At 36.3% G+C, this 72089-nt stretch overlaps 2 protein-coding genes across 2 annotated transcripts; one reads left to right on the top strand and one right to left on the bottom strand.

Annotated features, from left to right (window-relative positions):
- Positions 1 to 35476: 35476 nt before the first annotated feature.
- LOC143529914 (two-component response regulator ARR5-like) lies at positions 35477 to 36981 on the bottom strand. The gene is made up of 5 exons (XM_077025598.1): positions 36881 to 36981; positions 36734 to 36813; positions 36584 to 36661; positions 36428 to 36498; positions 35477 to 35929 (listed from the first exon to the last, which is right to left on the bottom strand). Exons 1-5 carry the CDS (start codon positions 36963 to 36965, stop codon positions 35701 to 35703), a joined length of 543 nt encoding a protein of 180 aa, XP_076881713.1. The 5' UTR covers positions 36966 to 36981; the 3' UTR covers positions 35477 to 35700.
- A 19715-nt stretch (positions 36982 to 56696) lies between these two features.
- On the top strand, positions 56697 to 57197 carry LOC143529895 (B3 domain-containing protein At2g32645-like). Its single transcript, XM_077025578.1, has one exon. It carries the CDS (start codon positions 56697 to 56699, stop codon positions 57195 to 57197), a length of 501 nt encoding a protein of 166 aa, XP_076881693.1.
- The last annotated feature ends 14892 nt before the right edge of the window (positions 57198 to 72089 follow it).

The following is a 72089-nucleotide window of genomic DNA, read 5'->3' as shown; positions in this document are numbered from 1 at the left end:
TAGTATGAATGCATGCAAATAGGTTAAAGGATCTGGCTAAGGGAGACACATGGCATGAACTGAAGAGGTTGGCATCTAAAGAAGAATCGTCATGATGTTATAATACGATGTTTTATATTATGTTTAAAGACATGATTTGAATATTTGTATTCAATGGTTGAAGTTTTATACTCCGCGAAAAGTTTTAATTCACTTTGATATTTAGAACTGTATTTATGAGTATATCCAACATGCTTAGACTTGAATAGAGAATCAGACTAAAAGAAGAAAAGAAAGAAGATGCCAGTTCAAGAAAAGCCATGTGTCGCTCAAGTAAGCTCGGTAACGATAATGTACATGATTAAGTTCATGTAAAGATTTACAAATATATGAATATGCATGTTAAATGAAATTGGAAAAATATATGAATGTTAGCTAAATTGTTAAAGAAAGAATGTTTATATGCTAGCTTAATTGCTAGGGATAAGAATGTAGGTTATATGTATGTTTGCATGATTGTGTGAGTAGTAGAAACTAGCAAAAATGAAATTATAAAGGGAAGTATGTAGGACCTGAGAAGTAATGTAAAGAGTTAATTACACTTGGTCACTGTCATTAACTACTTACCTTACAAACACGGGCGGATTGATGTATATAAATGTATACATCTTTTCATCATCAAATAATCTCTAGAAACTGCAACTTCTATCAAATAACATAGCTCAAAAGGCTACTTATCATAATAAAATGCAATTTCAGGTAAACCCAAGCCTCAAACGAAGAAACAAACGAAAAGATGAAGAAAAACACAAGAAAAACAAGAAACACGCCCCTATGCTTCTGAACACAAGAAAAGACATAAATAGACAAGAAAAGACAAACACTGAAGACAAAAGCACGGGGCCGTGCCTTCTCAACCACAGGGCCGTGGTCACCTTCAGATAAGACAAAATGAAATTAGCACATTTCAATAAAAAGCACGGGTTCGTGCCTCAAAATCCCCCCCCCCCCCCCGTGATAAGTCATCACGTATGATCTGACAACATGTAACTGGACACCTGGACACGGGACCGTGCCACATGAAGCACGGGGTCGTGCCCCTCTCTCTAGACAACCTATAAATAGAGGCTTAAGTTGCACTCACTTGGTGTGCTTGAAGAAGATCTCTAAACGGGTTTCTCTAATAAAAACACCCACATTCCACTCATATTGTAGATCTTGTGAGAAGTTTGAAGGCTTGGAGGTTATCATCATCATTCATCATCCTCAACATCACCATAATCCATCATAATTAAGAAGGGAGACTCATCCACATTTGGTTAGATTGTTCTAGTTTAATCATGTTTTTGTTATCATCATCTCTTTTTATATTCATAACAATGCTCATTATGAGCTAAACTCCATTTACCATCTATAATCTATGAAGAAGCTTTGTTTTACTTGATGATTATGTGAAACATGTGGTTTAGTTTGGTATAGTACATGGTTATTTTGCAATTATCCATTGAAGAAGAAATGTTTTATCACTTTAATTAAATACATCATGGTTGATGATTTATAATCATTCATGCTAATTCATGTTCTTGGAAACTAAAAATGGTAAACAGAATACTTTGATACTTTATTCAAGATAAAACATGGATATGTAACATCTTACGTTTGGTTATAAGAATAATATAAATTTCGTCTATTTATAATGGGCCGTTATCGGTTTAGATAAATAGTATACGAATTGGGCTAGTGTTGGGTTAAATGGATATGGGTTATGGACTTGGGTTATAAAGAAAGAAGGAAAGACCATGGGCTTAAGCCCATGATCCATAAATAAATAAAGCTTAATCACCATCTAATTCTCCATTCTACACATATTCCATACACCACCCAAAACACACACTTAAGATCTCTCTCTAGTTCTTCCCTTTTCTCTAGCCAAAACCAACAAGGAAACCGAGCACCGACCCGAGGTAATGATAGTTTAATATTGTATGAGCTTAACCCGTTAGATATAGTCACAAAACAACGAGTCGACACCGTTAAGCCGTTTAAGTCACGAGATCGAGTGGAATCGGGTATAAACCGAACCTATGATGAGCTTAGGGGTCACCCTAGCTCAGATCTGGATCGAACGGGATGAAAAACGGTGAAAAACGAGCTAAAACTCGTTTTTCCGACGTGTTCGCGGTTTTCCGGCGGCTTTCCGGAAATGGCGGCGCCGGAAAAGTTAATACGAGGTAAGGAGGTGTCAGGGAATGTTCTGACATTCCCTGACCTAACCCTAATTCGCTATGGAAAACTAACGAATTGACAAGTAATTCGTTAGCGGAGATCTAACGAACTAGCCTTGATTCGTGAATTGATTCGTTAATGAAAGAAGGACGAACTAACCCCAGAACAGTCCCCGGACTTATAAAAGAATGAATTAATTACAATTAGGCCCTTGAACTTTTGAGTTAGCAAACTAATTAATGATTCAAAATCTTAATGGAAAATGTGTTACGACTGTTAATGGAAATAAAATTTTTACAAAGCCAGAAGCTTGACCCCAGCCAGGGGCTCTGCCCCTGGGACTCTGCTAGGGGCTGCCGCCCCTAGACCCCGCTGCCAGGGGCATTGCCCCCGGACCCCCATTCGTTGTGGGTTATGAATAAACTAGAAATGCGATATAGATAGTGATAGTTAATTGATACGTGTAATTGTTATACAGTTAGTCGTGCACAGCTCAAGAAAGGAATAACTATAAACGGTGAACGTAACCGCATTCAGGTGAGTTTCTAGCCCCATTCCTTGTTATGTTTTTGGGGCTGTGTGCATACTCGATGTGATTAGTTAATACACTTATACTAAGTGATAAGTGTATGCCATTGTGTATTATGTGAAATGTATGAATGGTTTCTTTTCGGTACATGAACGATCTTCGGAATTGCATGTACTTCCAGGAAATGGTTGATGTTATATGTAAGATGAAGAATAAATGATGTATGTATGAAACTTACGATTATGTATATAGAAAAGTATGTATTAAAGGTATGGAAGAAAGGGTACCGGACCCTAATAATATCCGAGGATGGAGGGCACCGGACCCTAATAATATCTGAGGATGGAGGGCACCGGAACCTAATAATATCCGAGGATGAAGGGTGACCGGACCCTAATAATATCCGAGGATGGAGGGTACCGGGCCCTAATAATATCCGAGGTATGTAGGGCGAAATGCTCTTTATAACGTAAGGTTAGTTATGTATGTGTATGAAAGAATGATGAACAGGTTATGTAGTAAACGTACCTTCGGGCACGTATATGTGTATGTAAAGTAAGTTATGTGATTAACTAGAACTCACTCAGCGTAGCTGACTTTTAGTATGCACGCAGGAAAATAGGTTGAGGCAGCTCGCGTGATTGAAGACACATTGCATGGAATCGAAGATACTGGCATCTCGAAGAACTGTTGTGATATTTTAAAGACTATGTTTTATTTAATTGACTATGAATGTTTTATAAGACAAGATTTGATGGTTATGTAACATATTATGGTTGAAGTTTTAATGTTCCGCGAATGTTTTAATTAACTCTGATATTTAGAACTGCGTTTATGAGTAAATCCAACACCAAAGTAGGGTTACTGGTAACGGGGCCTTACAAGTGGTATCAAAGCCAGGGCCAGACCGGTGGTGCCAGCGAGGACTCTGGACCCTAAGAGGGGTGGATTGTGACATCCCACATCGGTTGGGAAGGAGAATTAAGCCTTCTTTATAAGGAGGTGGATACCTTCCCCATCATAACGCGTTTGGGTGCTTAATGGTAGTGGATGAGAGGAGAATTCCACAGTTAAGCGTGCTCAGGTGGGAGAAGTATGAGGATGGGTGACCACCTGGGCAACCAAAAGCAAATCCGTGAGTCGATGGTGGTACGTCCCGGCCAAAGCGGACAATATTATGGTGCGGTGGTAGCTGGGTTGTTACAGGATCCTTATGTTGTACTTAGAAATTATGAGATATAAGCTATGATCTATTTCTCTAGTTTTGGTAATTCTGAAATAACATTGTTAACACGATTGCTTAGGTTATCATACTAATTAAAAAAATCATATGTTAACCACAACCACTCGAAGTTGTTAGGATTGGTATTTGAGAAATCGAAGTCAATCTTAATCGTTCTAATGTACCAAACTGTTTGTCTACTTAAATTCACATTCACGTGGTAGCATGGCATTAGGAAATGATAGACTTTAAAATGCGCATGCTACTTTCTTTTATGTAATAGAAAATGTTCATATACAAATGAGGGACTATTTTGTTATATATTATTATGACAAGTTTATCACATGTTTATTTAATAATCATCAAGGAATAATGGAGTTGATTCTTGATATTAAATGGTAAACCTTAATACAATTGAATTACTCGCATAGAACTTCTCTTCTTGTCACCTATATTTTATATATTTCTATTTTATAAAAAGTTTAAAAATCAAGTTCAAAATGATTAAACCTTCCGATTAAAGTAAGACAAAGATTCATTATTGGAAACATTTGTGTCCACGGATCGATACTTGGTTCTTACCAATACTATTATACATATACGATAGATACACTTACCTATTTTGTGTGTGTTTAGTCTTAGTAGAAATCACTTTTATAAATTTAAAAAACGATCTTGTGCAAAAGCTAAAACCCCAATCTCTTATATTTTAAGCACGCACACGCAACATCAAGTTTTTCGCGCCGTTGTAGGGGACACGGTAGGTTTTAAGAACGATACAAGTTTTAATTTAATCATTGTTTATAACTGTACAAAATTTTTAAATTTTAATTAATTTTTTTACTAACTATTAAACTATATAATTTTAAGGCTAGCCTAACCTTTACCTCTATTTACCAAACCTCTACTTTAGCTTAATTAACTTATATATTAGTTTAGTTTTAAAATAGCTTAGCATAACTTTTAGTTTAACTTCAACTAACCTTTAGTTTAATTTAAACAGTTTCAATTTGATTTAATCCCATGTATGTCCTCTATATTCGAGCCTGAGCTTGTTACTCCAATTTCTGAACCGGAACGACTCTTTCATCGACGAGCACGTAAATGGACTGCAGAAACCGCCGAAACAATCAAAGACGAGTCAGTAGACGCCACGACATCAAGAGAAAATCAAACTGAAGAAATGATGGCAGCACAAAACAATGAGCCGAACATGAGCCAGTATGCCAAGCCAACTCTCGAAGGCTACGGCAATGGAGTGGCTCCACCCGAAATCACCAAAAATTTCAAAATCCAATCGAGCACCATTCATTCAGTTCAATTTCATGGTCTCCTCGAAGAAGACCCTCTTTCTCATATATCTCGATTCTTACGAATCTACGGAATCTTTAAATTCAAAACTGTTCAGAAGATCAGATCAAACTCAAACTCTTTCCTTTCTCTCTAAGGAGCCAAGCCCTAGAATGGATAGAATCTCTTTCCTCTGGCTCCATCACCACTTGGGACCAAATGGTTGAATAGTTTCTCCTTAAATACTTTCCGCCTGATAAAACTGCCAAATATCGAGCCATCATTACCGGATTCCGGACCGATGATGATGAGTCTGTAGACGCAGCTTGGGAGATATACAAATGTCTTCTGAGAAGATGCCCACACCATGGAATGAGCGTATGGTTGCAAGTAGAGACTTTCTTTGACGCACAATCCAGTCAAAACAAACAGGCCATCGACCAATTCGCCGATGGAGTCCTAGGATCCAAATCACCTAACAAAGCATTTGAAATCATGGAAAAGGCAGGAAACAACAGTTTCGCTTATAACCCACCAAGATCTACACCAACACACAAAGGATTGCACCACGTCGATGCCAACACTTTTGTCACCGCATAGCTTGAAGCCCTATCTAAGAAATTCGAACAACTTCAAGCCGAACTATTAAAAACCAAGATCACCTGTGGAGGAGATCATAAGACATGTGACTGCAAACAAGTCGTTATGGCCATGGAGGAAGTCGACTTCATCTCCTGTCAAAACAACGCTTTCAGAAACAACTAGCATCCAGGATGGAGAAACCACCCAAATTTCAGTTTGAAGGACGGAGGTAACACTCAAACCCTACCCGGATTCGAAAAGAGACCAATGAATCAATCCTTCTATCCTAAACCACAATTCCAAGACCAAAGTTTCAGTAGCCATCAGAATTTGAGCTACTAAAAAATCGAATAAATGTTAATCCAAATCATGACAAAAAAAATGAAGCAGAAAAGAAGGCCAACTCAAGAGTTATTGATATCAGCGGAGTATTGTTGAAACATGAAGCTGAGCTAAAAAGTCAACAAGCATCACTGCAGAATCTAGAAACTCAAATCGGACAAATTGCCTGACAATTATCCGAAAGACCACCCGGAACTCTCCCAAATCATAATCACCAATTCGAATGCGACAGCTAACGTTGTTACACTCAGAAGCGGCACAAACATAGTTGCCTCACCAACTTTAGAACTAGTTATGGAAAAGGAAGCCCCTAGAAAAACACAGGAGGTATTGATTCAAATAGGCACCGTACAACCTAAGGAAACAATCCGACCTTATGTTCCATCTATTGCATACCCTGGAAGGCTGAAGCATGAGAGATTGGAAGCACAGTACGGGAAGTTTTTAGAACTCTTCAAACAACTCCACATCAACATACCTTTTATCGAAGCCATTTCTCATATGCTAAAATTTGCCAAGTTTCTCAAAGAAGTGCTGACAAACAAGAGGAAGCTGGAGGAACTATCAAATGTCACCCTGAGAGAAGAATGTTCAGTAGTCCTCCAATACAAGCTGCCGACAAAGATGACCTATTTAGGGAGCTTTACTATTCCTTGTCTCATAGGAAATTTGTCTGTTAGCAATGCCCTGTCCGACCTAGGAGCTAGTACTAACTTAATGTCGTATGCTGTTTTTGCAAAACTAGGGATAGGAGAAACAAAGCCCAACCGCATGAGCATTCATTTAGGTGACCGATCCATTAAATATCCTTGGGGCATTGTTGAAAACATGCTTTTCAAAATCGACAAATTTGTTTTTCCATTGGATTTTGTAATTCTAGATATGGAGGAAGACAAAAGTGTAGTACCTCTGATTTTAGGAAGACCCTTTTTAGCCACTGCAAAGGCTATCATTGATGTTTGCATCGGCAAACTCTCTCTCAGGGTTAATGACGAGGCTATCACTTTTGACATAAGAAAATCTATGCAACATCCGCAACATCACAATGACACATTATAATGTGTTGACATCATCGATTCTATCGTGAGTTGCTATGTGCGGAAATCTTCCATCAACACCCCGTTAGAAACACAAATCTTGACTGATGTAAACACTAAACCCACTTTAGAGCACGATAATCTCGATACTATCAACAACAATCAAGAAACATCAGAAGTAGTATGTGAGATCACCGAATGCAATGAAAAATCAAAACCATAAATCGAAGAACCACCAGCTTTAGAGTTAAAAGAACTACCAAATCATCTCGAATACACCATTCTGGAAAAAAGACTCTCAACTCTCAGTAATTATTTCGTCTCACCTTTCTAAAGAAGAGAAAGACAAACTTCTTAATGTTCTAAAAAACCATAAGAATGCTATCGCATGGAAGATCATGGATATCAAAGGCATCAGTCCTACCTTTTGTACTCACAAAATCCACATGGTGGAAGAATACAAACCCGTGGTCCAACATCAAAGACGTCTCAATCCCAACATGCAAGATGTGGTGAAGAAGGAAGTAATCAAACTCCTTAATGCCGAATTAATCTATCCAATCTCATATTCACCTTGGGTTAGTCCAGTTCAAGTAGTACCCAATAAAGGAGGAATGCTAGTTTTAATGAACGAGAAAGACAAGCTAATACCAATGTGGAACGTCACAGGCTGGCGAGTCTGCATTGACTACCGAAAGCTTAATGACGCCACAAGAAAAGATCATATTCCACTTCCTTTTATCGATCAAATGCTTGAACGTTTATCTGGAAAAATGTTCTATTGTTTTCTTAATGGATTCTCCGGTTACTTTCAAATTCCTATTGCTCCTGAAGATCATGAGAAAACCACCTTTACATGTCCGTATGGAACCTTCGCCTACCGAAGAATGCCATTTGGAATATGTAATGCTCCAGCCACCTTCCAACGTTGCATGGTGGCCATCTTTCATGAAATGATCGAACACTCTATGAAAGTTTTCATGAACAACTTCTTAGTCTTTGGAGACTCATTCGATCATTGTATAAAAATCCTAGACAGAATGTTGACTAGGTGTGAAGAAGTGAATTTAGTACTCAACTAGGAAAAATGCCATTTTATGGTTAAAGAGGGCATTGTTCTCGGTCACAAGATATCCCAAGCAGGACTAGAAGTTGATACGGTCAAAATAGAAACCATATGCAAACTGCCACCACCAACTTCAGTCAAAGCCATAAGAAGTTTTCTAGGTCAGGCAGGCTTTATCGTCATTTCATAAAATTTAGATGACGCTTTGTGGGCCCTTAGGAAAATCACGTCATCTACTCGTAGAACTAAAACACAAAGCTTATTGGGCTCTTAGAGCAGTGATTTTTGTCTAAAATCCGCCAGTAAAACCGGGAAGATCAAATTCACGAACTAGAAGAACTAAGAACATTAGCCTATGAAAACTCCTGGTCTTATAAGGAAAAGACTAAATGTTTACATGATGCACATTTGAAAGAAAACAAGAAATTTCAAATTGGCTATCGAGTGCTGTTATACAACATGCGTCTACGTCTTTTTCCAGGAAAACTGAAATCTCGCTGGACGGGTCCATACGTCGTCGAATCAATTTTTGACTATGGGACAGTTGAGATCTCAAATTCTAACGGCCATAAGTTCAAAGTCAATGGACATTGGTTAAAACCATACATCGATGGCCAATTTGAAGAAATTTCGGAGGTTCTAATCCTCCGCCCAAACCTTAGTTAAACTAGGCCTTGTATATATTTTCTTTGTTTTACTTAAAAAAAATTAAGTACTAAAAACACGGGGGCGTGCTCCAAGAAGCACGGTACTGTGCCATAATGTGCGGGCCGGAATCTTCGCTGAAAAAATCTCAGTCAGACTGGTTTGTAACGTAATTGTCAAACCAAAAACACGGGGCCGTGTCGAAAATCTGGATGGCTATAAAAGGCACCTCTTGCCAAGGCATTCCTTGCACCAACCCAAACCAAAACACTCTCCTATGAAATTACAACATGCCTACTGAGATGAGTGAAGCAATCCTCGTCCCACGCCAACCGAGGAACTAAACCCGACACGTTTCCAAAAACGTGCTTCTTTTGAAACTCCAAGAACTAGTCAAAGAACTCACCGAATGAATCTCCTTGCAGAGATGCGTCTCATTCAACTCATCGAATCAGTAGAGAATATGAAAATGGAGCTCCGAGACATTACTGAACAACTTCAGTTTCAAGTTCTCGGCTTCACGTACTTTCCGCCACCAGGACCAATTGGCGGAGGATAACCCTTCTGTGAAATTTGGAACTTTAAGTTTTCTGTTTTCATGTGTAAACAAGTGCACTAGGCACAATGTTTTAGGACCCTCGGGCTTAACCCGTGTAACTTTACGTTTCTAGGAAAACCAAGCTTATCCCGTAATTGTTTTAGGACTTTTAATTTTAAAGAAAAGTAATTTTTAGGATGTTCAAATTATTGAAATAACATGATAAGCATCATTCTAAAAATGCCGGCTCTCGCATTTTGGCTGAAAAATCAAAGAAATTTCAGTGATAAAAAGCATGGGGCCGCGTTTTTTGAAGCACGGGGTCGTGGTCACCTTAGAATCTTCAGCTTGATACGCGCTGACTCCGTACAATCCTCTGAATCAGAAACATTTATTCCCCTAGCAGCACTGGGTCGTGCTCCAAGAAGCACGGGGCCGTGCCAGACGTTACAGTCTCTATATAATACATGCATAACTCACTATTCCATTCATACCAAAGACAAAAACCAAGGTTAAGAGGAATCGGGTCTGGGCCACGGGTTCCCTTTGTTTCTACATGGTAATCTTTATACAGTTTATAGATCCACGGTCCACCAAAGATCGGGGTGTTTGGGCTCCTTGCATTTTCATTTGTTCTGAACAGTTGGCAGAACATATAAGTGATGTTGTAAGGTGTGTTATTATTCATGCAATACAGGGCCTATAAATCCCTCAAGTTCACCACCCCTTCACTTTGACCACGAGCAGTGACAATGTGGCTAAGTAATCGGTGAATGTATCTCATCAGTGGGTCGCGTAATGTCGTGCTCTTTGAGTTTCTTGCAATGTAGGTTTCATCCCCGTAGCTTAACTGTTGCCATGCATGTACCAGTGTGTTTCCAGCCACTGCATCTTCATCAGTATCTTCGTCTACGAATGTGGTTGCAGCCTCGTAGCAGATTGGTCTGTCTGTTTCTTCACTTGTGTAAATTGCCAAATCCAACCCAGTTGGGTGACCGATGTTGTATACCACTCACCCCCACACCTGAACTCGACTGCTTGTTCATCCCAAATGTCCAAATTTCTTGTCTTAAAAGAGAAAGAGGCTAAGAATTTCTTTGTTAACTCGGTAATAGCTTTCCCTTTTTTACTCAAAACCCATCGCCATGGTCCTTTCACAATAGTCTTGTATCTATTCCACTGATTAACTTGAATCAATGTATCCTTGCAAGCATAAAATTTCGGTTCCGGAAAACGTCGGTTAAGGTAGGCCATTCGAGTCTGGGCCCTTTGATCCCTTTCAGTGTGTTATGGGAAGATTCGGAATGCATGTACATCGTCCCCATATTCGGCCATCTTTGGTAGGAAATTGAAGATTTGAGGCAAAGATTAGTGAAATTAGTGTAAGGTCATCGATTTTCGGCTTTGGACGAAGTTGTTTTTAGGGTTAAGTGAATGGAAATGTTATTTAATTGAAATAAAAGTTGTAACTGTACTGGATATAAAAGCACGGCCCCGTGCTTTTGGAAGCGCGGTACCGTGCTACATGAAGCAATCAGTTTTCTTTTTTTGTTTTGTTGTTTATTTGTTGAGCTGGTTTGTTTTGTTAACTAATTTTCTTTGAGGATTTAAAGTTAAGAAAGAAATTAAAAGTCCTAATCTTCATTAAACATAAAGCATATTTAAACATAGTAGAAAGAAAAGTACAACAACAATCCTGAATTACGAAACATAATACTAGCAAGAGTAACTCCTTAACAAGACAAAGTCTGAACTTCTAACAACCACCATTCCCGAACAAGTCTTGAATGTTTGGTGGGGATCTATTAGCTTCCAAGATCTCAGAAAGCTTTTTATAGAGCTTTGTGATTTCTCGGTTAAGATAATTGAGCTTGAAATCCACATCTTTGTTGTGGCTATCCATAACATAGAAATTCTCAAACCGGAGTAGTTGGACTTTATTGGTTAGCTCGATTAGGTGAGTCTCAGTTTGGATGTTACTCTCGACTTGGTTTCTCACGATACAGTTTATAATCTTTATAAACTGTATAAAGATTACCATGTAGAAATAAAGATCTATAAACTGCATGGAGATAGCCTAGCAGATCAGTAGAGACCCGGAGGTGTGGAGATTTCATGATGCCCAGAACCAGGTTTGGGATCCCGAGAACCCGGCCGACATGATGATCCAGGATGTTCCCGGGAGGAGAGGAGGATCACCACATCTGTAGACCTGCCATCGCACTTACCACCAGCAGGAAGCCCATCTTCATCAGGGGCCGGCCCTAGCTAGTCATACGATAGTAGATACTCATTTGAGGGCCTATACGGGCTCATTGACCATTTCCAAGCTAACACTACCGCCTCGTTTGACAGAATCACAAGACAAATTGCTTCCTCTGACGCACAGCGAACAACTAAATATGCAGAAACAAGGCGAGAGATTGACTATTTGGGATATCGCATGGACAGGCAGTGGGGACCGTTCGACCCGGACACGGGTAACTGATGAGCAACGGCACTGGTAGGTCTGATAAGGGTATGGGTTCAGGTGGTAGTACCTTTATGACATTATTATCATGTTTGTTTGAACAATTTACATTCTGTCACTTATTTGTTTGTTTGGTTGGATACTTTTTATGTTTGTAGGTGCCAAGACATTTTTGTAACTACTTATTTAGCCCGTGCGGACAGGGAATGGATGATTCCATACCCAATTTTCAGAAAAACTATGCTTGGTTGTTTGTGGTTGTTTGTAGTCTTTTATTATTCAGGTACAAAACAGGAAAACGGACGGAAAACAATGGACGCTCTGTCGAAATTTCGTTAACCCGTAGGAAAGTACATTTCCATTTAACCCACCATACTTAATTATAATTTTAGTCTTCTTATGAATCTTTTCACATTGAGGACAATGTGAGATTCAAGTGTGGGGAGGGGAATTACTTGACCAATTGCTTGATCAACTAATTATAAAATTCTCTATAAAACTCTAATTTTTGTAGCAAACAAAGACTATTTTTCATAATCAAACCAAAAGAAAAATCTAGGAAATTTTTTTGCAAATAACCAAACTAAAAATCAATTATAACAGAAAAAGGTGAAAAGGTAAAAAAGGAGTTTTGTAATATTGAGAATAAATTTATACAAGATATGGCATTTATACCCAATTCCTCCGTTACTTTCAGATAAACCTCATGCAATATAAATATTTTCTCGGAAGACTTGAGTGAGTCATGTGTTTCGTGGGATTTAGAACTTGTCGCAATTATTCATTTCAAGACCGCACGAAGCGTTGTATAAGGAAGAAGGTAACATTTTCATCATTCCATCAAACCATTCTCCAAATCACAAAACCCAAAAACTTTACCCGAAAACCCTACCACTTTATCACTCTCACCGGTAAAATACAACACTGGTCTTTTACCGGCAGACCCTAAAGAACTGGAAATGCATTCTTTCGATTTCAATTTCCTTTGCTGCATACATTTCGCAAAACCTAGGTTACCTCCAGAACTTAGGGAGAGAATCTTTCTCTTAAGCAATGAGGTGAGGGAAAAGTGGCGCCAAAACAAACAAAGGCCACCATTTTTTGGATTTTTCAAAAGCGCAATGAAAAGAAGAGCACAAAGATATGAACGATGCCTAGGATGCGGAAACTGATCCCACGAAGGAAGATGTACAAAAAGTCAAACTCATTCTCAACATGAATATACCGAACTAATAAGGGTGGGGACTATTAGGCTCAAAGCCGAACGATCCATTAGAGTTAGGAGTTATGTTCAGAACAGGATTGAGGAAGAACTGATTCACATCCTCGACAAAAATGGTCTTGAAGATCTGACCTTAAAAGAGTCACTAAATTTGTTTTAAAAAAAAGAAAAAAAAAAGAAGCTGACCATTGAAGACATCTTAAGATCCCAACAATCAGCAGAAATTGTATTTACCATCCTCATTAACCAAAACCCTTGAACCACCAAAAATTACCCAATCCCGGTTCAGACAAAACTAACCCTAATTACCTTCTGATATATGCAACCATTCAAAAAGGTGGAGATTTGAACTTGTTACAAGCTTATTTTTCACAGGTCATATCCTGACTAAGAGTGTTCACATACATACATCACAGGTATGATCATATATATAAACCGAGTGTGAGTGAACATTGTGAGAACATGGCGTTTTCATAAACAGAAACCCATTAAAACAAATCATATTTTTTTATCACTATATATATTCCTATGATTTAAGGTTGGTTATTATGTTCCCATTTTCTTGGAACTCTTTTGGGATGTTTAATCAATGTTCCTAACTTGCTATTTTTAGAGAATATTTATAAGTAGCTTGCTTGAGAACAAGCAAGGTTCAAGTGTGGGGATGTTTGATGTAAATAAATATATACATCTTTTCAGCATCAAATAATCTCTAAAAACTGCAACATCTAGCAAATAACATAGCTCAAAAGGCTACTTATCATAATAAAATGCAATTTCAGGTAAACCCAAGCCTCAAACTAAGAAACAACCGAAAAGACGAAGAAAAACAGAAGAAAACACAAGAAATACAAGAAACACGCCCCCATGCTCCAAGAAACACACCCCCATGCTTCTGAACACAAGAAAATACAAAAATACACAAGAAAAGACAAACACTGAAGACAAAAGCACGGGGCCCTGCCTTCTCAACCACGAGTTCGTGGTCACCTTCAGATAAGAAAAAATGAAATTAGCACATGTCAATAAAAAGCACGGGGTCGTGCCTCAGAAGCACGCCCCCGTGGTGAGTCATCATGTACGATCTAACAACATGCAAGGGGACACCTGGACACGGAGACGTGCCACATGAAGCACGGGGTTGTGCCCCTCTCTCCAGACAGCTTATAAATAGAGGCTTAAGTTGCACTCACTTGGTGTGCTTGAAGAAGATCTCTAAACAGGTTTCTCTAATAAAAACACCCACATTACACTCATATTGTAGATCTTGTGAGAAGTTTGAAGGCTTGGAGGTTATCATCATCCATCATCCTCAACATCACCATAATCCATCATAATTAAGAAGGGAGACTCATCAACATTTGGTTAGATTGTTCTAGTTTAATCATGTGTTTGTTATCATCATCTCTTTTTATATTCATAACAATGCTTATTATGAGCTAAACACCATTTACCATCTATAATCTATGAAGAAGCTTTGTTTTACTTGATGATTATGTGAAACATGTAGTTTAGTTTGGTATAGTACATGATTATTTTGCAATTATCCATTGATGAAGAAATGTTTTATCACTTTAATTCAATACATCAAGGTTGATGATTTATAATCATTCATGGTAATTCATGTTCTTGGAAACTAGAAATGGTAAAAAAAATACTTTGATACTTTTTTCAAGATAAAAAATGGATCCTTATGTTGTACTTATAAATGATAAGATATAATCTATGATCTATTTCTCTAGTTTTGATAATTCTGAAATAACATTGTTAACACGATTGCTTAGGTTATCGTACTAGTTAAAGAAGTCATATGTTAATGGAATGTGTAATTATAATCTAATTAAATCAACCAAGGGGTGGTTGTGGGGGTTAACTACAACCACTCGAAGTTATTAGTATTGGTATTTGAGAAATCGAAGTCAATCCTAATCGTCCTACAATACCAAACTGCTTGTGTACTTAAATTGATATTCTAGTGGTAGCATGACATTAGGAAAAGACGGACTTTAAAATGCGCATGTTACTTTCTTTTATGTCATAGAATATGTTCACTTAGAAACGAGGGACTATTCTATCATATATTATTAGGACAAGTTTATCACATGTTTATTTAATAATAATTAATAAATAATGGAATGGATTCTTGATATTAGATGGTAAACCTTCATATAATTGAATTACTCACTTAGAACTTCTCTTCTTGTCACCTATATATTATATATTTCTATTTTATAAAAAGTTTAAAAATCAACCTCAAAATGATTAACCCTTCCGATTAAAGTATGACAAAGATTCATTATTGGAAACATTTGTGTCCACGGATCGATACTTGGTTCTTACAAATACTATTCTACATATACGATAGGTACACTTGCATATTTTGTGTGTGTTTAGTCTTACTAGAAATCACTTTTATAAATTTAAAACACGATCTTGTGCAAAAGCTAAAACCCCAATCTCTTATATTTTAAGCACACGCACGCAACATCAAGTTTTTGGCGCCATTACCGTGGACACTGTACGTTTTTAAGAACGGTCCAAGTTTTAATTTAATCATTGTTTATAATTGTACAAAATTTTTTAACTTTTAATTAATTTTATTTTTACTAACTATTAAATTATATAATTTTAAGGCTAGCATAACCTTTACCTCTATTTACCTAACCTCTACTTTAGCTTAACTAAGTTATATATTAGTTTTGTTTTAAAATAGCTTAGCCTAACTTTTAGTTTAACTTCAACTAACCTTTAGTTTAATTTAAACAGCTTCAATTTGATTTAATCCCACGTATGTCCTCTACATTCGAGCCTGAGCTTGTTTCTCCAATTTCTGAACCGGAACGACTATTTCATCGACGAGCACGTAAACGAACTGCAGAAACCGACGAAACAATCAAAGACGAGTCAGTAGACGTCACGACATCAGAAGAAAATCAAACAGAAGAAATGATGGCAACACAAAACAATGAACCGAACATGAACCAGTATGCCAAGCAAACTCTCGAAGGCTACGACAACGGAGTGGCTCCACCCGAAATCACCGAAAATTTCAAAATCAAATCAAGCACCATTCATATGGTGGAAAATTCAGTTCAATTTAATGGTTCCCTCAACGAAGACCCTCTTTCTCATATATCTCAATTCTTACAAATCTGCGGAACCTTTAAAATTCAAAACTGTTCCGAAGATCAGATCAAACTCAAACTATTTCCATTCTCTCTAAGGGGCCAAGCCCTATAATGGATTGAATCTCTTTCCTCCGGCCCCATCACCACTTGGGACCAGATGGTTGAATAGTTTCTTCTTAAATACTGTCCGCCTAATAAAACTGCCAAATACCGAGCCAGCATTACCGGATTCTGGAATTATGATGATGAGTCATTACACGCAGCATGGGAGAGATACAAATGTCTTTTGAGAAGATGCCCACACCATGGACTGAGCGTATGGTTGCAAGTACAGACTTTCTTTGACGCACAATCCAGTCAAAACAAACAGGCCATCGACCAAGTCGCCGGTGGAGACCTGGGATCCAAATCACCTAACGAAGCATTTGAAATCATGTAGAATGCAGCAAAGAAGATTTTCGCTTATAACCCACCAAGATCTACACCAACACACAAAGGATTGCACCACGTCAATGCTAACACTCTTGTCACCGCCCAGCTTGAAGCCCTTTCTAAGAAATTCGAACAACTTCAAGCCAAACTATTAAAAACCAAGATCACATGTGGAGGAGCTCATAAGACATGTGACTGCAAACAAGTCGTTATGGCCATGAAAGAAGTCGACTTCGTCGCCCATCAAAACAATGCTTTCAGCAACAACTACAATCCAGGATGGAGAAACCAACCGAATTTCAGTTGGAAGTACGGAGGTAACACTCAAACCCTACCCGGATTCAAAAAGAGACTGACGAATCAATCCTTCCAGCCTAAACCACAATTCCAAGACCAAAGTTCTAGTTGCCATTAGAATCCAAGCTATTCAAAAATCGAGGAAATGTTAATCCAAATTGTGACCAAAACAATGAAGCAGAAAAGAACGCCGACTCAAGAGCTGTGGATAGCAGCGGTGTATTTTTGAAACATGAAGCTTACCTAAACAGTCAAAAAGCATCACTGCAGAATCTAGAAACCTAAATCGGACAAATTGCCCGACAATTATACGAAAGACCACCCGGCACTCTCACAAGCAACACAATCACCAATCCGAATGTGACAGCTAAAGCTATTACACTCAGAAGCGGCACAACCACAGTTGCCTCACCAACTTTTGAACCAGTTATGGAGAAGGAAGACCCTGGCAAAACACAGGAGGTACTGATTCCAACAGGCACCGTACAACCTAAGGAACCAATCCGAACTTATGTTCCACCTATTCCATACCCTGGAAGGCTGAAGCAGGAGAGATTGGAAGCACAGTATGGGAAGTTTTTAGAACTCTTCAAAAAACTCCACATCAACATCCCTTTTATCGAAGCCATTGCTCAAATGCCAAAATATGCCAAGTTTCTCAAAGATGTGTTGACAAACAAGAGGAACTGGAGGAACTATCACATGTCACCCTGAGTGAAGAATGTTCAGCAGTCCTCCAAAACAAGCTGCCGACAAAGATGACCGATCCAGGGAGCTTTACTATTCCTTGTCTCATAGGAAATTTGTCTGTTAGCAATGCCCTGTCCGACCTAGGAGCTAGTACTAACTTAATGTCGTATGCGGTTTTTGCAAAACTAGGGATAGGAGAAACAAAGCCCACCCGCATGAGCATTCATTTAGGTGACCGATCCATTAAATATCCTTGGGGCATTGTTGAAAACATGCTTTTCAAAATCGACAAATTTGTTTTTCCAGTGGATTTTGTAATTCTAGATATGGAGGAAGACAAAAGCGTAGTACCTCTGATTTTAGGAAGACCCTTTTTGGCCACTGCAAAGGCTATCATTGATGTTTGCATCGGCAAACTCACTCTCAGGGTTAATGACGAGACTATCACTTTTGACATAGGAAAATCTATGCAACATCCGCAACATCACGATGACACAATATACTTTGTCGAAATCATCAATTCTATCGTGAGTTGCCATGTGCGGAAATCTTCCATCAACACCCCATTAGAAACACAAATCTTGACTGATGTAAACACTAAACTCACTTTAGAGCACGATAATCTCGATACTATCAACAACAATCAAGAAACATCAGAAGTAGTATGTGTGATCACCGAATGCAATGAAAAATTAAAACCATCAATTAAAGAACCACCAGCCTTAGAGTTAAAAGAACTTCCAAATCATCTCGAATACGCCTTTCTAGAAAAAGACTCTCAACTTCCAATAATTATTTCGTCTCACCTTTCTAAGAAGAGAAAGACGAACTTCTTAAGGTTCTCAAAAACCATAAGAAGGCTATCGCATGGAAGATCATGGATATCAAAGGCATCAACCCTTCCTTTTTTACTCACAAATCCTCATGGAGGAAGAATACAAACCCGTGGTCCACCATCAAAGACGTCTCAATCCCATCATGCAAGATGTGATGAAGAAGGAAGTAATCAAACTCCTTAATGCCGGATTAATCTATCCAATCTCATATTCACCTTGGGTTAGTCCAGTTCAAGTAGTACCCAACAAAGGAGGAATGACAGTTGTAATGAACGAGAGGACGAGCTAATACCAATGAGGACCATCTCAGGCTGGCGAGTCTACGTTGACTACCGGAAGCTTAATGACACCACAAGAAAAGATCATATTCCACTTCCTTTTATCAATCAAATGCTTGAACGTTTATCTAGAAAAATGTTCTACTGTTTTCTTGATGGATTCTCCGGATACTTTCAAATTCCCATTGCTCCTGAAGATCAGGAGAAAACCACCTTTACATGTCCGTATGGAACCTTCGCCTACTAAAGAATGCCATATGGACTATGTAATGCTCCAGCCACCTTCCAACGTTGCATGGTGGCCATCTTTCATGAAATGATCGAACACTCTATGGAAGTTTTCATGGATGACTTCTCAGTCTTTGGAGACTCATTCGATCATTGTCTAAAAACCTAGACAGAATGTTGACTAGGTGTGAAGAAGTGAATTTATTACTCAACTGGGAAAAATGTCACTTTATGGTTAAAGAGGGCATTGTTCTCGGTCACAAGATATCCCAAGCAGGACTAGAAGTTTATAGGGCCAAAATAGAAACCATATGCAAACTGCCACCACCAACTTCAGTCAAATCCATTAGAAGTTTTCAAGGTCACTCAAGCTTCTATCGTCATTTCATAAAAGATTTCTCTAAAATTGCTAGACCTATGACCAAACTTCTAGAGAAAGACGCACCATTCGTCTTCTCTGAAGAATGTATTTAATCTTTCAACACATTAAAAGACAAACTTGTCAACTAACCAATCATGACTATACCGTATTGGACCCTTCTAATCGAAATCATGTGCGATGCAAGTGAATTTGTAATTGTAGCCGTACTCGGACAACGCTAAGAGAAACACTTTCACCCAATTTACTATGCTAGAAAAACTCTTAATGATGCACATGAAAATTACACCACAAAAGAAAAGGAGTTATTAGCAGTAGTCTTTGCCTTTGAAAAATTTAGATTTTACCTAGTTCTTTCCAAAACCATAGTTTACACCGATCGTGTCGCCATATGATACCTCTTCAACAAGCAGGATGCAAAACCAAGACTCATCCGGTGGATCCTCTTACTCCAGGAATTTGGCATAGAAGTCAAGGACAAGAAGGGAGCAGAAAATGTGGCCGTAGACCATCTTTCACGCTTAGAATGCCCAGCTTAAGAAAAACTTCATGCGGAAATTATCAATGATAATTTTCCACATGAGGTTCTCATGCAAATCCAAGCAGTCATGCAAGAGGAGGATGAAAGTCCTTGGTTTGCCGATTTCGCAAATTACTTGGCTTGTAGAATCTTAAGAAAAGGGCTAACTCATCAACAGCGGAAGAAATTCTTTTCTAACCTTAAGTTCTATTTCTGGGAAGATCCATACTTGTTTAGGATAGGTGCCGACCAGGTTGTTCGTAGGTGTGTATCAGGAAAGGAAGCCTTGATATCCTCAAACACTGCCATGAAGGATCAACAGGTGGACACCATAGTACCGCCACCATGATCAGAAAAGTGTTTGATGCAAGATTCTTCTGGCCCACCATATATAAAGACACACATGCTTTGATCCAAGCATGTGATGCTTGTCAAAGAGCCGGGAACTTTAAATATTAGACTCGTGACTTTAAATCAAAGAAAAAAAATATTAGCCTCGTAACTTTAAATCAAAGAAAAAAAAAGTACAATTAAAAAAATAATAAATGTTTTATTGGTTAACGCATTGACATGTAGGCTTTCATTGTATTTTAGCTTTTCTTACTATTTTACGTAGTATTTCACTATTTTGTTAAATCGTATATTGTTTCAAATTTTCTGGAAATTTAATTTAAATATTCAGTTATGATAACTATCTGATATAATAATTTATTATTGAAAGTATGCAAAATATTTTAGAAAGAAGTCATTCTAAAACCAAGCTTTTTTTCTAGCTTTTTACTCGGCAAAATAATAACTACGACATTAATGTGAAGAAGGTGCTGTTTTTTTACCTTACATAATTAAGATGATTGTTTTGTTTTATTTTATTTAAGTTGATTTATATTTGGTTTTCATCTAGAAACTCCTAACAATTTCTTAAAAAGAAAAAAGCCATCTAAGTATTAACCAATACATAAAAACATTTAGTGAAACTCGGAAAAGGGCCCCGATGGTTCGTTTTACTTTGGGCCTCCATAATTACTTGCTAAGCGATATTCTCGTTGACCCGACCCAATTTTTACTTGATCCATTTTGTGCCCACCCTACCTAAAATTTCTAGATCCGCCTCTACATACAAATCATGTGCTAAATAAAATTCCTGGAATGATAAGGTTTGTGTTTTCTTAGAGAAAAGATATGATGACTGCTACAAAGGGACAAGCTCAAGGAGGTCGTACTAGACGTTATGGTTGGACACGTGCCAACCATACGTCCTTTTTAAAGAAGTGTGGCGGAGCGATATACGAAAATAGTAGGACTCTGACTTTAGAAAGTAATGAAGAAGGATCACACTTGGAGCTTGTAGTCGAATACATTAAGGGAGTTGCTCACTTGTTTCACATTTCAATGCCAACAATGTTCGCTGAAGCATTAAAGGCAATCAAACTGGGAAATCCAAGTGGAAGCAACATGAAAGAAACAAAGATAAGCCAGCTAGAATAAGTCAACACATGTAGTGTGCCTACAATAGTTAACTCCATAAGAGAACTTGTTGGGATCATGAGAGACAAGTGAATGTTAAGAAAGTAGAGATGATCGAGAAGTACGGGTAACTGTCAAGGTACCCTAATTGAGAAGGCATGAAAGGATGAGGCTACATAGTGTAGCGAATATGAAAGGGGGACGCTATGAAGAATGTAGTTGTGTACCTGGGAATTTATGGAAGAGACCACTAGCGATACTTTCGTTAAAATTATGAGGATGGCTAAGAATTGCAAGGTAGAACTAGAGGGACATGAGTTCCTTGCTACTCTTTATATCTGATCTTAAGAGAGTTCGATGCCGTTAGGGAATGGAATTGTTTGAGATTGAAGCTCATATAGTGTGTAGGAGTAAGTTGATAAGGTTGAAATATATGGATGGCAGTACAGTGACGGTGTATGGTGATAAGGAAAGTTCAAGGCTTAACGTCATTTCGACGATAAAAGCCGAAGGTTTGTTAGGACTAGAGTACAGTGCCCACCTGGCGTATGTTGTTAAAGCTACGGTCGAGAATAAGGAAGAGAAATATGTTCACGTAGTGTGTGACTGTCCAGAAGTGTTCCCAAAGGATCTTCCAGGGTTACCACAGGAACGAGAGGTAGAATTTCAGATAGAATTGAACCAAGAGCACAACCCGTCGCGAAAGCACCTTACTGCCTAACGCCGTCCAAGATGAAAGAGCTAATGACCCAATTTTTCAAGAACTTCTCGATAAAGGTTTTATCATACCAAGTATTTCCCTACGGGGTGTACCGGTGATGTGCGTGAAGCGGAAAGACGGAAGTATGAGAATGTGTATAGCTTATCGCGTGTTGAACAAGCTTACGGTGATGAATAGATATATGTTGCCACGGATTGATGATTTGTTCCATCTATTGCGATGTGCTAGTTGGTTCTCGCAAATAGACCACAGAGCAGGCTATCATCAGTTGAAAGTAAATGAGGCAGACATCCCGAAGACAACGTTTCAGACACGATATGGTCACAAAGAGTTTCTCGTGATATCATTTGGATTGAAGAATTCTCCAGCAAAATATATGGTTACCATGAATAGGGTATGTCATCTGATATTGGACAAATCTGACATTGCTTTTGTTGATGATAATCTTGAAATATTTAAGGAATAAGTCCGACCATGCTGAACACTTGAGAGAATTGTTGGAGACTTTGAAGAAAGAGTAACTGTATGCTAGGTTTTCAAGGTGTTCCATTTATACAGGTCATAAGAGTTTGTATATCTCTTCAAGTAGAAAGAACCAAATGAGGCAAAGATGATGGTTAAGGCTGATAAAGGATTATTATTGTGAAATCAAATATTAACCTGGTGAGACTAATGCGGTCGTTGACGCACTAAGTCGTAAAGGTGACGAGGTTATCACGACAATTAAGTTTTAAAATTAGTTAGCACTTAGGATTTCATGAGCGATATTTACGAGGCTTGGTAGAAGTTACAAAGGATGAGAGCAAGATGAAAAAGAAATGAATTTTTAGGTTACACCGACATTTGGAAGATAATACTTATGATGTGAAAATCAAATTTGGTCGCCTGAGGATTCCTCGTCATGGAGATCTTCGAGGCCAAATCCAAGATGAAGCTAATAAGTCTAGATACTCAGTTTACATTGAGGCTTCAAAAGGAAAGATGTCGGTTACAATGAAGGCACATACTGATGAAAGTGAAACCCTTAAGTAGAAGTCGAGTAAAAAGGAGTCTATGGTATTTGACACATTGAGAGGACAAGCTACTTTGCCCACGTGGATAAGAACAACCACAAGAGTTACAAATGTGGAGCTGACAATCACATCGCAAGAGGATGCCAGAAACCAAGGACGTAAGACATGCAAGAAAGGCGTAGAGATGGTTTAGACTTATGTTTATTTGAATTGAGTCTTAACACGAGTGATTAGCGTTGTCACAACGTGATCGTAAGAGGGAAGGCCTTTAGAACAGAAATGATACAATGGTATTATAAATGTCCATATGAAGGTCAAGACACGCCCGAAAAGGAGGTCGGTTAGATAATTAGTTATGATATATCATGCAGCCTTATATGCAGCAGCAGACAACAATGGATTCATATGACAATGTGAGACTTGATTAGTAAAGAAAAGGAAGATGTATCATCATGAACTTCATGATCAATCTACCTTAGACAGCTATAACTCATGAACCCTACGTGTTGATGCAGAGCTGAGAATGAAAGAAGGTTTAAATGGTGATTTAAGTAGTTATCCGACAAGTTATACAATGGATGTGCTCAATAATTGCAAGCAGTTCTATCTTAAGGAATAGACAAAGGGATTTCAAGAAGTAATCCTTAAGGAGAAATTGGAAAGGTTTTCTTTTTGGATTAAATATGTTTTTAACGTATTGCAAATCAGTATATTTGCTAAAAGTTGTAATTAGACATAAGGGTCATTCAATGCTAAGTGTTGTGACGGTAAGTGCAATATTTTTGTTTGAAAAATAAGAAAGAAAAGCATGCTTAAGGAAATGATGGGGACTTTCTAAGTCTAGATAAGGAAGCGTATCATCGAAGAGTTAATGAAAAAGCAACCGTGGACGGCTAAAACTAATGAACATCACTCGATGATTGTAAAAAACAAGGATAAAGCTGTAAGCTAGGAAGCTAAGATGATTCAACAAAGGATGTGAATACAAGAATTATTCCATTTACAAGGACTAAGTAGGTTTCGAGGACGAAACCACTTATAAGGTGGGTAGACTTGTAACATCCCAAGTTTCGTCGGTATTTAAACGATTTGGTTTTAATTAAATTATAGAGGATAAATGTAATTATCTGATGTTTGAGGGGTATAAGTGTCATTACATAAAAATTTAAACATGAAACCATACCCCTATCTTATAAAGGTAGTCACCATTTCATTATAACCATCTTAGCCTCCAACCTCATTCAAACCCAAATTCCCATTTTTGAGAGGACAACCCAAAAAGATCTGACGTTTCCCAGATATCTAACCGTCGGATCGATCTCAAATTTTAACTTAATGTTCAAGGCATATAAATGTAGATTCTCACCAATCAGATCTTCGATCAGTGGTCGGGAAGTCCGGTTTTTATCAGCAAAACTGAAACAACTAAAAATGAAGATTTCTGGCAACTGTTTTGGTTTTATGGCAACTGTAGCAGCGGTTTCCAACGACGGGTTTCCAACGAGAAGGTTCTGTGACCATTTGAATCACTCAATTCTGAGTTCGTTTGATATGGTTTTTGTAATATTTTAGTGATTTCGAACACAAACATCAAAGTTAGTCGTGCACAACTAAGGAAAGGGATTACTGTTAGCTCTGAACGTAACAGGATCCAGTGAGTTTCTAGCCCCTTTTCTCGGTTATTTTTTCCTGGTTTGTGTGCATACTCCTATCCAAGGTATGTAGTGTTAGGTATTAAACATAGTCGGTAAGCAGTAAAAAAACCAACACACACGCACAAACGAAAGCAATAAATAATAAACACGAGATTTTACGTGGTTCGGTCAAGGAGACCTACGTCCATGGGCTGCAACTAGGGTATTTTTACTAAGCACGTACAAAAGATTACAATACATGACTATGTATATATAGATAGCATTTAGGTTTAGTAGAGTAGGGACCAAGAAAACTCCAAATGGGCCATCCTCCATAATTAAAAGGGTCACCCCCTTTGGTCTTCTAATTGTCAACCAACGAACCCGACCCAAAGGCCTGCACTAATGCTAACAATCTCCCACTTCAAGGCCTTGCGATAAAATCTAGCCCGCCATTCAAGTACAAAGCAACCCAGTCATCAGTAATATCAATAATCTTTATTAACAAGTCATCCAAGCTTCCAGTTCCCATAAATAAGCTAAGACTTACCACCTAGCTGCAGCAACCCCCTTCAACAGCAACCACCAGATGGGCCAATTGAAGCTCCGTTGAGCTCCAACTCGTCAGGCAAAACTGACTCGTCCTCTATCTCAACTGATACGCATGATCCACCAGTTCCAGAGATAACCCGAGAATTACTACCACTCTCCTCTTTTAACAAGAGTTCCCTAGGAGTGATTTTATCAATCGGAATAACGGTCTTCAAAACCCAATGTTGTTTTGTAATTGTTCCCAGAACACAACCCGCGCTCCCATTGTCACCAAACCCCTGACTTATTTTAGACCTCCGACCCCGCTCAACTTTAATCACCTTGGCACCAGGCTCTACTCTTGAAAATTGAACCATATATTGCCCCTTAGACTCAGCGAACCCGAATTTGTTTTGAGAGACGGTCATACTTCCCTCATTAGGTACTTCCACCATGTACAATGAACCACACTTGCTCCACGAGAAATAACCCGACTACCTTTAGTTACCTTCCATTTACCTCCACCAAACTTTACTTCCATGCCTAGTTCATCAGTTGACTAACATAGAAAAGCTTTCTCTTCAACGATGGAATAACCCTAACATTCTTCAAGTTCCAAACGGTTTCCAATGGAGTTACCAAATTAACATCCTTCGTGCCCGTAACCTTAAGAACACCACCATTAGCAATACGTACCTTCCCAAAGTTACCAACCTTCATATTCACCATCGTCTCCCCGTTGTGCGTAGCGTGAAACGAAGATCCGGAATCCATGACCCAAGAGTCCACCATGCTATCAGCATTACAAAATAATGCATCGTCATCATTGACGCCTTCATTAACTTGTTCAGCAGTGTTCACCTTAGCAGCCTTTCCTTGTAATCTGTTTGGACAATCACTCTTAATATGTCCAACTTCATTACACCTCCAGCACTTCACATTCTTTAGTGTTCTAGACGAACTTCTCCCACGACTCCCACTGCTCCTTTTATTTTCTCTTCCCCTGCCAGCATAAAACATATAAGAAGATGACCACCACTCGTGCTTTCCCGACGAACGTCTTCACCAATACAATGTCTCGGACCCCCTCAAATGTCAAACCATCGGCCCCCATGGAACTAGTAATGGCCGTTACAGTTCCAGACCAACTCTCAGGAAAAGAAGATAACAATATCACAGCTGAGTCTCATTATCCAACTTCATACCCACATAAGCTAACATTGACATGATCGAGTTGAAATCATTAATGTGACCCGTGACTGAACTTCCCTCATGCATCCTTGTCATAAACAATTCCCTCATCAAGAACACCTTATTGGATGCAGACAGTTTCTCATACATATCTGATAGAGCCGTCATCATACCACGAGTCGTGGTTTCTTTCATAATATTAAAAACGCTCATCGTCAAAGCCAATGTAATTTTACCTCTAGCCTTCTTGTCCTTTGAGTTCCAAATTGCTTCTTTGGATTTATCCATTTTATCCGGCTTTTCCTCCAATATCATATCCAAATCATGTTCCCCAAGTAACGACTCTATTTGCATTTTCCACCATGCAAAATCAGTCCCATTAAACTTGTCAATTCGAACCTTCCCGTCTTCATACATCGTAAATGAGAAAACAAAGAAAACCAATAAATAAAACTCTAACCCAAAACTTGAAACCTTTCTTGCAACCCGAAATTCCTATCAACAAATACCCTACCAACACAATCAAAGCAAACCCAAATAACAATACCTAAAAAATAACCGAATACTTAAATCACACAAACTGAAAAAAAAACCCTAACAAACAGAACTTTAATCAAACTACAAGAACTAACACACTTGTCTCTTGTCTCTTCTAATGTTAGCTGAAAAAAGGTTATTGTTGCCCACGATTCACAGTGGTGAACAAGCGTCCATATTTGAACAGATGAAATCACCTTCACGACGACGACGTAATTCCGTGACAGATTCGATTGACGTCTCCAAGGGTTTGCAAAAAACCCTAAACACTTGAAAACAGATTCGATTGACGCTCTTGTCTTCGTGCAACCGTGTATGTAAGGAACCTTCAGCTCTGATGCCACTTGTTAGGTATTAAGCAGAGTTAGTACGCAGCGGAAATATGTTGGTGCATGTTTTGTAACAGATGATCTTTCGTGTTTTGTTAGAATTGAGAGCAACGGTCAAAGGGGAGACTGTTGGTGCATTTTGTGACCGTCGCTATGCAATTCTGACCAGCGGAACGCCACAGGCGAAGTTAGCACAACTTCGCCTTAGGCGAAGTTAGAACAACTTCGCCTTAGGCGAAGTTAGCACAACTTCGCCTACTGAAGCCCAGGCCCGAGAATGTTTGGCCTATATATTGTTGTGTCATGTTTAGTTTTAGATTAATCAAGAAATCAGTGTGTGTTTGAGCAGCTTGTTTATTCAGAGAGAGTAAGAGACTAGGAGAGTCGTGTGAGACGACCCGAGGTAGAGCTCACCTCGGGTCAGTCGTGTTTCTGTTTTGTTACGGTTTGTAACGTGATTATTTTATATATGAATCTGCAGATTTGTTTATTCCGTTCTTGTATTTGTTTGTGTATTTGATCGTGTACGTGTTTGTGTTATTCGTCTGTACACCATAAACGAGTCTAGGAGGATTCCGCACTCCTAGACCTCGTACGGATCTCGTAACGATCGCCGACGTCCCCGGGGGGACCTACAAGTGGTATGAGAGCCTTAGGCTCTTATGCTATGGTTCGAGATCTGCGTTTTGGTGTTTCTGGCACGTTTCTGTGCGTTTCTGGCCGAACAGTTCTTCAGGCGAAGTTATTGTTCATCAGGCGAAGTTGCCGTCACTGTTCGTAGGGTTTCAGCGAAGATATAAGGTCCGGCGAAGTTATGAACAGGCGAAGTTGACTTTAGGCGAAGTTGACTTCTCGGCGAAGTTATAGCCAGGCAAAGTTATAGCCCGGCGAAGTTATAGCCCAGCGAAGTTATAGCCAGGCGATGTTAACTTTCGGCGAAGTTAACGAGATTAAAAAAAAAAAAAAAGTGTTTTGGAATTTTCCGTCTGTATGGCCAGGTGTACACGATTATTGTGAGACCGAAGATGTTGTTCCGTCAACGAGTGATCTTGTTATCTTTTGGTTTTACGTGTGAACAAATACGTGTCAACTCTGATTTGGAGTTGAGGTTGTGAATGGGTTATTGTTTGAAACTGGATAGTGACACATATTCGGGTATTTGTGGGAAAGGAAATTGTTGTTGTTCGTGGTGACCAACCGAAGAAAGTCAAATTGAACTGAAGGTTTTTCGTCATTACTGGATTGCGGTCAGAGCATATTATTTATGTTATCTTCAAGGCGTTCGAGAATTGGATCCTGAAACGTGATGCTTATTTATTAGAGTGAAGATTCTGGAACAAGTTGGATTTAACCGGGAATTAAAGTGTTTATGTTCCTGATCGTTATCCCTGGTGATTGAAGATGCTTCAGATTTTTTAATGGTCGTGTGTTAGATTCTGTCAGGGTGGTTTTGTGATGAAATTGATCACTTGATGTTGAGTAGTTGAAGATTAAAACCTTATCATATGCCGACGAGTTGGTGAAGTTGTGGAGGAAGCCCAACTTCACGTGTTGGTGAAGTCAGATGGACTCACGTGATTGGTTGAGATGATCTATTGGCACGGGGATGCATGCATTACAAAGACCTCAATCGTTATAGTCGGAGAAGCTTACACTGAAGGGGAGATCTGATATGGAAGACGCTGGGTGATTGGTAGATTTGTGAAGCTACAGGACAGTTTCAGACACGGCTGGTTGACTGCAAACAGAAGATCATCAGTTAAGAGGGAGTCTGTCGGTGCATGTTTTGTAACAGATGATCTTTCGTGTTTTGTTAGAATTGAGAGCAACGGTCAAAGGGGAGACTGTTGGTGCATTTTGTGACCGTCGCTATGCAATTCTGACCAGCGGAACGCCACAGGCGAAGTTAGCACAACTTCGCCTTAGGCGAAGTTAGAACAACTTCGCCAACGGCGAAGTTGTAACAACTTCTGCCTTAGGCGAAGTTATCACAACTTCGCCTTAGGCGAAGTTAGCACAACTTCGCCTTAGGCGAAGTTAGCACAACTTCGCCTACTGAAGCCCAGGCCCGAGAATGTTTGGCCTATATATTGTTGTGTCATGTTTAGTTTTAGATTAATCAAGAAATCAGTGTGTGTTTGAGCAGCTTGTTTATTCAGAGAGAGTAAGAGACTAGGAGAGTCGTGTGAGACGACCCGAGGTAGAGCTCACCTCGGGTCAGTCGTGTTTCTGTTTTGTTACGGTTTGTAACGTGATTATTTTATATATGAATCTGCAGATTTGTTTATTCCGTTCTTGTATTTGTTTGTGTATTTGATCGTGTACGTGTTTGTGTTATTCGTCTGTACACCATAAACGAGTCTAGGAGGATTCCGCACTCCTAGACCTCGTGCGGATCTCGTAACGATCGCCGACGTCCCCGGGGGGACCTACAAAATACCAATATACACGCACAAACGAAAGCAATAAATAATAGGAGTTTTTTTTCCCAAAAGAGTGTTGTGGGAAAAACTATTTTATAGAATGGTGTTCCTACAAAAATATTTACCAATTTAGTGTTTTTAGATTTCTCTCTCATAATGTCATTGGATAGCCTATAAAAACAAACTATTTGAATATTTTTAAAAGTAAGATTTTATTTTAAATTAAATAATTATGTTCTTATTTTTTCTTCTATTAAATAAACATATTTTTAATATAATAATAACATAATATATATATATATATAATAACAAATGCAACACATAAATATTTTTTTGATCTTTTTAAAATAAAAAATGAACAAATATTATCCTTATATAAATTCTTGTATTTATTAATTTTATATTACGTGTACATTTTTTTGTAAATTAGATATAATTATTGTAAATAAAAAATTAAAGACACATCTTGACGAGTCACGAGCTAGCTTAAGCTTTCAACAAGTCGAGTTTGAACTTGACTTTTCAACATGTTAAATAAACGAGTCAAGTTAAGTCGGTTCGTTTTTAAGCTTGAGCCTGAGCCCTTGTTCAGCTCGTGAAAAATTCTTATCCGATCAAGTTTGCCATTGGCAAATTTATTTTTCTTTATCCATTGAATTCAAATATGGTGATTCAAACAACAATTTCATGTATAGCATCATCAAGCTAAAACTTATATATTTTCATTGTCTAAAAATGTTATACCTTTTTATCTTATTATATAAAGTAATGCACTTATGTATATAAGAAAAGGGTTTGCTAAAAAGTGAAATTATCACAAAGTACAACTTAATATTTACTATAATCAATATGAAGATTATATAAAAAGTGAAATTATAAAAAAAAAAAAAAAGTTACCATGTGATATGAAGGAAAAAAGAAACAAACATATGTATTATTTTTTTACAAACCATTTCAATACTAATAATGATATGACGAAAATTCTTCCAAATTACGAGACTTGCATATTAAAAAGAAGAAGAAAAGAAAAAAAACATATTTTAATAATACAGCGACAAAACTCTTTCAATATTGTGAGACATGCAAATTAAAAAAAGAAATTGTTTTCTTTTAAATTAAAAAAAATTGCAGGTGTATTTAATAAAAAAAAATTGATTACAAAATATTAAAACTAGTTTTTTTAATTAAAGTTAGAGGTTATCCAATTATATCAAGAGTGAGAAAAGCTAAAAACACTAAATTTGTAAATACTTTTTGTAACATCTTATTTTCGGTTATTATAATAAAAATAAATTTCGTTATTTCATAGTGGGTCGTTATCGGTTTAGATAAATAGAATACGAGTTGGGCCAGTGCTGGGTAAATGAATATGGGTTATGGACTTGGGTTAGGAAAGAAAGAAGGAAAGACCATGGGCTTAAGCCCATGATCCATAAATATATAAACCCTTAATATCCATTTAATCCTCATTCACACATATTCCATACACCACCCAAAACACACACTTAAGATTTCTCTCTAGTTCTTCCTTATCTCTAACCGAAATCAAGAAGGAAACCGAGCACCGATCCGAGGTAATGATAGTTTAATATTGTATGAGCTTAACCCGTTAGATAAAGTTGCGAAACAACGAGCCGGCACCGTTAAACCGTTTAAATCACAAGATCCGGGTGGAATCGGGTATAAACCGAACCTATGATGAGCTTAGGGATCACCCTAGCTCAGATCTGGATCGAACGGGGCGAAAAACGGTGAAAAAACGAGCTAAAAATCGTTTTTCCGGTGAGTTCGCGTTTTTCCGGCGGCTTTCCGGCAATGACGGCGCTGGAAAGGCGGCGCCGGAAAAGTAATACGAGGTTAGGGAATGTCAGGGAATGTTCTGACATTCCCTGACCTAACCCTAGTTCGCTAACGGGAATTTAGCGAATTAAGGGTGATTCGTTAAGTAGATTCGCTGAGGAAAGATAACGAACTAGCCTTAGTTCGTGTCCTGATTCGTTAAGGAGAAGATAACGAATTAACCCACCCCCCCCCCCCATTTCGTTATAGCCATTCGTTAAAAGAGATAACGAATTAGAAGGTCCAATTCGTTACTTGAACTGATTCGCTATGTGGACTGGTTCGTACAAGGACGAATTCGTCAGAGGTCCAGTTCGTTAGAGGGTTCACTTCGTTACAAATGACCAGTTCGCTAAGATAAGTCAATTCGTTAAAGACTGAATAACGAACTAGAAAGTTTAATAAAATGACAGAACAGTCCCTGGACTTAGAAAAGAATGATTTAATTACAAATAAGCCCTTGAACTTTTAAGTAACATATTATTCAATGATTCAAAATGCTAATGGAAAATGTGTTAAGACAGTTAATGGAAATAAAATTTTTCCAACCTGACCTGGCAGCTCGACCCCAGCCAGGGGCTCTGCCCCTTGGACCCTGCTAGGGGCTGCCGCCCCTAGACCCCGCTGCCAGGGGCGCTGCCCCCGGACCCCCGTTCGTTGTGGGTTATATAAAGATAGAAATACAACATGAGTAGTAGTAGTTAATTGATACATGTAAATATTATACAGTTAGCCGTGCACAGCTCAAGAAGGGAATAACGATTAACGGAGAGCGTAACAGGATTCAGGTGAGTTTCTAGCCCCATTTATGTGTTATGTTTTCGGGGCTGTGTGCATACTCAATATGTTTGTTAATACGCTTATCCTAAGAGATAAGTGTATGCCTTATGTGAATAATGTGAGTGTATGAATGATTGCTTGATGGTACGTGAACGATCTTCGGATATTGCACGTACTGTCAGGTTGTAACGCTATGTATAAGGTAAGTATGATACGTATGCTTATGTGTACGAACGTGATAAAGTTAATAAAAGAAGGAAAGGATGGTTGTATGGTTGTATGGTTACGAAAAGGGTACCGAGCCATAATAATACTCGAGGTATGATGTATAGTTGTATGGTAACGAAGAGAGAATCGAACCCTACTAATATTCGAGAACTAGGGAACCGAACCCTACTAATATTCGAGAAAGGAGGGTACCGAGCCCTAATAATACTCGAGGAAGGAGGGTACCGAGCCCTAATAATACTCGAGGAATGTAGGGCGTATTGCTCTTTATAACATAAAATATGAAAGCAAGTTAGTACAAAAGAAAGTATGAAAGTATGATTGAAAGGATATAAGTTTATGTGTATTGTATAATGTATGATTAACTAGAACTCACTCAGCGTAGCTGCCTTTTAGTATGCACGCAGGTGAGTAGGATGAGGCAGCTCGCTTGAGGAGACACGTGGCACTGAATAAGAGGCTGGCATCGGAAGACTCAAGACGTTTAAGTTTAATGTTTTGTTTATTTTGAAAGACAAGATGTTGCTTTAAGACAAGATGTGTTTTGCTATGAAATGTTCTACGAAAAATTTTATATTCCGCGAATGTTTTAATTAACTCTGATATTTAGAACTGTGTTTATGAGTAAATCCAACACGAAAGTAGGGCTACCGGGAACGGGGCCTTACACTTTTAAATGAACACCATTCTAATAGACGTGAGATTTTATGTGGTTCAGTCAATGCGACCTACGTCCACGGGCTGCAACTAGGGTATTTTTATTAAGCGCGGTACAAAAGATTACAATACATGACTAGTTATATATAGATAACAGTTAGGTTTAATATAATATGGACCAAGAAAATTCCAAATGTGTCATCCTCCATAATTAAACGTGTTGGCCCGTTTTGTCTTCTAATTGTCAACCAACGAACCCAACCCAAAGGCCTTCACTAATCCTAACATGTAGGGTGAAATTTTTATAACGCAGAGACAATTATGTATGTGTTAGTATGCTAAAACAAGAAAGTATGTAAGTGTGAAAGAATGTATGTATGAAAGTATGAAGCCTAATGTATGAATGTACGTATGTATGTATAAAGTATAAGCAAGTTAAGTAACTAATATGTGTCTTCAGATACGTATATATGTATGAATGTAATGTATATTGCCTGATTAACTAGAACTCACTCAGCGTAGCTGATTTTTAGTATGCACACAGGCAAATAGGTTAATGCAGCTGGCTGAGGGAGACATCGCATAAACAGAAGAGGCTGGCATTTGAAGAAGAATCATCATGATGTTTTAATACGATGTTTTATATTATGTTTAAAGACATTATTTGAATATTTTGTATTGAACGGTTACACTTTTATATTCCGAGAAAAGTTTTAATTCACTCTGATATTTAGAACTGTGTTGACGAGTAAATACAACGTTCAAGTAGGGCATAGGGATTGGGGCCTTACAAGTGGAGACCGAGCTAATCATTGTTAGATTAGCTCGATCTCCCCTATTAATTACATTTTTAAGTGGGTCATCTATTTTACTAATCTTTTTTTGCATTAATAAGGATATGTTGATTATTTTCTTCAATAAAAAGAAAAGTTTACATTCATCCAGAACCATTTGTGTTGAGTAAAAAGAGGAAGCATATGTGTAATTTAGAAAGGTACGGAACATAGATAAAATAAAATCTAACCATAAGAAACATATGTGTAGTTAAATTTGATAAAATAATGACTTATGGACCGATAATAATTCACTCAACGATTTAATCCATGACACTCTCAAGTTTTACTTTTGGGTCACGGGGCATTCCTACTTTAAGGCGAAGTAACTTTGTGTATCTCTAGTTATGTCCAAGTCAAAATGCATGTAGTTTAACGGTATCTCGATCTTCACGAGCAACCTGGTGGCGTATAAAGTTACTTTTTCGTACGAGTAGCTTTACCTTGACATCAAGAATGAAAGTTTAGATTGTCGTTGATCAAATTGGTGATATGAATTATTATCGGTTAATAAAAGATGGTTTTAACTATTAAAATTTTAGATAAGAATTCAAATTATACTTTATTATTTTTTAGCATGCATTCCCAACACACAAGTGATTAATACTTTGACAACTGCTTGGGTAAGGGGCCCAAGTAGATTTGATAAATCCCATGAAAACAAATCTATTGGTAAGGAGTAGGGACCTCGTTAGATTTCCTTTAGTTCTAACGTTACATTTAAGCAACATTCTTAATAAGTCCGACACCAAACGTGCAACCACTTTTTCCTTTACTTTACGTTGTCCAAAAATCAAAACTAACGTCGATCAGGATTTTGGTAGGACCAAGTATATTGGATACTGATCTAGACCGAACATGTTAATCATTTTCGGTACACTTATCAGCCTTAACTTTGTGGTAATTTGGCTTCTGTTGGGTTTAGGTAAAATCTTAAAATCTTTTATGGGTTCTGTAGGAAGCATTTAATTATGTTTGATTACACATATTTATAAGTTAACGATGAAACGTACGACCTATCTTATATCGGCCTAACTTAAGACCAACCCAATTCAGAAAGACCAAGACCGGTTCGTCCTATATCGCCTCAGTCTTCAATTTTACCATAAAAAATTTTCAAGTTTGTGTTCCGGTTTCAACCAATGCACACTAGGGATGTAATTTTTGTCGGGTTGGTGGATTGATATCTACAACCCTAAGCCAACCTATTAACTTATCTGTGTCGTGTCGAACGAACTAAAAATCATGGCTTATGCAATTTGTGTTTTGAGTCAACCTGTTTTATGTTCATTTAGTTGTTTTTTTGTGTATTTCTCTCTCATTCTCAATTAACAAGCTTAGGTTTATATATTTAGCACGAAAATAAAAATAAACGGATGGGAATAATCGTGTTTAGGTTATGTCAATCGCCGCCCCTACATTGCACGGCCCTGATGAAAACCACTCGATCTCGCCTCCAAGAAAAAATTTGCCTATATTAATTTGGTCTATTATACTTGAAAGACTAAAACTATGTTTATATTGTTTGCACGGTTATCAGAAGTATTAACAAAAAGAATTGGTACAACCTCTTTTCTTCCACTACTACAATCTAGCTCGCTTTGTTTGGGCTTGTTTAGGTGATGAGGGTGGAGTCAGGGTTCGGTCATGGTAATCGGGTTTTGGTGACTGATCGGTTTTATGCTTTCTTTTCTGGGTTCTGGTTTGGCCCGTAAGTTGGGGCCCGGTTTTGAGGATGGAGTCTTTCAAACGACGCAGATCAGAGAGCTTCACCGGTTTCAGTAGATAGTCCTCGGCTCCTTCTTCTAAACATCTGGTTTTAACAGAACAAAAAAAGAAACACATATGTCAAGATAATGTAGGTATTTATGTATCAGAGAGTCAATTAAGTCATACACTGCAACAATTTTCAAAAAAGTTAATCTAGTAAAAAAGTATTAAAAATATAATTTCCAGGTTATTCATGCAAGTAAAAGGATGAAATTTGCTTTTACATTTATATTCCTTTATTTTTTTCAAAGTTAATCGATTATCAAAACAATTTATTATTAGTATACTATTACAAAATAAGAAAGAAACAATTGTGAAAATCGGAATTAATCAGTGATTAATCGGTGACTAGTCACTCTAATCAGCGTGTTAGTGACTATTTTTTCACTACTCAGTGATATCGGGGGTGTTTGGGATTCCATATTTTACCTGAGTAGTCGATCTAATAGGCCAAAACCGGCCCTTTCTTAAAACATTTTGTTCTAAAAGGCAATCGGACCTTGGTTTATTATCGGTAAAAACTAATTGATTATAATTATACCGATCAATGCGAGTTAGACTGTTCTCCGATGACATGATCACCACCTGTATCTCTCTCAGAGTTGAAGAATTCTGCAAAATAACTAACCTCCATCTTCAAATCAAACTCAAAACAATTACAAATAATCAAATCAAAATATACAATAAATTCACAAACCTTGATCTTCTTGAGCAATTCAAATCCAGTCATTCCAGGCATGGAGTAATCCGTCATTATCATATTCACCTTCAAATCCTAAAATTCAAAACAATCAAACTCAAATTCCCCGAAATTCCAATTTCAATCAAACAAATTAATTAGGTTTACATTGAAACAATCGGAGGAGGTGTTCTCGTCATCTAAACCTAGAATTTGCAAAGCTCTGCTTCCACTGTCCACAACGGTGACTGCAAATTGAAGTAAAATGATAAACCAATCATCTAATTAAGTGAAATAGAAGGTTTGAAAGAGTACCTTTGAAAGAGGAGATCTGAATGAGTTTCCGGTCGACGGTGTTGTCATCAACGGAGAGGACATGCAGCTCCGGTGCCGACTCCATTTGATATGATATGATATGATATGAGAGTAAAAGTAAGAATGAGAGTGGCGGGGATAGACAGAAATGGAAAATGAGAGTGGGGGCAAAATCTACTTTAAAGAAACAGAAAGAAAGATTGATTAAAATCATATAGAGAGAGATCTTGGCAAATCTATATTTCATGATCCCACTTGTCTCCTTTTCAACCTATTTCTCTTTCTTTTTTGTTTTTATTTTTCTGTATTTATTATATACTTTTTCAGATTCTATGAATGCTTGTTAATTAATAACTAGCTACTTGCCTGCATGATGCAGTGGTGTACATACAAATGTAACCGGTTTTAGTATGTTTGTAACCTCACAACAGTACGTGCGTAACTGACGGTGGTATGCATTTAACGTGGCATTGGGCGTGTAACCGGTGCCAGTAAGTGCGCCGCATAATGCCTATACACGAGCAAACCGGTATGTATATACAATGTCATCCACGTAACTGATGCTTGAACGCGCATAACAGGTAGCGAAAAGCAAGAAGCAAAAATGAAACGTACAATAATTTCAAATAAACTACTTTTAACCCAATCTTTTTTGACGGACCTGTTCCGACCCGAAAATGTTTTAACTCGAATCCCGTTTTGACATGACTCTTTCGATCTAAACCCATCCTGACATGAACTAAATTAACCCTTTTTGTATTAACCCGTTCCAACATCATTAGTCGAACATGCCTGACCCGTTACCGGTAATAACTTGTAATCATGTAACATGTTAGTTTTTTAAAAAGTAATAAACTATAGCAATGCCATACTCAAATTAAAGATAATAAAATGCTCGTTTTTATGGTGTATTTTTTAGAAAAAATATTAACGTGTGAAAAAGTTACGGCCGTTAAAATGTCGTGGGGTAGTTGGTTAATAATTATGGGGGAAATATGTAACTATTTGATATATTAACAATACTTGATTGAAGTTGAAGGACAATTATTGTATATTATTTTTGGATAAGCAAAGACTATTTTACCCCTACATTTTTAAAATTTTATGCATTTTCAGTTGTACGATATGCAACAAGAAATGTACCTCTTAAAATTTAAGAAGTCCCTCACTCCTATATTATATATAGTATAGATATAGATATAGATATAGATATATAATAATAAAAAACTATTCTACATCAAATCAATATTATATAAGACCATCTTCATCGCCATCGTCATCGTCAGTTGTTAGTTATCGCTAGTTGTTAACAGCCGTCACTCCCTCTCTTTTTAAGCGTTAGACAGCTGATTCGATGGAATCCTTCCATGTCGATTGAAGATGGTTTGAATTTATTGAGGTTTTTTTATAAACACTTGTATATGTTATTTTAAATGAGATATATGATAAGGTTATGTGAATGCTTGATACTTAAAGAGTCGTGCTTTCTAAATTCCGGTACATGTAGCCAACAATACTTGCAAGTTATAAATACATGACGCAATTATCATGATCTTTATTTGAATTGGTTTTGTATCGAACACTCAAGATCATGTGATACGTATGAGGTCAAATAGAAAAACAAATATGTGTAAAATTATATGCAAACACGTAATTATGCATGGTGTTAATGTGATTTTAGTTTTAGTTTAGTTTTATTCATCTAATATTTTTTATATAAACTTATAATCCTCCATGATATTTGTTCCTCATAATTAATCATTTATTGGTCGTTTTATTTAACTCTATTTTTATTTATTTTCTCTCTCTCTCTCTCTCAAATATGTGGCTATAACTTGTTTGATTATAAAGTTGCCATAAACTACGATAATTAATTGCAATATGAAGTTCATATCAAAAGAGGAAATGTATACATCGTTAGCTATTTTATGTTTGTTTTTATCATCAAACACACGTCTATACATAATACCTATTTCATGAGGCTCTAACCCGAACCACCCACTTTGATGATGAAGATAAATGCCTGATGCCACTTAGTTAAGATTTTGGCGACGATTACGGCGTTTGATATGAAGTAGTCTAAAAGTTAAATATTCCATATTCTTTAAGATACATATGATTTTTAATAAACTTGATATTTTTTAATGATCTAAAATATGCCCTATACAATTTTAATTATATGTATTGTGATGGGATTTTTGGTATCTACATTAAAACGTGCTCAAATGTATGTGTTCATGGTCAATTAGACATATGTTTAATGATTAATTAAAGAGGTATTGTAGAACTTCTTATAATTCTTGTACCACACTGGTCAAGAGTTGAAAAATAATCTTCAATGAATCCATTAAAGACGAAACTTGTGATCGAAGATCATAAGAGAGATACAATGTTCCTCGAGATTTCAATGATGTCGCACGATGAAACTGTTTCAAAGTGGGTTCAAGCCTTTAGGTAGTTTGGTGTATGAAAATCACAATACTAAAAGTTTTCAAGATGGTAGATCAACATTTTAGTGGGTGAATATCAACTAAAAGGGTCTTGACAATGAGTTAAGATGGTGGGTTGCATAAAGGGGGTGACAGTATATCAACTAAAACGATTTTTAAAATGCTGGTCCAGGTTAAAATGGTATATGCACGTTGAGATAAAGTGTTACTCGAGCATCCACTAAGCTATTGTACACAAAATTACTAGGTATCGTAGCTGATGAGCAGCAATGCATGAGGACGTGTGTGATTTGGTATGCGAATGTAAGATTGTACCTAAACTCAAGATTTAGTGAGTTTAACTTAAGAGAACCCGAGTTTGGATACGTTCGAGCTCTATTTGTAAAGTTTGAGCTCGTCTCATGGGTAGTTTCAAATTGAACTCAGCTCCGGCTCGACTCGTTCATCATTGATTAATTGTTTATTATTTTCCTCACATACACTTATAATTATCCTTTATAATAATTATAATCCATATATGTATGACATAATATAATATTTAAAATTTTGTTACAATTTTGTATGCAGTATAACTATTACATAACTATAACTATAACTATATATATATACACACACACAATAAGAAAACTATATAAAGAATAGGTTATTTTTGACACATGAGACTAATCGAGCTTGATTAGGAAGCTTAAGCTCGATCTCGTTTATGATATGAGGTCAATAGAGGTTCAAGCTTTCTTATTCTCGACTCTATTTATCTTTTAGCGAGTTACTCTCAAGTAATTTACAAGCGGCTCGACTCGTTTAAGATCATACATATATATTCTTTTGGAGTTCTTAATGTTAATTAAAAATGCATGCTTATATTTGTTGTATCAACTGGTCAAGAGTTTGAACGACTCCCTTACACGACTCGCATAGCAAATCCATGGTATTAGTTATTCATGGTGTTAGTAAGTATGATAAAATAGCAGGTATTCATGAGTACATTACACGACTCGCATAGCAAATCCATGACAATATGCATGTCACCGGTGATACTATATGTCATTTAAAATGTTTTTTTTCTTGTTATATTTATGGTAAAATAGTAATGATATTGTTTTACAATTATATGAAAGTAATAATATATAAAATTGTATACGACCATATGTCATTAACCAATACGTTAAATTTGAAGGATGTGTTTTCGGCTTTGTTAAGTTATTTTGTTTATGTATATCATGTTGTATCTCATTTGTTTTGTTAAACATATGTAAAAGACAAATTTTTACCTTTTTTTTCTGTCAGTCTACATTCGTATATCCTCTTTTTAAAAGCTCGCATGCTTCGTTCTCATTGAAAATTTCATCATACGCAACACCACCCTATTGCTACGTTTAATTATCATTATAACGCACAAAATATATCAGCACCTTGTTTTAGTGTTTAAACAAAAAGGTACAACCTCTAAATTTATGAGTAATTATTGTTATCTAAAAGATGCCATTTTCTGCTCCAATTTCAACCTTACCACCATTGATATCTTGACATGTATCACATGTTCCTAGTCATCCTGGCCCAAACTATTGCATCATTTTTATGTCCCAACTACCATCAAGGATCAATAATAGATGCCATGTTATCCATATGTCATGCGAGCCTTAGATTAGATCTATCCACTTTTAAACAATGTTTACGGAAGTAAAAGATTAATTGAAGTTTAAAATGTTTACCACCTTAGATGAAAAAAGAAATGATGAAACTTTTATACATAAACGTTAGATCTATTTTTATTGTATCTCTACCTTACGCTTTATTGTATAACGTTATGTAATAAAATAAAATTTAGCCCGGTGATATCTTAATTTGGTATTTTTAAGAAATTAGAGGATTTAATATTGGAGAAAATAATTTTATTTAGATAAAACTATTTTGATATTATGATGACGTCACATTTTAAAAACCATAATTCGAGTTGGAATCGTAGCAAAAGTCAGCTAAGCATTGGATTCAGAAGGAGGATCAACATAGGCCGGCGTTTGTTTTGGAGTGGTGTAAATGGGTTCCGAATAAGGTAAACATTTTTGTTTGACGAGCTGAGATAGATAGAATTGCTACATCTTTAGCCTTAGAAAGAAGAAATATTCATGTACCAAGAAAAAATTGTGTTTTTTGTGATCATATTGTGGAAACGGCAGAACATTTGTTTTCGGGATGTGTATTTGAAACCGGAATTTGGGCAGCGATAACTTCTTGGTGTGGTATGCCAAACATCTTCGTGTTTTCGGTGCGAGATATTGTAACCATGCATCAATCAATGGGGCTGAAAGGAGTTAAGATGATAGCATTTCAGGGGATCATGTTCATCTCGTTGTGGAATATTTGGAAAGCTAGAAATGATCGCACATTTTCGGATAAAAAGTTGAAGGTTATGGAAGTGGTGGCGGAGATAAAAATTCTGAGCTTTCTTTGGTTTAGATGCTGATATAAAAAATGTTGTGTAGATTGGAATTCGTGGTGTAAATTCGACGTGATGTATTAGTTTTTGCTTTGCCTCGGCTCTTTCTCCTTCTTGGAGCTTGAGTTGTTGGTCGTTTATATATAAAAGTTATCTTTCAAAAAAAACAATATGTTTAAAAATATATATAAAAAAATATTAAAATTTTAAATGAAAGGAAAAAATGACGCTATGATGGTTGATGCATGCACATCATCATATCTCTTGGTGATCCAAAATATTGACAAGTCAACAAAAACATATAAAAAAAATTTTTATTTCGACACAATCATTTACTCTCTCACTATTCAAGAAGTTAACTAGTTTATTTTTATTATTATTTTTTTTAAATAAATTGGATGTGACTCAATGGTAGAGCACTCACTTTACTAGTGAGAGGTAGGGGGTTCAAACCTCACTACCATCAATTTATATGGGAGATATGAAGGATGACCCTGGCTTGTTAGGGTTCGAGTCCTGATCTCACCCGGTTTTACCGGCTCCTCGCTGTCGTGCCGTTTGGCGGGCGTGGGGGTCGGGTTTTATCCGATGAATCCCTCAACAGGTGGACAGCTAGGGGCTTCGTCCGTCCGGACTAGTGGCCGGCTCGGGCTACCTTTAGCCAATGGGGCTGCGTACGGAGTACCCGGCGTTACTTAGTTGGCCGTTCAAAAAAAAAGTTTAATATTTTTATTTTTAAAATATATGTCACTTTCACGTGCTGTATTTATTTATAAAAGTGTGATTCCATATTTAAAGTTGGCAGATAACACAAAATAGAGAATACAAAATATGATTTTGGAATTGCCGGTTAACAAGATTAACTTTGTCGTGGGGATAATATACCAAATAATCACATACATTTACAAATTATAATTATAATAAACAAAAATAATGGTTGAAGAATATTACCTCTAATTAGTTTAATATATTGTCAAGTGGCATCCTATATTTAAAGGTTTAAGTCATAAATATTTAGAGTTAAGTACCATTTTAGTACATGTGTTTTGGTCAACTACGCAACTTTAGTACAAATTCTTTATTTTATGTAAATGGCTACCCCAGTTTCAAAAAACTTGCATTTTTAGTACTTTTTTTCTAACCCCGTTAATTTTTTCCGTTAAGTCAGGAATTATTTGGTAACTTCGTTATTTTCTTTGTTTTTTTCTTTTATTTTAAACGCTTATATCTTGTAAACCTTAAATCCACAATCATAACATCAAAATCCAAATCCTAAATCCCTAAACTCTTTCTCCATATCATCATAGGGTTTGAATTTTTACGAAATTTAAGAATTTAGGATTTGGATTTTGATGTTTTGATAAAGGGGATTTAGGGTTTACAAGATATAAGTGTTTAAAATTAAAGAAAAAAACAAAGAAAATAACGAAGTTACCAAATAATCCCTGACTTAACGGAAAAAATTAACGGGGTTAGAAAAAAAATATTAAAAATGTAAGTATTTTGAAACTGGGGTAGCCATTTGCATAAAATAAAGAATATGTACTAAAGTTGCATAGTTGACCAAACCACAGGTACTAAAATTGCACTTAACTCTAAATATTTATAATTAAATTAAAATAAAGAAATTAAAATCTTTCATATACACAATTAAATGTATTCCTTGATTTTTGAATTCTTTCTTCTATGGAAACAAAATTTCATTATCAATTAATAATTAATGATTTCCTTTAAGTTGCGTGTCACTAATTAAGTAGACAACTAATAATCTAATATACAGTAGCTATTAGTTACTGTAAAATTTGTTTATTTTCATTAGTGATTTCTGTTAACAACAATAATGAAAACTAAATTTCTTTGATCTCCTTCATTCCTTAGCACTAAACACCTTTATTGATAGTGTTTGTACTCACAAACACACCTGAGGAGACTTTCATAGCTCCTCTTCTTCTCTTCAATCAATTTACCTTATATACAACAAGTCTTACATCCAATTACGTATTTTATATTGTGCATCATTATATATTAATATTCTATTCTTCGCACTTTTAAGCATATGTGAATTACATGTATATCAACCAGGTGTCTTCTTGGTAGCTTTAAAGCCACTAAACCGGCCAAACTTACCATCTTGAAATAAAATGTGCCTTTCAATCAGTTTGTTTATGTTTATACAGTGTTTTACATATATTATATACTTGGTAGGGTTGTCACTTTTACCCGAAACCCAACCTGAAAAAAACCGTTACCCGAACCCGAACTAACCCGACTCAAAGAACCCGAACCCGAGAAAAGACTAACCCGAACCCGAACCGAAGTAATTCGGGTTGGTTCTCGGGTTTGATTTATAAGATTTGGGTTAACCCGAAAAACCTGAATAAACTTTTTAGTTTTAACATTAAATATATTTTTATATAATAGGTTAAGTCTTAGCCACTAAAGTCATCAATAACTGGCTCTAATCAGCTATTGTCATTCTAACTATTATGGATCTATTGCTTATTATTAATTTATGTTTTCCGTTTATTACTAATAGCAACCGTAATCGAACAACCAAACACGCCCGATTGAATACGATAATGGTTCGAGTTAGTTTTACTATTCTTTTGAATTGTTTTATCAAGTTAGGTTAGTTTATTATTTGATTATTTGTGTTATAAGCAAAGAAAAATATGATGGTTTAATTTTAGCATTGTAGTTATTAAAAATTTTGCGGTTTTGTGTTTTTTTGATAGGATACCCGAAACCCGATTAACCCAACACGAAAAAACCCGAACCCGAAAAAACCCTGAGAGATTTGGGTTGGGTTTCGGGTCAAGATTTAAAACTTTGAAATCCGAAGAACCCGACCCGAAAAACCCGAAACCCGAAAAAGGAACTCGGTGAACACCCCTAATACTTGGGTTACAAACATCAAATTACACGTGTTTTTCATATAAAATTTATATGTACTTATTGGATGATAACTTTTTTATATCTCCCCTAAAAAATATGCAAGAACCATTTTATTCTTCCATGTAACAACTCGGGTTTTCAAAATTTTATTATATATATATATATATTAATCACCCCACTCGATTCGATGTTCGGGTTATTTATTTAAATTTTATCGCGTTTAGCGAGTAAACTAATTATTATTATATTATTATTTAATATCTTATATAAAATATATATACAACTTTATTGTTTTGGCAAAAATGACCCAAACTAAAACTTTTACCCAGCTTTGTTTCCACAGCATACCTTCGGGGACTGGATTGTAAATTTATTAAAACATTATTATAATCAGGATCCTAGACCCAAAGCCGTTTACCCATATTGCGACCCGTGATCCGATTAATAGCCTTGGACCACAATCTTCGCGTTTTGTTTGGAATTGATTTGTGATCTTTATATATCTTACCATTACTGGCTTCACCGACGCAACTAATTATGGTTATACGATCTGCAAGATACGAGTTGATAATTAAACGACCCGTCTTCACCATTATATACTTAATGAAAATCCAATTAAACCTGCAGTAACCATCCATATAACCTCACCATCAGTAGCCCCTAAACTAATTTGATTATCATCGTCTAAAGCCTCTGTTCTAATCCCGTTTCTAGCTGTCAGCCTTGGCTCGATGTTCTTCGTCAAATCAAAATCATATGAGGAACTCTTCTCATCGCATCTCGAGAAGCTTGGACTCATTTAACTTAGTTTATATCACCGTTTCATTATCATTTGTTCTACTTTATCAGGTGAGTACCACATTCCCCCATTTTACTTCTTTTTCCACGTTTTGGGGACATATGCGTAAATATATTTCTCATATATACTTATACTCAAAACTGCAACTATTGTCTTATGTATTAACAACTTATACCTTACATGTTTATCTACTTACTTGCTTTATATGCTTTCGCATTCGGAGAGGTCCAACATAATCGCACAATAGTATGATCATACGCCAGTCGTTATAGCATATGTACATTTAAACTGGTGTGTTGCTCACTCAACATGTGTTGTTGACAAAATTCTATTTTATACGCATATGCAGGATATCGTAGAAATTTAATGCAGATTGGTGAATACTCAGTAAAGAATTTAAGTTAGAAAATAATTAATCAAGATCATTTGTGATATAAGTTGTATTGTTGTATGTGTATTTGTTTGTATTTGATTTATTTGAAAACTTAATTTAATTAATAGATATTGTTATTTAAATAATGTTGCATGATAGTAACCTTTGAAAAGCAGTGATCAATCAGTTTGCGCCCCGACATTTCCGCCGTAGGTTGGGGTGTGACATTCCATAACTAAATAAATATATAAAATAAAATTTAATTAGGCGTTAAACTAGAATATTAAAATGAAGTTGTTTTATAAAAAAAACGACCGTTCGTCACCGATACAATAAACATAAAGGTGGTACCCCACTAAAAGTTGTGTAAAATCATGACCAACGGTTTGGTTTACGATTTTTATAATTATGGGTCGTATAAACATAACAGGACTATAAGAGGTGGTTGGTCAATTATAATTTTCTTCATGTTGTTTACGCTTTAAATTCATCGTTAATGCTATTTTATACTTCTTCTACCATTCATGTGATTCCTTTTATAAATGTATTTATTTTGTCAAATGATAAGGCGATGTCTAAAAGATCAAAAGCTAATCTTATAAATTCGGAGAATGATGTTTCTAACAAGAGTTATACAATAAAGTATCATTCGTTTACCTGTTTATAATTAAATTATAGGGGATACATATTTATTCTATATTATTACAAGTAACATATAAGATTGTACATATTTGTTTTAATGTTTCAGTTGATGCATCTACAGGTTCGTTGTCATACATTTCAAATGGTATTCCATTATTATTTAATTTAACTTGAATTTAATTTTACAAATAATAATCTAAATTTACTAAACACATTTGTTTTAATTCCATCTTAATAGTTGCCTTTGTTACAGTCTTTAATACGAACAACGCCTATTCCGATGCCGCTGAAAAAAGAAAACAATGAAAACTCATCCTTAATATAATAAACAAAAATATACTTATGTCACTTGATACCTAATTTGACCATCTTTGTGTCACTTGGCACTTCAAGGTTCCAAATAAAACTATATCCCATCTCATATTGCTCCAATGAGAAATCAAAAAGAAAACCAACATTTATAAAAGACAAGGTAATGCATCCGACTTATTATTATCACTAGACTGTGCATGAACTATTGTGTACATCTACTCAGTTTTAAAAATATTTAATGTTATCCCAGTTGTTGTTTTCAGTTTGAAAGCTGGTTTGCGAACAACCAACCATTTTTTTTGTTTTTTTATTTATTTGTTGGTTGGACGGACAATATGGTCCAGTTTCTAAACACTACTTTTACCTCAAATGGGTTAAAATATTAAATGAGTTGAATTTTATTTGTAACAAAAATCAAAAAGAAATATTTGGATATTTATGAATTTCCGACATGTATATATATTTTTTCATATTGTTTAATATGTAATTAATATACCGTATAATACATATTTATATAAACAATTTAACACATTTTTTGTATTTCTTATAATGTCGTCGTTTGAATAAATTTATTTATTCCAACCCGTGTTGCACACAAGTACGTAACCTAGTATATATTATATCAAATACTATATAACATATTTTTCTTCCCGGTTCACATATAACTAACGCTTCGATCCACCATGTCAAAACTATACTGGGCACGAAAGATATTGGTAACTGGCAATAAAGACGACGATTCTTCTATGCCGACATCGGTAGCAACCACTTCAACATCCTATTCTTCAATCTTCATATTCTATCTTTTTTTTCCTGCAAAATGCCTTATTGAAGAAACCTTATATTTCCAAGACATAATTAACATGCTTTGACATTGTTTTATTGTTACCGAGTCTCTATAATGTTAAACCTTAGACAAGTGAATCAAGAACACCAAACACGATTTTGCATAAAACGTTTATGCGACTTTTTCATTAAAAATATACAAGAACAAAACTTTCTACCTTAACAAAAGAAAACTAATGTTGGGTTTATATATCACCCACAATTCTAATCATACTCAAACTAAGAAACTTAATCATACTAGACTTCTAGTTTATTTAATAATTAATAAAAGATAACTATGACACCAAGTTAATTAACTTGGTACCTGAACTTTGGATATCCATCAAACCGCCCCTTGAGATCTTCCGTACCACCCTAATACTTTTTGTATTAACCATTCGGGTCCTTCAAGTTGATGTTACACCAAGTTTCACACTCCCTCTAAATACCAACTTCCATTGTTCCTTCAAGATCTTTCACACCTTGTAAAGATCGAACCTCTTTGAGCTTTATTCTTGGATTCGACTTCATCACGCTACCGGTAGGATTCTCTCTCCTTGTGACAACTGAACTAGTTTCGAGATTGCCACTATTTGGAACTGCATTACCATGTTTCGGATGGGAAACAACTTTTGCTTTCTCAACTTCATGACCAACTATCATGGTACTCAAAGCAATTACTTCATCCCCACTCAATGCATGCTACCTCTTGAACTTAATCCTTTGTTTATTCGTTTATTCGGATCACCTGAACTTTGCATGAACCTCATGCAAACTCCAACATCAACTTTGTTAGTTTATAGCGTTTCTATTCCACCTGACCACTCGTAACATGAGACGGACATATCTCCGCGTGCACTTCATCCCACACAATGTCTTTCTCGTCTTGTTAAGTTATTATCACGGTTACGTCTTAACCAACCGTACTTTCATCTTCAACCACAATTTCCTCATCGTCTTAATTCAAAATAACAATAGATGATTCCAAGGTTCCTTTAACTTATTTGACTTTGGCACTACTTCCTGACTTGTCCACCAACATGAGCCTTCTTCAAACCATTCATCTACCAGATTCGGTTTGAATTCGGTGTCAACTGCATATTTTTCTTGAACCTCGGCCATATTGGCCTCCACTTACCATGGTTCTTCTTCTCTAACAATAACTGCATTACCTTCCTCCCTAGGTTCTCAACAGAATTTTGCCATATGCCCTTTTTGTCCACATGGCACCTAAAAGGAAACTGCTTTGGTTGGTACCTTGATTCCTTGTCTCGGTTCTCTTCATCCGATGTATCTTCTTCAGAGTTGTCAAGTCGACTCTTTCTGTTCCATTCTTTTTTTTCGGTCAGTCACGTTTCTCATTCTCCCAATATTTACCCTTGTCTTTCTCACCATCACGATTCTTATTTTTGTAGAACCGACGCTTCTCCTTCCTTCCGACATACAAGGTTTCGCTCTCGGTTTTAATTGACACCCCGACTAACTGTTTTGCTAAGGCTTCTTGTCCGGCAAGTATATTCTCGAACTCGGTAATACTCGGTTGGGTCGCTCACCCTTGAATAGCAGTTACGAAGCTACGATACTTCGGCCTTAAACCGTGGATAAGTATCTGCTTCATGCGAGCATCGCTAACCCGAGATAGTGGATAGAGTTCTCCAATTTCGCGACCCAAATTCTTCACCTTGCAAAAATATTGTGCGATAGGAATACCACCTTGGAAAATCGTCATTAAATCACCTACGACTAGTTGCAATCGAGCGTCGTTCTTCTTCATAAATATGGTCTCCAGCGTATCCCACGCTTGCTTTAGGTATTCAAGTTCTTGAATGTGATCAAGAACATCATCAACAACCGTTGTCTTGATGATAAACATCGCCCGGCCCGCTTTCACCTGTCACTTCCCGATACTACTGTTAATATCGTTCGCGGGTTGTCTCGTCACAGTACCGTTCATTACATGCCAAAGATCTTGATCTTGAAGATACGATTTGATGCACGTCGACCATTGTTTATAGTTGCTCTGGTTCAAATTCTTGATTCCTCCTACAACTTGTAACTCTACCATTGTTTCTGATTCACCAATATTGGATCGAATCTTGCTACAATCGGCTCTTTTCTTCTTGATCAAACAACAACCCTAAACAATAGTTGCTAATTATCGGTTTCTTTAAATTAAAACAACCCCTGTTTGCAATAATAATAATACTCAGAAACACGGATGGCCTTACGGATTCTTCTTGCTTTTCTTTGTTGAATATTGAATCAATAAATCCAATTATTTGCAAGTCACAACAATAAACCTTAATTGCAAATCACTAAAGAAAAAAAAATAACTTTCACCTTGATTACTTGTAGTCCAAAGAAACACAGAGATGATTTTATTTTATTTTCTTCTTTCTTGAGATTCGATGAGCAGCACCACAAAACAGAACCCCATTAATATATTGCTTCTATCGAACAACCAAAAAAGATAAACTGGCCGACCTTTTTCAAAAACTTCTGCTCGTTCAAACAACCAAATAAACCGTACGGACTAGCTTCTACTCGCTTGATTGGAAATACTACAGCAATCAAGACTTGTCGTCGATCGGAAACACGAGCCTGGATCGTTATGCTCTGGTACCAATTGTTAAACCTTAGACAAGTGAATCAAGAACACCAAACATGATTTTGCATAAAACGTTTATGCTACTCTTTTCAATAATAAGATACAAGAACAAAATATTTTCTACCTTAAAAAAAGAAAACTAATTATGGTTTATATAGCACCCACAACTCTAATCATACTCAAACTAAGAAACTTAATCATACTAGACTTCTAGTTTATTTAATAATAAATAAAAGATAACTATGACACCAAGATATTCAACTTGGTCCCTGAACTTTGGATATCTATCAAACCGCCCCTTAAGATCTTCCGTACCACCCTTATACTTTTCATTAACCATTCGGATCCTTCAAGTTGGTGTTGCACCAAGTTTCACATATAAAACTATAGAACACAACTAAAACCATCCACTTTGACCTGGGGAAGAAAAACTATGGACAAGATAATGTCGAACTTTAATACTAGTAACCATGTTGCTCTCTTCCTAATGTTTATACTAAAGTAACCAAAAATAGGAAGAAGATATAAGAGAGCTAAGAAAGGGCATCATAAATAGAAATCGAGTCTCATTACCACCAAAGGGTCTAACATGATCAGGGACAAGAGTTGCAACTGATCAAGCTGATGTGCTACCAATCAAGCTTCAAAAGACCAAGAACTGGTTTTCTATCGATCGTTGAACTTATGATAAAGAGCAAGATCAAGTTCCTAAGAGCAATCAAAGGTTCCTAATAACAAAGTTATTCACATAGGAATGTAAAATATCAATAAGAGAGTTTATATCAAATATTCTTATTTTACTAATAACAATTATCATTATTTGAATTTTATCATGCACATATATAACTTTAACTAAATAAAGAAAAAACTTAGTATTCAGTGATTTTTTAACGTTTAATTCACACTTAAAACTGTATTTGATATAATTACTTAGCATATGACCATTTAGGATTTATATGTCGATAAAAGTGTTATATTATGGCAGGTGGCGGTATGTGTTTCAGTGTTTAATAACCTATCAAACACTTACAATAGATTTAGGTTTGTGGATCATGTGTATAACTATTATACATATGACTGTTCGAGCTCAACAAGGGTTTGCAGATTTATTAATCTTGTAATTCACTTGGTTAATTTATATTTTATTTTTAGTCTTGCTTTGTTCTGCTAACTTCGTTACAAGATGTAAGACCAATACAAGGACAAATTCAAGACTAAAGATAAGATATAATTAAGATTAACAAAATCAACTACAAGACCAACAAGTCTACCCAATACATATGCAAGATCATTGAATAAAAAATGAAATTCGATAGGTGAAAAATACCTACCAAACAATTTTTATAGATTTTTATGAAACAAATTAACCGCCTTTGAAGATTTTTATATATGAAAACGAATGTTCATAAAAGTTTTTTAATCTTCAAATATACCTGCAAATATTCAAATTACATTTATTAATTTGGTTGGAGAAAATAAGATTATAGAAGTTGAAGTCTTGCAACATGCTTATGAGCATTGAACTGCCAAACTAAATGCATCCATGTAAAACTTGACAATTTGAGAAATTGGCTCTTAATTTTTCATCCACTTAACTATACCGAAATTTTCATCCATATGGTCAACGTTGTTGCTTTAGTAAGATGCTAATACTCAATTATACCGTTTAGGAAATTTATTTTTATTTTTCGAATTGAGGACCGTCTATGAATAACCTTCAAAGATATTTGTTTTTTCATCTATGGGGTGTTGGGGATTCTTAATTTTACCTCTTTATAGCTTTTTCCATAAGTTAATAAGTTATAACATTGTAACTTTTAACTTATCCCCTCACAATAACACACAATATCAAACACCTTTTAACTTTTTCAAAAGTTAATAAGCCATAAGCTGCTTAAAATAAGCAAATCCCAATCCCCCTCCCTCTTAATGCTCTTCCAAAAGACCAATTGCAGACCAAGCTTACTAAGAACCCTTTTCATGTCTTAACTCTCTTTCATATTGCATTATCAATGTCAAGTGACTCAAGTCAAGATTAAAAATCCAAAGATATATTATTTATTAAAAACACATGTATAATCTTCTTTGTTCTTTTGTACCCGTGATCACTAAAATATTCGTGGAACAAGAATTAGTGATGACCACTAAAAAGTCTAAAATTAGTGATTACTAACAAGTTGTTAGGATTATGATCTCAATTGACTTATGGATACGTTAACAGTTCTCATAGATTAAATATTGAAAGCTGTAAGGTGTGTTCGATCACTAATAATCTAATATCTACAGAATCATTGTATTTTGATGACATCCTTTTTCTCCTTGACTTTTCAATTACTTGTAAGTTTATGTGTGATCTCACAAGAGTTAAAAAAAACTTAATTGACAAAAAAAGATTGTATTCACCGTTCTTTTGTTTTCTTACATTATAACACGTATTTTATTAAGTTTTATAATGAAATTATTATTTTTGAAACTTATGATGTTAGAAGTCTTTATAGTCGACTTTATGCGATATTCCAATAAGATATTAACAAAAGAGGATATATTAGATAAGGTAAGCGATGAAGGTTGGTGGCAGCGAGGGGCTTGTGCTTTGATAAGCTACATTTCTAGGACAGATACATGACATTAAACACTTTTGTATAGAAGATCCTAAACATGAGTGGCTAAAGTAGTAAAGGCTAAATTGATGTATACTTTGATGTAATAGTCTAGATTGATCAATAATGATAACACTAACAACTAGTGTTGGCGTTATTTCAAGATTTTGGCAATGGTGCAATCTTTTAATCAACCTTTTACACACACAATCAACCACTAAAAATCTCACATGTTGTGCATGATGGGTACGAACTAGTGTGGGTCAGCCTGATGTAGTTGCTCTAAGTGACCTAATGCATCAAGGCTAAAAGGCATATGATTTATGAAACATTTGGCGTTCTCAAGCAGCCCAACCCAGCCCATCTAGAAACATCAACCCTACAACTGTGAGTGATGATGATTGGAAACATGCACATTTTCATGTTCATAGATCATTAATCATTTCCCTAAATATATCTTACGGTTGTGATCAAGCAAGACAAGTATTGATATAGATGAACTTAATTCATGATTATATTTCCATTGCGCATTGTCTATTTTCAAAATGTGTTCTTACAATCTTTCTTAAATACTAGGTTATTAACCCGTGTACAACACGGGTAGAAATATGGAAATCGTCTAACAAACACGTTTAATATAAAAGGACAACATAATTTGTAATATATTTTTTTGGGACGACAACATGATATTTAGTTGTAAATAAGACTGGTACGAAAAAAAATGATCGTCAAACATAAAGTTAAACCAAAATAACATTCAAAGTGCAATCTTTAAAAACATAATCAAAAGTTGAAAAATGTAAAATTCATAAACTACAAAATACTTCCTTATAAACCTTAGTTGTTTTATTTGTAACTTTACCTTCTTTGTCTAATATAAGTATTTTAACACCGTCTCTACTCTTCACTCTTGATAAAGCTAAATAAAGTTGACTGTGTGTAAACACGAGTCTCTCATATATATGTCAACTTTTGTTAGAGAATGATCTTAACTTTTATTAATGGTCATTGTAAAACAAATTGAAACTGGAAATTGCATTCTTTTCAATTTTAAACGAAAGTTTTTTTAATCCTAGTGAAGCTTTCCTAGCAATCAACACCATGTTCTCATCAAGATAAACATCATATTTTAGAATACAAATCTTAGCCTTATTGATATCCTGTTCTTACAATTCTTTTTTAATATTATAAGTACATGAGTTGCAAAGTCAAAACAATGTTGATGTGTTAAATATACTTAATGGGCTATAAGTAATCACAAAGAATAATTAAAGACACTATTATTGATGGGCCTATTTATACGAACATTTTACACTAGCAAGCTCACAACGGAGCTCATATTAGCTCATTGAAAGAGCAAACGTAAGTTGGTTCAAACTGATTTTTAGGACTGTTTAAACGGTTAGACCCGACTATTTTACTTAATACCTTATCCGGACCTTTTACCCTTTTAGGAAAAAACGTAGACCCGAGACCCTACCCTCTAAACAATAAAAGGGTTGGGTATAGATAAAGGTTTCATGGGTCCAACCCTTTACCCTTTAAGTCAGTAATCGCATCTCTTTTTCTACATTTACTAGTTGCATATCCCATATATAACTTTAATATATTAATCATAGAAAAATTGTACTTTAATTTAATAACATAGTAAAGTATAACTTCGTAAGTTTATCAACCGTTTGAAGTGATGCAAATAATGTTCACACTCACAAATTACATGTAGAGAACAATTCAGTGATTTCCATATACATGTTTTCAATCAATAGTATGGCCCTCTAATTTTATTTTTCTTAGTAATTGGAAAATTTCTGATGAATCATATATGAAATACAAGTCTCTCCTAAATTTCATATTAATCGCGAATCTGATGTATATCTATCTAGAAACTAGTAAACGGGTCAAGAGTTTGAAAAACGGTCGGACCCTTGAAACTCTTTTACCCTTTAAGGTGAAATTTAAATACTCTTTACCCGACCCATATTATATATTCGGGTCTAATTAAGGGTTTTACGAGTCGGTTAACCGGGTTTCAAGGGTCCGACCATTATCTTGCTCACCCTTACTGATTTTACTTGTAGAGTTTTTTTTTTACGTACGAGTTAAAAAAACCCGAACCAAGAATCGGAACCGGACTCAATAAAAGCTCTGATATCGGGTTTTAAATACACGAGTTTTAACTACCTGACCCTGCCCGTACCAAATGGATAGGTTATGCATTTTAGTACCAAAACTTGTACCCGGAACCGGACCCAATTTGTACCCGCTAATACCCAAAAACCAGAACCGGTTCTATGCCCGTAACCAGGTTTTTCCAATACCTCAAACTAGGTTTTCAAATACCCGTTCTTTACCTAAAATTACCTAAAAATACCCAAAAAATACCCCAAAAAAGTGCATCGCCTTAGAAATCCCTATTTATACCTGAAAAATCCCAGTAAAAAAAAACCAAAAAAATTTTCAATGCCCGAAAATAGGATATTCATATACGTGGTTAATTTAGAATACCCAACTCTATACCCGATCCGAACCCGATACATCGGATATGATTTTTAGAGACTACATCCAAAACCGGTTCCATATCCGAAACCGGGTATTAGATAACCCGATTTGTGCACATCCGGATACAAGTCACAAGCTACTTAAACATCCTAGATTAGTGAACGTGACTGGGATTAATCGGAATTAGTCCGTATTAAACAGGTCTAACTAGGATTAATCCGCGCCTATTTGAAATGTTTTCAACCATGATTACAAGCGTTTCATATGAACTCTTTATAACATTATTTACATTAAATAATAAACTCAAAAGTTGAATTTATTTTAATTAAAAAACTAAATTCAAACCATTTTGCATATAATGAAATATATTAATTCCAATCAAATGATTAAAACTACATAATCAAGTTTCAAATTTTAAATCAAGAATCCACAATAAGTATTTGAAAATATGCTATGTATATATATGGAAACTAATTAATTAAAATCTCATTTGTTTTAGATTTTATTGTTATGGAACTCGGATCCAAACACCTATATGTGTAATTACTCATACATATACATTCATTTTTTTAATTAAAACTGAAATATATTATTTACACTTTAATCATTAAAACTATAAACTGAATTTAAAATTTAAAATTAATAAACGTTTGAAAATATGATAAGGAAATATTTGGATTCCATAACTATTAATTAGATTTTGTTGTTATAAAAATCTACGTAAGTTTGTTGTTAGATTTTGTTGTTATTCAAAACCCTCATCCCCGTGTATATATATAAGCACTTAGGCTAATAACTATTTAGTCATTGTAATCACAATTCACACACATGCAACATATTATTCGTAGACATTCTGCAAAAACATGAAGTCGACAATGGACAAACTTCCATCACTCACCGTCGATCATACTCGAGACACAACACCTTCATCTACTCCGGCAATGTTCTATCGGAATCATATGTTGTGTCAAGAAAGGTAACATATTAAAGATTTAGGTTATTGCCTGTAAAGAAGTTATAACTTATGTTTTCGTATATTATAATAATAATAATAATATTAACATTGTTACTATGAAACTTAGGTTATTGCCTGTAAAGAAACGTTGTTTTGCAACTTTCGAAGACAAGAATGATCATTCTCTCCAACAAGCTAGTTAAAAGGTTTTATCAAGAAAGGTATGTGTATGTAATTTATATATAATATTATATTATAATTATTTCCAGTTTTTATAAAAAGGTTATAACTTTCATCGTATACTAACGTTGCATGTTATGAACGCAGGTACTTGCCTATAAAGAAACGTCGTTTTGTTATTTTCGAAGATGATTAAGAAGTTCAAAAGTTAACGATAATCAAGAAACCTGAAAGCGTGTTGATGGAGAAGAAAAAGAAGAGGAAGATGCCGAAGACGATGGTGTGTGGACAGGTGGCAAACAACGATTCAACCGACCGGTTGAAGTGGTTCATCACCGGTGAGATGTTCGGTCTAGACATGAAGTTGGTGATCCAGAAACCATTGTACGAGAGTGACTTGAATACAACTCAAAACAGGTTGAACATGCCGGTTAAGCAACTGGTGACGCGCCCACACGAGTTCTTGACTGTCGATGAGATGCGGGTTATTGAGGATGGTAGTAAAGACGGTATGGAGGTTAAGGAGGTGGGTCCGACGATGAGGATGCACGAGAAACCGCTGAGGTTGAAGACTTGGCATATGAAGAATACCAACAACTTTGTTTTGAAGACAAAATGGAATGAGTTTGTGGCTAGTAATAAGATGGCTTTGAAGACTTACACGATGATTCAAGTGTGGTCGTTTCGTAAAGATCGAGAGTTATGCTTCGCTATTGTGCCGGTGGTGGGGGAGAGACCCTAAGCTGCGAAACTGTTGTTTGATGGCTTAAGGAGTTCGCGTATTTTGATGTTCTGCTGTTTCTAATTGTCTAACTAGATTTCGTGAATTAAATGGATGATATGTAATTTCAGTAAGTTTTGATTAAAAGTTGATAAGTCATTTATAGTTTGGATAATGAGTTGATAATGTGTTCATTAGATTCGATTAATGATATATGCATGGATGATACCTTCTGTTCATATTATAATATTTATGATTTGTTGATACTTTACAAACTGATGTTCAATTATTTCTTTTGTGTTTCTTTTCATTTGGGTACTAATATATGAGGCTTTACATTCGGATGGAAAGTTAGTCAATATAGTGGGGAGCTGGAAAGCTAACCCTATATAATGAATGTTCTTAAAACAATATTTGGTTCTAAACGGGATTAAGTTGAAATAATTGTTTAAGAAAAATGTATTAAAATAGGTTCACTTAGTATATTTATTTTTATTACGACCAGCTGCGGCGAATGATCGCGAAAATGGTGGAGAGGGTTGTGGGTGGTTTTGGCCTATTAAACTCCGTATTTAAGTTAGCAAGTGTTATAAAACTGATAAGTTTTGTCTTTAACTTATTTTAGAATTTGAGTTTAGACTGAGGGGTGTGGGGCTTCAACGGGGGCGCTAGAGCCCCTTCGCTCGCGCCCCCAGGCGCTAACACCACACCACCAGGCGCTAGCGGGGGCGCTAACGCGAAAAACAATGCAGGCGTGAGCCGGTTAGCGGGAAAAGAGAGAGGGCTGCACGGGATTTGAGGGTTTTTTGACCGTTGGGAGCCGAAAAAAGCCAAAAAAAAATTTATTTTTCCTATATAATTATACCCAATTTCACCCATTTTTATACCAAAACTTCAAACCTTCACCCAAAATCAATTCATCTTCTCAACTTTTTTTTTAAAAAATGGCTGGAAATTGGTACCCAAACCTTGATTCAGATTATATTGACGATGATTTATGGTCGTCACCGCACCAACCGATGTTTTATTCGGAGCCGCAAGAATCATCCGGCTTTCAACCATCCAACACACAACCATCTCCTAACTTTGTTGTTCCGGAGACACAAGAATCACACGGTGAAGCTACGGGACCAAAAAGACGCGTCCACCGGAAAAAACAAGTTGCAACGGACGGGTCGGGACCGGCTTCGACTCCGAGGACGAAACGGAAAGCCACTCCGTGGTCATCGGATGAGAAGGAAGCCTTGTGTCGGGCTTGGATAGTCATTTCTGAAGATCGGCGTTGCGGTAATTGTTTTAACGTTTTTAAAAATGATTTTTAATAAAAAAGTTAAATAAAAAAGTTAAATGGAAATCTAATTTATTTATTCATTTTGCAGCCGACTACCAAAAGAGCAAGATTTTTTGGACAAAGGTTAGGGAGACGTTCTACATGCTCGTTGGGAGTACAGAGCGGAACGCCGATATGATTTCGGGTCGGTGGTCCGAAATCAGAAAATTTGTCGGTTTGTTTACTAATCTTTTCAACAGGAACAGCGGTCGTATGAGACCAAGTGGCAGTGATGATTTGGCGGTTTACAATTTCACGGTCGAAGAGTGGAAGCAGGAGTGTTTGCGGAGGATGGGATGGTGAAGACGTGGGACGATTTATTGTTGTGGGAGAGGTTGAAAAGGTGTTCCAAGTGGGTTGAGCTGGTGGCGCCGGACTTTGATGCGGAAGTAAGGGCGAAACGGACTAAAACTAGCTCGTCTGGAGCGTATAGCACTTCAACCGGGTCGGATTGCCGCGTTGGATTCGACCTAAACATTGCGGAGGAGGAAACGTCTTCACCGCCGAGGAGGCGGCCATTGGGAAGGGACGCCAAGGGAAAAAACCGGCTGAGGGGAAAGCCGTAAACATCGCCAATCTTGTTGAATCCCTCAATAAATTCAACAAAACCATGGAGATGGTCTCTTATGACAAAAAGGAAAAAAGTCGAATGAGAGATTTGGACTTTCTTACTAGAGACTTCAGTAACCTAAATCCGGTCGATCAAATGCTAATGGAAAAGCAAAAGGAACGTATCCGAAAGAGGTTGATCGAAGAAGACCAAGCCGAAGAATAAGAATAATGTTTTTTTAAGTACTTTAATTTTTATTTTATTTTTAGATATTAATGTGTTTTTTTTATTAATGTGTGTTTTTTTATTAATTTATGAGTTTTTTTAATAATACGTTGTTTGAATATATTTATAAAAAAATTAAAAAAAAAATCGCTGGAGCCCCTCCACACCAGGGCCAGGGGCTCCAACGGGGGCTCCAACACCCCCCTTATCCAGTTTCTCTCTCTGCCACACGTCATAATATTATTGGTTGGAGCCCATTAAAACCCCCATTAAAGCCCCCCACACCCCTCAGCCTTACCAAAATATGACGACACATAGCGTTAGCAGCCTACATACTTGATAGCTAGCTAGTGATCTAAGACTCTAATTCTTGTAAACTAAATAACCAAATAGATCAGGGCTAAAAGGCATATTAATTATGAAACATTTGGCATCCTCAATAAGCCCAGCCCGGTCCGGCCCAGCTAAAAACATCAAGCCTTGAAATATTCATGACCTTCGTTCATAATTCATTTATCATTTACCTAAATATATTAAATGTGCTGTTGTCGGGCAAGGCAAGTATTAAAATAGATTAAATTAATTCATGACTATATTTCACTTCATTGAACATTAATAAAATGTGTTTTTAAATATAATATCATTTATAAAAATATTAGTACATGACTTGATGAGTCAAAATTTATTAGTAGGCTACACTCACAGATGCTTGGATTTCTTTATGTGCGTTCTTACTGATGGCCCTATTTATATAAGCATTTGACACTTGCAAGTCTACAACCGAGCTCACATTGGCTCATTAAATTGTAAGAGCAAATACAAGTTGGTTTAAATTGATTTTACTTTTGAGTTTTTTTTATCGTACGAGCTACAAATAGTGGTGCCAACTTGAGAAAAGGTCATTTTAGTTCGGGTCATAATGGGTACATATCAAAATGAGTCTATTATAAGAAACTAGTTTTAGAGCCCATGTAATACACAGGATATTCCAATTTATTAAGTTACAAATAAAGCAATACATAATATATATAAAAAATGTATTACATCTATGTTTGTATCATTATACATAAATTGATTTTATTTATATCACAATAAAATGTATGTGTGTGAACCCTTGGGTGGGCAAAAGTGAAATTGCACTAATTTTGACGTTGTTTCACTAATCTCATGAAAATAACATTAACAGTGGCGGAAGGTTAATCAGATATCATGTGGCGGCGTTGATAGCCGAAAGACAAAGGTACATGCACCAATCGGGGTATCCTGATGGTTGAGTGTTATGTACCTTATGTCCAAGGCTTGATGCAAAACTACTATCGAGTCGGGGGTCTCACCGGAAGCAGCATCTCTATTCCTCTGGGGTAGAGGTAAGACTGTCTACATCTTACCCTCCTCAAACCCTACCATAGCATTGTTATTGGTGTGATTTATTAAGTACAATGATGATGATGATGATGATTTTATATCACAAAATGATTTTTTCAAAAAAAAATGAACTTAATATAAAAAATAATGCACGTGAAAATACATACCCAAGAACACTCTACATATTGAAAATTTATTCTCAATATTATATATTTATAATTAAAAGAAATTTGGTTATGAACCAATTTTGGAGAATACTCTCATATAATAATAGTTTAGAGCTACGCAATGAAAAAGATTTTGGTAAATTTGAAGGGTTTCTCGACTTTACAATTGACCAAAAAAATAACATGTTAACCCGTTCATTTTTGTGTTTGTTTCACTTGAGCATAAGATTTATCATAAAAACCTTTTTAATATGATGAAATTTATATGATAGAAATTGGATTTATAAATAATCTTAATGAACAAGGTATGACATAATAAAAATCATTATGAATAGTTCAAAATATATTTTTTTACTTATATTGAATAGATGACAATAAACGAAATTTGTAATAAAATCGCGGTGTGAAATCAAAATGAGAAAATTTGTATAAAAACTTTACCATGCGAAATCAAAACATATTAGAATGAATCGTAATGGACAAATAGAATTATATAAATGAGAATTTTTTGACGAGAATTTATTTGACAGGGTAAAAAGGAAAAATTGTTTAAATATTTGAAATTTGTTAATAATGTCTTAAGATTAAAGGCTATAAAAATCGTGCATGAACCACCGTGGCTTGATATTCCGACACCAAAAACTTTTTTACAAAAATATCATGTTGGAGTCTAAACGTGTGCACGTACCACCACGTCTTTTTCATGTTTTCGACTCAAGTAACGATTGTAACAAAAATAATAAATCGGAATACAACGTCATGTCAAAACACTAGTCCACGAACCACCGTGGTTCTATTGTTTTAACACTGAAAGTTAGGATGGCGACCGGAACGCTCACATTCGACTACTTAAAGTGGTCATCTCATATGAGACCATCTTTAAGGAGATTTGAAACAACGTGATCCAAGTTAAGCTCGTGATCCACAAAACATAATAAAAACTAATGTTTTGTGGTAAGGTAATAAATTATTATGAGAGTGTGTGTATGTGTATAAATAAAACTAAACAAAGTAAGGTAAGGATACCTTAGGATGTTTCGAGTGTTTGTGTATATTTACGACTTGATGAGATAAATCAGTATATAAATAATTAAGTGTAATGAACAATCGAGTAGGGTAAACACGTATAGGCAACATGTATAAGGACCCTAAATCATAGACTATACTAGGTCGTTACATCTAACCACTTATCCTATTGTTTTGTGGCTCTGATACCAATCTGTCACACCCCGACCAAAGGCGGCGAAACATGCCGGGGTGCAACGTGATTGGACAAATACACAAGACATTATTAAAGCGACAATATTTAATCAACTCATTTAATTTCATAAAAATCAATAAACAACACATATTGTTCATACAAAATAAATCGAATACAAGTAAACAAATATATTGTTCGTTCTGCTAATATCCTAAAAGTCTTGATAACGTTTTTCGTCAAGTCCTCAAGTCAACAAAGTCAAACATGTAACATTGCATAAAATAAAGTTTGTCAACACAAAGGTTGGTGAGCAATGAACAAGTATATATATAATAAGAAAATGTCCACAACTTGTATACGAAATAATAAATAATAGCGATAATTTGGTTAATGAAATTGTTAATAAGAATACATTAACGACACCTTGCTATAAGGGGTTGCCAAATAGACTAGGATTTATAGTTATCGTTAATAAGAATACATTAACGACACCTTGCTATAAGGGGTTGCCAAATAGACTAGGATTTATAGTTATCGTTAATAAGAATACATTAAAGACACCTTGCTATAAAGGGTTGCCAAATAGACTAGGATTTATAGTTCAACCAACCAAAAGCGGTAAACACATAAGCATATAAGCATGTACACATAGAACACCAAATAGAGCATTTATTTAAGTAAAGTATACAATAAAGTTTGTGGTTTAAGACTCAAGTATAAAGCATTTAGTTTGAATAAGCTATGCAATATCACCCCAAAGCAAAAGATGGAAAAACGGGGTATGAAAGTACTGTAAGTCCCGAATCTGGATCACTACAATATGATACCAACCAAACGAGTATTGGTGCGGAATACCAATGCTCGGTTATTCAAGAGCACAAGTGATAACAAGTAAATGAACACAAAGTTGCTTCAAAACACACGTATATTGATTACGTCGGGTGCTTAAGCACTAACAATACTTGAATGATAATAAGAATGAACAACCCTAACCCTATACATTACACATCTATATATAGGGACACCAACCAAAGCCGGCCCAATGTACACCAAGCCCACCGAGAACACAATTGTGTTCTCGGTTTACATAAACACCCAAAACCAAGTCCAACTAAGCATTAGACAAACTCAAACCACAAAACTAGGCCCAACAATCTCCCCCTTAGTTTGTAGCTTTGTCTTTACTCTTCCTCCATGTAATCGATATCCGCATCCTGCAAACCTCCTTGCCAAAACTTGTTATTTATGATAGAGGCAACCATGCTAGTGTATTCTTTGGCAGCTGCTTCAAAAAGGCCATCAGCACGGATCTGATGAGTGCTAAGTGTCTTGATATCCCTCTCATGAAATTTCAACAAATCCTTGGGGTCAACAAACCGATATTGACCCTTCCCTTTATGTAGCTTGACAACAGCTGTGGCAGTAAAAGGATCAAAGAACCAGAATCTCATGTTGTCCAACGTACCCTCAGGAATGGCACCAGGTACGGGAATGTAAGTAGCTTTCTTTGTGGGAGGCCACATTACATTAACCATAGTTTTCCCGGTTCGTGGATCCAGGACTCCTTTGGCTTTCTTCAGAAAAGATTAAGCAGTCGGCATATTTGGAAAACCTCTATCAACTTGACGCTTGAGAAAGTTCCGGAAATCTGTTCCCCGTTTGTCGTGTGATGGATTTGAAAATGGAGCATTTATTAAGTCGCTCAAATCAACTTTAGTCCAGGAACCAAAATCCTTCATCTTCTTGTAATATTCCATTGTCCCTGACTTTCTCTTGACCCACCACATACTCTTGTCAGCATCAAAACCCCATGATAGAACTCCAGATCGATCACCGTATTTGTCGGAGAACCCCTTTTGAAGTGTAATAACATATCTCTCCGGGTGATCTGAAGATACAACATTTTGATCCGAGTTCTTCATTACTAGTATCTTCTTCTTTCTCTTCTCAAGAAGCTTCTTCTTAATTCTGTCAGACTTCTCTTTTGTAACAGATGGTGCGTCCAGGTAACGATTCAGAGAATCTGATTCTTCTTGTCGATTGACACCAACATTATCGTCTGGACGAGCATTGGAATCTTTGTCTTGATCATTAGATGGAGTTTGATGGACTATGTCTTCATTATTTTTGAACTCATCTCCAAAATTTTGAAATAGCTTTTGTTGGAGATCGAGATACATAGCAGTTAGACCTCCCATACTGGACTGCAATTCTTTAATTTAGAAGTCTTTGTCTGAATTGCTGGCCTCAAGCTCTTGAATGCGAACATCCTTGATTACCAAATCTTGTTCGAGTTTGAAAACTCGTCTTTGTAGAGCTTGGACATCCACAGGAGCATTCTCTAGAACCACCCCTTTTCCTTTGTTCTGAATATAATTCTCCTGCATGGCCAGGATTCGAGCAACCTTCTCAGAAACATCTGAACTAGACCGACCTTGATTAAATTGACTGGTGGACCCGGAAGGAATATCTGCAGTGTCGGAATGTGGAATATCTGTTTCAAAGTCAAAATCATCACCATAGTCACTGGACAACAACTCCATGAAAGTTGGCTCGACAGTACGTGCAACTGGTTCAGTCTGTGATTTTGGGGCATGTGATTTTGGTTGATCGGTGGTTTGTTGTGGACTGGTGGTTGATTCTGGTGCTGGTGTAATTGTTGGTGTTGGTGTAGCTTCGGTTGTTTCAACTTCACGAACCAACTCGCTTGAACTCAAATCATCCCTTTTTCGTTTACGGTGGATGAGACCAGCAGTTGGTTATTCAACATAATCTTCCTCAATATCTTCAGTGACTGTCTGAGGAGGCTTCAGAGAAGTTGACTGAAATAGAGCTTTAGCAGCTTCGAGAGCTTTTAATCTTTCAACATCTGTAAGTGTAACGATTCAGACGAAACCAGGTATACCCTAACCGGTAGACGTTAGTTACGTCATATGCAATGTCGGGTACATGAGTTACCATGGTAATTATACGAGAATACATGGTTTATTGTATTGATTGTACGTGAATATATAATTCACCGTATTGAATATGCGATCAAACGATCGATAGTTATTGAAACCCGAATGAATCGAGGGTTCAATTATAGACGAGATATATGATATTTAGTGATGTTACGAAGTATTAAAGCTTCGGGATAAGTGGATTAAAGCACAGAAAAAGGATTTCGATTTAATAGTACGTCGGTACGTTAAACGAAACCTTTAATACCAAACCGAGCAAGAGACGATCGATCAAGCCGAAAAAGATGCGTAATAACTAATAATATGACGTTTTAAGTTAATAAATGTCATGGTTTAAGTTTTTAAATCGGTTTTATATAAATTTTATTTTTAAGCCGAAAAACGACCGTTTAGGCCTCGTTTTGAGCGGAATTAAACGTTTAACCGAAAAACGAACTGAACCAGATTATCCACAACATTATCCAGATTGCGTAATCCGAATGTGTGGCCAAGAATGAAGGAGTGGGCCCCACCCCACCCCTTGATAATTCCGATCGGCCTCCCTTGGCTTCATTTTCTTTTTTTTTTCTTTTTTCAATCAACAATCCACAAGCTTCATCAATTCCTCTCAATTCCATGAACTAAAAACCGAGATTTGGAGCAAGAAAAACAAGGTAAAGATCGAATTATATACGTTTCCATCTTCGTTTCTTGAGTTTGTTTGCAAGAAAATGAGGTTTCAAAGATGAAAACCGATTCTTGCATGATCAAGTGATGTATACGGGTTATACAAGGGATCTTGGTCCAAGAAAGGAGTTAAACGAATCAAAAACGAATTTTTACGGTTAAATCTTTGTTTTAGTATCATAACCGTAACCATGAAAGAAATGGCTTGATCGTGAGTGTAACTTGCTTGGTATTGTGGTATGTTGATTGTAGGCTCTGTATTTAGTGGTAGATAAGGCGGAAAGACGAGTTTGTAGCTCGTAGTGGCGGAAAACGAAAGGTATATTCGGTTATGTTCGGTTTTGGGAAATTTGGACAGATTGTTGATGCTTTAGAGTTAGGTCATGAAATTTTACAGAGGTGTTAAACACATGAAAATATGAGTTCTGTGAATTTTTGGTAATTTTTGGATTAAGGATGAATATTTGGTGAATTTAATGCTCGGTTTTGGCCAAAAATGGTGAAAAATAGTTAAATATCATGAAAAATTCTGGAAAATTGCAGATGAGCTTTTCATATCATGTATAAGTCACACACAAAATTTGAGATCCGTTGGAGAAGTCTAAGTAGGCCTTTCGGTTAAACGAGTTCTAGGGATTTCTAGCCCGGTTTTAGTAAAAAGGGCATGTAAAAGAAGATTTTAGTTCTGGAAAAATTACAGGGGACTATGTGGATGGCAGGGGACATCCAGGAAAAAATTGGGATTTTTCTAAGATCGTTTGGTATTTACGACATATTTAGTGTTTAAATGGTGTTTAAAAATAATAGATAAATAAATTTTAAATATAAGAATAAATTCTGGAAATATTTTTATAAACTTCCCCACTGTTAAAAAGTGATTTTTGCAAAATTTCAAGATCCGAGAGTAAACGGATGATTAATCGTGCTAATTATCAAACTTTTAAAGTTAAAACGCGTAAACCGGTGAAGTTCGCTTAAGCGAGCTGACTGGTGTATAAAAACCCTAAAAATGAACTATTTTCATATAAATGAGTTAAACAAGTAAAAATAAATCATCCGAAAATAATTCGGATGATTTGAGTAATTTTAACCTATTTTAACAGTTTCCGGTACACCAAAGACGGAAACGGGTCCCGCGGCCAATCGGGACGTCTAAACCGAGCTATAATTTCACATCTTTAATTAAATTATCAGACAACCACTAATTTCGGGTCGTGTGTAACCAAACTCATTTTTCAAACATAAAAATGGATAACCGTGCTAGACACGCAAAACGAGAAAAAACGACTAATAGTAGTTGTGACCATGGAACTCTAAACGACATCACAATCTGAGTCCGAAGAAGTGTTTCTGGGTTAACCTTGCCCCCAGAACGAGTACAGTGCTGGGTTAACAGTGCCCCCAGATGTACCGGTTAACTTGGTTAAAGTTATATTAATAATAAGTGTATAGTAACGATCGTAGGGATCATATTACAGATTGGACGTGTTAACTGATAATGATTGTTGTTACCTGCTTGCATGTGCTAAGGTGAGTTTCACGAGCCCCTTTTTTACTGAACTGTTTTAAATATTTTCCCGGGGCGGAAAGCATGTTTCTATCAAAATGTTTAAGTACATGCTGATCGCATGGAAATGAATGTATTTATATAATGTTTATTGTACGGGAATCGTACGGTAATGTATTAAGATGGTAATTGTCTGAGTTGCTAACAGTGTAAGGCCCGAAACAGTGTTCTGGGTTAACAGTGTCCTCAGAGGTTATTAAATGGGTTTCTGGGTTAACAGTGTCCCCAGAGGGTATTAAATGTGTTTCTGGGTTAACAGTGTCCCCAGAGGTTATTAAATGTGTTTATGGGTTAACAGTGTCCCCAGAGGTTATTAAATGGGTTTCTGGGTTAACAGTGTCCCCAGAGGGTATTAAATGTGTTTCTGGGTTAACAGTGTCCCCAGAGGTTATTAAATGTGTTTCTGGGTTAACAGTGTCCCCAGAGGTTATTGGATGTGTTTCTGGGTTAACATTGTCCCCGGAGTGAGTACAGTACTGGGTTAACAGTGTCCCCAGATAATGTTATATTATGATGTGGATTTATCATGGTTTACTAAAATTGTGAAACTCACCAACTATTCGTAGTTGACCCGTTTTCCCACATGCTTTTCAGGTACAATTTAGATGAAGTGATTGCTTACGTGCTAAGTGCTTGATGTGTGTAAGATTTGTGTGCGGGATGTTAGGATACATTATAACAGATAGAAATATGAATCATATTGTATGATGTGTGTATCACCTAGACGGTAATGAAAGATGAGATAATGTAATTTTGAAGTATATTAATGCATTCAGTTTTCTTTATAAACAATGTGGTTGATATCAGAGGTGTCTGTCGCATCCCGTTTACGTTTCCGCTGTGGTTGCGGGGTGTTACAGAACTTGGTATCAGAGCCATTGGTTATAAAGAATTAGGATGTCTTTAAAAGATTCCTAAAATATAACCAGTAGCTCAAGTATTATAGGATCTGAATATCAACTAATAATAGATAGTGACGAGTATCGGGATGAACTCGGTCGAACAAGTGAGTTATTATGGTCCGGAACATAATAACAGACTTGTCTGCACGAGGGAATTCAGAGGAAATCACTGGGTACATTAATAGGTAAAAATGGCAACATACGTGTAAAGTATATAATATTATTGATATGTGCTAAGGTGTATATATATATGTGCGTATATTGTGGGTACAAGTATTGAGAAATAGGACCCGGATAAGGAACCGGGGGATGAAATAATAAAAGTACCGAGGATGCTGAAATTTCTAGAGCATCGGTTGATGATAAGCCTGACTTATCAGGTCACAGCTATGATAGCACCAAGTTAGACCTTCCGTTTGACATTAACCAGAAATATCTAGTAACCGTCACTCCCAACCAAAATTGACGAATCCCTTACCTTACCAACACCGGTACCGTATATCCTCATAACCCCGGATGTTCACCCGAACCGTCGACCCTCACGTACGGACGGATCCGTACCTGAACCCATTCTTATTCCATTAAGGAAAATAAATAAATAAATAAAATAAATAATAATAATAATAAATTTGATAATAATTGAGCAGATAAAAAAATAATATACAGAAATATATATATGTATTTCTCACTCTCAAACATATGAGTCATACCACCTCCAGATCGAGAATTACTGATTTTAGCCAACCTAGAAAGCCTGAGAACATTGACTGAGCAAGTGATAGAGTTTCCCATAATGGTAGTTAATAATATTTGAAGGCAACCCATGTTGCGCAATTACCTTGAACCTGGCAACTCCCTATATTATCCTTACACCCGTTAGATGTTTACACCCATGTATGCTCGAATAGAATGATTACCTATACACAAGGAAGTGTTGGAATCATTATAGCATAGTTGTTCGTTCGTAGGAGGTATATTGTGTATGCCGGATATACGAATAAACACGGATATTATAACTCCGTGGTATGTAATCGTTTGGTGCTCACGGTGAGCATGTATCAGTTATGCTGACATGCAGAAGGATATTGAAATCAAGCATATTAAACATTGATCTTTGTTGAGAAGATCTCCATGTCAGTTGGTGACAAGGGTTATGAAACGTATTTAAAAGTTAACCGACGTCAGGTTAAGTCCATATGTTATTATACTTGTGGGACATATATACTAGATACTGGTATGTGTAATATGTATGATAATATTTGGTGTGTATGTGTACCTGCTGTTATGATTGAACTGGTAACGAGTTATACGGTGAGATTAGTATTGATTACTGCGTACGGGATGAGTACGGCAGAATGCCATAAAAAGAGTAACTCCAATGATGGAGATTGATATGATTCGGTTGATTGCTCAAAGATAGCAGATGATGATACCGAATGTAGTATCACAGATCACTGCTAGTGTTGATGCAAATGTGATCGCAGAATTATAGATCGAGCAATCACATGATTATGAATATTTCAATTCTTAGTGGTATTACTAAGAGTGATAATGTCCCACCGAATGCTATTATGACTACAAGTAGTAGTTATAAACTAAACATGAATAGTAGTCGTAATGAATTAGATCCGGTATGAAGGATATGTTTATCGGTTGTGTTAAGGAAATTATCAATAGTTTACTGATGGTAAAGGGAGGAATAGATTAGCGAGTGGATAGAAAAGATCGAAATGGTTAAGGATATTGGTATGAGTCTAGAACATTGTGTAGTGAAATATGCTACAGATATGTTGGTAGATTATGTTGTATCGTGATGGAACACGATGGTACAAAATTATAGTTAGAAAATTTTACTCAGATGATATGGTCAGAATTTGAAATTCTTGTGCTAGAGCACTTTTATTCGAGTAATTAAGTTCAAAGATTGGGAACTGAGTTATGGAAGATAGAAATGTTGTGTGCTGATCACTTAGAACACGCTAATTGTTTGAAGGAATTGTCATGTCTGGTAACATGGTTAATTACTCCTGAAACTAAGCGAAGCGAGCGCTATATTGGGGACTAACTCCAGCGATAAGGAGTATAGTCAATCCTGTAAAATATACAACCTTTGGAAGGGTGGTGTCACAAGCCAGCATTGATGTATTTGACTATATGGGAAGCGGACTGGAAGGACGTTGGGTGAGACGTCGAGTGTTAAAGAAGAGAAGTGATAAAGGCATGGTGCAAGATAGACTTTGAATAAGTAGGAAGAAGAATGTCGAGTGATAGTAGGCCACAGGTGTGGTAAAGATGGACGTAATGCCCCAATTGTAGAACCAATCGAAGCCATATGAACCGGCAACCCCAACCCATTCATGTACAACCACTCCGAACCCAACAGCCTCAACAACAATCCATCCAAAGAAATCAAATTATGCCAAACAGTTGTACTTGTTATGAATGTGGCAGTACAGAACGTTTCAATGGAAATTGCCCAAAGTGAACCAAGGTGTCATTGGAAGACGAACCTCAGGACAAGCATCAACCTCTGATCAAGCAAGGAGCCGAGAATTCGAATAAAGCACGTCATGATTCAAAGTAAAGCAAAGAAGTTTTGACGTAATAGTTAGCATGGATTGGCTAACTCAACATGAAGCAGAAATCAAATATGAAAAGAAGATGATTAGAAGCTCTCTTTCGGACGATGAAGCGATTAAATACAGAGAAAAGTGTACGGTATTATGTTGCCACTCAAATCTCATCTTGAGATGTTATAATATTTACGACAAGAAGACGTGGTGTATTTAACAAACGTGATTGCCAAAGTATTTAAAAGAAAACATATTGAAGATATCCCGGTGGTACGCAAATTTCCACAAGTTTTCCCAGAAGAACTCCCTGGATTACCGCCAACCCAAAAGGTAGAATTCAGAATCGATTTAATGTCTCAAGCTGGCCCTGTTGCTAAAGCATCTTACCGACTTGCATCAACCGAAATGCAAGAATTATTGGATAAGGTTTTATACGACCTAGTTAGTCACCATGGGGTGCACCAGTGTTATTTGGGAAATGAAGGACGGAAGTGTTAGGATATGTATGGATTAGGGAGAATCGAATAAAGTGACGATCAAGAATAGGTATTCACTTCTTCGAAGTAAATGATCTGTTTAACCAACTGCAAAGGGCGACTTATCTTTAGAAAATTTATCTTATATATAGTTATCACCAAATGAAAAATCCAAGAGGAGGACGTTGCAGCAACAGCGTTGCGGACTCGCTACAGCCATTATGAATTCTTATTCATGCCGTTCGGGTTAACAAATGCGCAGGCAGTATTCATGGAACTCATGAATCGAGTCTGTAAACCTTACTTTGACAAATTTGTCATAGCATTCATTGATGATATTTTGATATATTCGCAACGTAAAGAAGAGCACGAACGACGATTAAGGAAAATTGTGGAAGTGTTAAAACAAGAAGAGCTATACGCGAAGTTTTCAAAATGTGATTTTGAATAAAGAAGGCATAATCCCTTGGTCATGTGTAAAGCAACAAAGATTTCACAAAGATCCAAATAAGATAGAAACCATTAAAATTGTGCCAAGCGCCGATTTTAAGTCTCCCCGATGGAGACGATGGTTTTGTGGCGTATTGTGACGCATCGCGTAAAGGGTTAGGATGCGTGTTGACGCAGTATATTAAGGTTATAGCCTATGCTTCCTGACAGTTAAAAGTACACGAGTAAAATTACACTACTCATGACTTAGAACTGGGAGCGGTTATCTACGCACTTAAAATGTGGAGACATTGTCCCTACTATACGAAGTGCACCATCTTCACCGATCATAAAAGTTTGCAGCACATATTTGATCAGAAGGAACTGAATATGAGGCAACGAAGATGGGTCGAGTTGTTAAGCGATTATGACTGTGACATCCGTTATCACCCTGGCAAGGCTAGCGTCGTAGCCGATGCCTTGAGTAAGAAAGATCGGG

This window comes from Bidens hawaiensis, unplaced genomic scaffold (genome assembly GCF_021521415.1).
Source record: "Bidens hawaiensis isolate Kalapana, Puna unplaced genomic scaffold, B.hawaiensis_p1.1 tig00008762_1, whole genome shotgun sequence".
NCBI classification, from domain to species: domain Eukaryota; kingdom Viridiplantae; phylum Streptophyta; class Magnoliopsida; order Asterales; family Asteraceae; genus Bidens; species Bidens hawaiensis.
This window is presented reverse-complemented; position numbering and strand designations above follow the sequence as displayed.

Bases quoted from the DNA above. Each gene is read 5' to 3' on its own strand.
- LOC143529914 (XM_077025598.1), bottom strand. From the start codon at position 36,965: ATGGAGTCGGCACCGGAGCTGCATGTCCTCTCCGTTGATGACAACACC. The intron at 36,499-36,583 runs GTTTGTGAATTT...GTTATTTTGCAG, and splicing joins AATTGCTCAAGAAGATCAAG to AATTCTTCAACTCTGAGAGA. The intron at 35,930-36,427 runs GTATAATTATAA...TGTTAAAACCAG, and splicing joins AGTCTAACTCGCATTGATCG to ATGTTTAGAAGAAGGAGCCG.
- LOC143529895 (XM_077025578.1), top strand. From the start codon at position 56,697: ATGGAGAAGAAAAAGAAGAGGAAGATGCCGAAGACGATGGTGTGTGGA.